The sequence below is a fragment of the Scyliorhinus torazame genome, chromosome 1, assembly GCF_047496885.1.
Source record: "Scyliorhinus torazame isolate Kashiwa2021f chromosome 1, sScyTor2.1, whole genome shotgun sequence".
Classification (NCBI taxonomy): Eukaryota; Metazoa; Chordata; class Chondrichthyes; order Carcharhiniformes; family Scyliorhinidae; genus Scyliorhinus; species Scyliorhinus torazame.
This window is the reverse complement of record NC_092707.1, coordinates 396,076,581-396,147,461: the sequence shown is the minus strand read 5'-3', so window position 1 is coordinate 396,147,461 and position 70,881 is coordinate 396,076,581. Positions and strand designations below refer to the sequence as shown.

The 70,881-nt window shown below is 52.3% G+C and overlaps 3 protein-coding genes and 1 long non-coding RNA gene across 4 annotated transcripts in view; 3 read left to right on the top strand and 1 right to left on the bottom strand.

The window, feature by feature from the left end:
* Nucleotides 1-17,718, top strand: part of LOC140427809 (DNA-binding protein RFX6-like) — an 80,944-nt gene extending 63,226 nt beyond the window's left edge. The window contains exon 18 of the mRNA XM_072513489.1: nucleotides 16,627-17,718. Coding sequence (XP_072369590.1) covers nucleotides 16,627-16,784 — 158 coding nt within the window. The 3' untranslated portion in view covers nucleotides 16,785-17,718. The remainder of the gene's footprint in view (nucleotides 1-16,626) is intronic.
* Nucleotides 17,719-23,993: 6,275 nt separating this feature from the next.
* Nucleotides 23,994-35,958, bottom strand: LOC140427804 (uncharacterized). Its single transcript, XR_011948637.1, has 2 exons — nucleotides 35,828-35,958; nucleotides 23,994-24,154 (listed from the first exon to the last, which is right to left on the bottom strand). It is a non-coding gene; the product is annotated as an uncharacterized lncRNA (long non-coding RNA).
* Nucleotides 35,854-60,959, top strand: perp (p53 apoptosis effector related to pmp22). The gene is made up of 3 exons (XM_072513455.1): nucleotides 35,854-36,173; nucleotides 55,852-55,989; nucleotides 60,019-60,959. The coding sequence occupies exons 1-3, from the start codon at nucleotides 35,978-35,980 to the stop codon at nucleotides 60,225-60,227; spliced, it is 543 nt and encodes a 180-aa protein (XP_072369556.1). The 5' UTR covers nucleotides 35,854-35,977; the 3' UTR covers nucleotides 60,228-60,959.
* Nucleotides 60,960-65,849: 4,890 nt separating this feature from the next.
* On the top strand, nucleotides 65,850-67,546 carry cox6c (cytochrome c oxidase subunit 6C). The gene has a single exon (XM_072513468.1). It carries the CDS (start codon nucleotides 67,177-67,179, stop codon nucleotides 67,408-67,410), a length of 234 nt encoding a protein of 77 aa, XP_072369569.1. The 5' UTR covers nucleotides 65,850-67,176; the 3' UTR covers nucleotides 67,411-67,546.
* The last annotated feature ends 3,335 nt before the right edge of the window (nucleotides 67,547-70,881 follow it).

Sequence of the window (70,881 nt, the reverse complement as noted above, 5' to 3'; positions counted from 1 at the left end):
CGTCACGCTGAGAACCCGCGTCGCCGGAGCGTCACGCTGAGAACCCGCGTCGCCGGAGCGTCACGCTGAGAACCCGCGTCGCCGGAGCGTCACGCTGAGAACCCGCGTCGCCGGAGCGTCACGCTGAGAACCCGCGTCGCCGGAGCGTCACGCTGGGAACCCGCGTCGCCGGAGCGTCACGCTGAGAACCCGCGTCGCCGGAGCGTCACGCTGAGAACCCGCGTCGCCGGAGCGTCACGCTGGGAACCCGCGTCGCCGGAGCGTCACGCTGAGAACCCGCGTCGCCGGAGCATCACGCTGAGAACCCGCGTCGCCGGAGCGTCACGCTGAGAACCCGCGTCGCCGGAGCGTCACGCTGAGAACCCGCGTCGCCGGAGCGTCACGCTGAGAACCCGCGTCGCCGGAGCGTCACGCTGAGAACCCGCGTCGCCGGAGCGTCACGCTGAGTCTCAGGATTATTGCCCCAGTGGCAGTACCACCACACCACCATCGCCCCAAAAGAGGGATAAAGAGTTAAAGGGAGAAAAACAATCTTAATTTTTCCTTTATAGTGCTCTGTTTCTCCCGTACCAGCCTTCCCGATCTGGCACCGGGAATGTGGCGACGAGGGGGCTTTTCACAGTAACTTCATTGAAGCCTACTTGTGACAATAAGCGATTTTCATTTCAATTTTTCATTCATTCATTTCATTTTCATTTCTTGTTTGCTACCGACAGCTTAAAGAGGAAGAAATAAGAACAAAGGAACTCGGAGCAGGGGTCGGCAATTCAGCCCCACGAGTCCACTCCGCCATTCAATAATAATAATAACCTTTATCGTCGCAAGCCGGCTTACATCAACACTGCAATGAGGTTACTGAGAAAAGCCCCTAGTCGCCACATTCGGGTAGATTTGATTTGATTTGATTTATCGTCACATGTACCGAAGTACAGTGAAAAGTATTTTTCTGCAGCCGAGGGAACGTACACAGTACGTACATAGTAGACAAAAGAATAATCAACAGAGAACATTGACAAATGGTACATCGACAAACAGTGATTGGTTACAGTGCGGAACAAGGGCCAAACAAAGCAAACACATGAGCAGAGGGATGGAGAATTCAGAATGTACAAGTCACCTAACATGATCATGGCTGATCTCCTCTCGGCCTTAACTCCACTTTCCCGCCCATTACCAATTAAAAATCTGTTCACCTCCTCCTCAAATTTACCCACTGTCCCAGCATCCACCGCACTCCGGGGTAGCAAATTCCCCAGATTCACAACCCTTTGGGAGAAGGAATTTCTCATCTCTGTTTTAAGTTTGCTCCCACTTTTCCGAAAACTATGACCTCTCGTTCTGGATTACCCCACAAGAGGACTATCGGCTCCACATCTACTTTGTCAATACCTTTTATCAGCCTCGTGGGCAGCGCGGTGGCAGAGTGGTTAGCACAGTTGCTTCACAGCGCCAGGGTCTCAGGTTCGATTCTCGGCTTGGGTCACTGGCTGTGCGGAGTCTGCACGTTCTCCCCGTGTCTGCGTGGGTTTCCTCCGGGTGCTCCGGTTTCCTCCCACAAGTCCCGAAAGTCGTGCTTGTTGGGTGAATTGGACATTCTGAATTCTCCCTCAGTGTACCCGAACAGGCGCCAGAGTGCGGCGACTAGGGGATTTTCACAGTAACTTCATTGCAGTGTTAATGTAAGCCTGCTTGTGACACTAATAAAGATTATTATTATCTAATGTACCTCAATTAGATCTCTTATTCTTCGAAGTTGAGAGGGCAGAGCCTTAAACTGCTCAATCTCTCTTCATGAGACAAACCCATGGGGCAGGATTCTCCGATGATGCGATCGGGCCGCCGGCAGCACCGATTCCGGGGGCGTCAGGGCCGCGAGAAACACGGTGGGAGTGGCGCCAGAGCGGTGCCGTCAGCGCGCGACGCCCGGATGACACGGCGCCGCGTCACTTTACGTGCGCGATCCGCACACAGGCCCTGACACAGAGAGATGGCCGTGCCCCGCCGTGCCGCCCCCAGGTTCCGGGACCATGACCTGGAGACACTGTTGGACGCAATGGAAGAGGGGAGGGCGATCCTGTGCCCAAGACGTGGCCACCGGCACCCGGCCAGCACAGTCAAGCACAGCTGGCGTGATGTGGGCATCGCCGTTAGCGCTGTGGGGGCACTACCCACGCTCGGGAGACCAGTGCCGCAAGAAGCTCCACAACCTGACGAGGGCAGCCAGGGTAAGGACCCCGAGAGTTCCCCCGGGCCACCCCCTCCCCTCCCTCCCCCCCCCCCCCCACCACGTGTCGCCCCCACCCCCCCCCCAACTATGCCGACGCAGGAGGGGGGAGGCACCACGTACCACACGACCCACATGGGCACCACACCGCCTTTGCGAGCTGCCGTGGCGTGGTGCCCAGTGCCCACTCCCTAACCCCCCTCACACTGCCCCCTCCACCCCCTAACCTCCCTCGGACTGCCCCCTCCACCCCCTAACCCCTCTCACACTGCCCCCTCCACACCCTAACCCCCCTCACACTGCCCCCTCCACCCCCTCACACTGCCCCCTCCACCCCCTAACCCCCCTCACACTGCCCCCTCCACCCCCTCACACTGCCCCCTCCACCCCCTAACCCCCTCGGACTGCCCCCTCCACCCCCTAACCCCCCTCGGACTGCCCCCTCCACCCCCTAACCCCCCCTCACACTGCCCCCTCCACCCCCTCCCCCTCACACTGCCCCTCCACCCCCTAACACAGCCCCCTCCACCCCCTCTCCCCCCTCACACTGCCCCCTCCACCCCCTAACCCCCCTCACACTGCCCCCTCCACACCTTCCCCCTCACACTGCCCCCTTCACCCCCTCCCCCCTCATACTGCCCCCTCCACCCCCTAACCCCCCTCACACTGCCCCCTCCACCCCCTCACACTGCCCCCTCCACCCCCTAACCCCCCTCACACTGCCCCCTCCACCCCCTAACCCCCTCACACTGCCCCCTCCACCCCCTCCCCCTCACACTGCCCCCTCCACCCAACCCCCCCCTCACACTGCCCCCTCCACCCCCTAACTCCCCTCACACTGCCCCCTCCACCCCCTAACATCCTCACACTGCCCCCTCCACCCCCTAACCCCCTCACACTGCCCCCTCCACCCCCTCCCCCCTCACACTGCCCCCTCCACCCCCTAACCCCCCTCACACTGCCCCCTCCACCCCCTAACCCCCCCTCACACTACCCCTCACACTGCCCCCTCCACCCCCTAACCCCCCCTCACACTCCACCCCCTCACACTGCCCCCTCCTCCCCCTCATACCCGACTCCCTGTGTCTAACGATACATGCTTTATTGTGTATTCCAGGGCCAACCGCCGATCGTCCCGGAATGTCTCAGACAAGCCACCGCCGTCCAGGTCCATGTCCATCCGCCCACGGGGACGCATGCCAGGAGGGGAAGGAAGACGGACAGGAGGGCCCTCTTCCGAGGTCGGCGCACAGGAAGCGGACGCACAGAGGACATACACAAACGACACTGACGAACACAGGATGGACGGTCAGAACACTGACGGCCATGAGGCGGACGAAGAGAGGACGGAGAGTCAGGACAGTGACGCACAGAGGACAGGGACTCAGGACAGTGACGCACAGAGGACGGAGAGTCAGGACAGTGACGCACAGAGGACGGGGACTCTGGGCAGTGACGCACAGAGGACGGGGACTCAGGACAGTGACGCACAGAGGACGGGGACTCAGAACAGTGACGCACAGAGGACGGGGACTCTGGGCAGTGACGCACAGAGGACGGGGACTCTGGGCAGTGACGTACAGACGACGGGGACTCTGGACAGTGACGTACAGAGGACGGGGACTCTGGACAGTGACGCACAGAGGACGGGGACTCAGGACAGTGACACACAGAGGACGTGGACTCTGGACAGTGACGCACAGAGGACGGGGACTCAGGACAGTGACGCACAGAGGACGGGGGCTCTGGGCAGTGACGCACAGAGGACGGGGACTCAGGACAGTGACGTACAGACGACGGGGACTCAGGACAGTGACGCACAGAGGACGGGGACTCAGGACAGTGACGCACAGAGGACGGGGACTCTGGACAGTGACGCACAGAGGACGGGGACTCTGGACAGTGACGCACAGAGGACGGGGACTCAGGACAGTGACGCACAGAGGACGGGGACTCTGGACAGTGACGCACAGAGGACGGGGACTCTGGACAGTGACGTACAGAGGACGGGGACTCAGGACAGTGACGCACTGAGGACGGGGACTCTGGATAGTGACGCACAGAGGACGGGGACTCTGGACAGTGACACACAGAGGACGGGGACTCTGGACAGAGACGCACAGAGGACGGGGACTCAGGACAGTGACACACAGAGGACGGGGACTCTGGACAGTGACGCACAGAGGACGGAGAGTCAGGACAGTGACACACAGAGGACGGGGGCTCAGGACAGTGACGCACAGAGGACGGGGACTCAGGACAGTGACGCACAGAGGACGGAGAGTCAGGACAGTGACACACAGGGGACGGGGGCTCTGGGCAGTGACGCACAGAGGACGAGGACTCAGGACCGTGACGCACAGAGGACGGGGGCTCAGGACAGTGACGTACAGAGGACGGGGACTCAGGACAGTGACGGACAGAGGACGGGGACTCGGGACAGTGACGCACAGAGGACGGGGACTCTGGGCAGTGACGCACAGAGGACGGGGCCTCGGGACAGTGACGCACAGAGGACAGGGACTCAGGACAGTGACGCACAGAGGACGGAGACTCAGGACAGTGACGCACAGAGGACGGGAGCTCAGGATAGAGACGCACAGAGGACGGGGACTCAGGACAGTGGCGCACAGAGGACGGGGACACTGGACAGTGACGCACAGAGGACAGGGACTCCGGACAGTGACGCACAGAGGACGGGGACTCGGGACAGTGACGCACAGAGGACAGGGACTCTGGGCAGTGACGCACAGAGGACAGGGACTCTGGGCAGTGACGCACAGAGGACAGGGACTCAGGACAGTGACGCACAGAGGACGGGGACTCAGGACAGTGACGCACAGAGGACGGAGACTCAGGACAGTGACGCACAGAGGACGGGGACTCAGGACAGTGACGCACAGAGGACGGGGACTCAGGACAGTGGCGCACAGAGGACAGGGACTCAGGACAGTGACGCACAGAGGACGGGGACTCAGGACAGTGACGCACAGAGGACGGGGACTCAGGACAGTGACGCACAGAGGACGGAGACTCAGGACAGTGACGCACAGAGGACGGAGACTCAGGGCAGTGACGCACAGAGGACAGGGACTCTGGGCAGTGACGCACAGAGGACGGGGACTCTGGGCAGTGACGCACAGAGGACGGGGACTCAGGGCAGTGACGCACAGAGGACGGGGACTCGGGACAGTGACGCACAGAGGACGGGGACTCAGGACAGTGACACACAGAGGACGGGGACTCTGGGCAGTGACGCACAGAGGACGGGGACTCAGGATAGAGACGCACAGAGGACGGGGACTCTGGGCAGTGACGCACAGAGGACGGGGACTCTGGGCAGTGACGCACAGAGGACAGGGACTCTGGGCAGTGACGCACAGAGGACAGGGACTCTGGGCAGTGACGCACAGAGGACGGGGACTCTGGGCAGTGACGCACAGAGGACGGGGACTCAGGGCAGTGACGCACAGAGGACGGGGACTCAGGACAGTGACACACAGAGGACAGGGACTCTGGGCAGTGACACACAGAGGACAGGGACTCTGGGCAGTGACACACAGAGGACGGAGAGTCAGGACAGTGACGCACAGAGGACGGGGACTCAGGACAGTGACACACAGAGGACGGGGACTCTGGGCAGTGACGCACAGAGGACGGGGACTCGGGTCAGTGACGCACAGAGGACGGAGAGTCAGGACAGTGACACACAGAGGACGGGGACTCTGGACAGTGACGCACAGAGGACGGGGACTCGGGTCAGTGACGCACAGAGGACGGAGAGTCAGGACAGTGACACACAGAGGACGGGGGCTCAGGACAGTGACGCACAGAGGACGGAGAGTCAGGACAGTGACATACAGAGGACGGGGACTCTGGACAGTGACGTACAGAGGACGGGAGCTCAGGATAGAGACGCACAGAGGACGGGGACTCAGGACAGTGACGCACAGAGGACGGGGACTCTGGGCAGTGACGCACAGAGGACGGGGACTCTGGACAGTGACGCACAGAGGATGGGGACTCTGGACAGTGACATACAGAGGACGGGGACTCAGGACAGTGACGGACAGAGGATGGGGACTCTGGGAAGTGACGCACAGAGGACGGGGACTCTGGGCAGTGACGCACAGACGACGGGGACTCTGGGCAGTGATGCCCAGAGGACAGGGACTCTGGGCAGTGACGCACAGAGGTCGGAGGGTCAGGACAGTGGCGCACAGAGGACGGGGGCTCGGGGCAGTGACGCACAGAGGACGGGGGCTCGGGGCAGTGACGCACAGAGGACGGGGACTCAGGGCAGTGACGCACAGAGGACGGAGTCAGGACAGTGACGCACAGAGGACGGGGGCTCTGGGCAGTGACGCACAGAGGACGGGGACTCAGGACAGTGACGCACAGAGGACGGGGACTCTGGGCAGTGACGCACAGAGGACGGGGACTCAGGACAGTGACGCACAGAGGACGGGGCTCTGGGCAGTGACGCACAGAGGACGGGGACTCAGGACAGTGACGCACAGAGGACGGAGAGTCAGGACAGTGACGCACAGAGGACGGGGACTCTGGGCAGTGAAGCACAGAGGACGGGGACTCTGGGCAGTGACGCACAGAGGACGGAGAGTCAGGACAGTGACGCAAAGAGGACGGGGACACTGGGCAGTGATGCACAGAGGACAGGGGCTCTGGGCAGTGACGCACAGAGGACGGGGACTCAGGGCAGTGACGCACAGAGGACGGAGAGTCAGGACAGTGACGCACAGAGGACGGGGGCTCTGGGCAGTGACGCACAGAGGACGGGGACTCAGGACAGTGACGCACAGAGGACGGGGACTCTGGGCAGTGACGCACAGAGGACGGGGACTCTGGGCAGTGACGCACAGAGGACGGGGACTCAGGACAGTGACGCACAGAGGACGGGGTCTCTGGGCAGTGACGCACAGAGGACGGGGACTCTGGACAGTGACGTACAGAGGACGGGGCCTCTGGGCAGTGACGCACAGAGGACGGGGACTCAGGACAGTGACGGACAGATGATGGGGACTCTGGACAGTGACACACAGAGGACGGGGACTCAGGACAGTGATGCACAGAGGACGGGGACTCTGGGCAGTGACGCACAGAGGATGGGGGCTCTGGACAGTGACGCACAGAGGACGGGGATTCAGGACAGTGACGCACAGAGGACGGGGACTCAGGACAGTGACGCACAGAGGACGGGGACTCAGGACAGTGACGCACAGAGGACGGGGACTCAGGACAGTGACGCACAGAGGACGGCCAAACAGTTGATGGTCAGACTGGACACAGCCCTTCACAAGGGCCGGAGACAAAGTCCATGAGTCCAAGGCTCGACCTAAGAGATCCCAGACCTGGGGTCCGATGAGGACATGGACCTTGCGTTACTACTGTCACCCACACCCTCCACCATCGCAGATACCCTCACCTCGGTTGGGCACATTAGTGAAATGAAATGAAAATCGCTTATTGTCACAAGTAGGCTTCAAAAGCCCCTAGTCGCCACATTCCGGCGTCTGTTCAGGGAGGCTGTTACGGGAATTGAACCATGCTGCTGGCCTGCCTTGGCCTGCTTTCAAAGCCAGCGATTTAACCCTGTGCGAAACAATGAGGCTTCTGGGACACTGACTGGTGCGCACCACACAGCCGAACCGGTGCAGCAGGTGGAGGTCGGAGCAGCCGAGGGGCTGGACGTTCGGAGGGCAGCAGAGGCCCAGCACCCGGCTGCCGCCCAGACGGTTCCCGGGTTCCTGGACTTACCAGACCCACCCACAGACTCGATGCGTTTGGAAACCCAGGGAGTGGACAACGGGATGATGGCCGCCTTCCAGCAGCTGCAGACACAGTTTGAGAAATCCATTCGCATCCAGGAGCAGGGAGTGGTGCCACCCAGGCTGACACCGCATGGGTGGCGGCCGCGGTGGAGGCAATGGGGGCAACAGTTTCAGCCATGGGTCAGGTTCTGCAAGGCGTGGGGCTTCGTGCGTCATCCATGGCCCAGGACAGGGCTGCCCTCTCACACGCAGCCATGTCCCAGAGCCAGCTGGACATCTCAGCCGCACTCCGGGGTCTGGCCCAGTCTCAGCAGGCCATGGCCCAGTCTCAGCAGGCCATGGCCCAGTCTCAGCAGGCCATGGCCCAGTCTCAGCAGGCCATGGCCCAGTCTCAGCAGGCCATGGCCCAGTCTCAGCAGGCCATGGCCCAGTCTCAGCAGGCCATTGCCCAGTGTCAGCAGGCCATTGCCCAGTGTCAGCAGGCCATGGCCCAGTCTCAGCAGGCCAATGCCCAGTCTCAGCAGGCCATGGTCCAGTCTCAGCAGGCCATGGCCCAGTCTCAGCAGGCCATGGCCCAGTCTCAGCAGGCCATGGCCCAGTCTCAGCAGGCCATGGCCCAGTCTGAGCAGCCATGGCCCAGTCTCAGCAAGCCATGGCCCAGTCTCAGCAGGCCATGGCCCAGTCTCAGCAGGCCATGGCCCAGTCTCAGCAGGCCATGGCCCAGTCTCAGCAGGCCATGGCCCAGTCTCAGCAGGCCATGGCCCAGTCTCAGCAGGCCATGGCCCAGTCTCAGCAGGCCATGGCCCAGTCTCAGCAGGCCATGGCCCAGTCTCAGCAGGCCATGGCCCAGTCTCAGCAGGCCATGGCCCAGTCTCAGCAGGCCATGGCCCAGTCTCAGCAGCCATGGCCCAGTCTCAGCAGGCCATGGCCCAGTCTCAGCAGGCCATGGCCCAGTCTCAGCAGGCCATGGCCCAGTCTCAGCAGGCCATGGCCCAGTCTCAGCAGGCCATGGCCCAGTCTCAGCAGGCCATGGCCGAGTCTCAGCAGGCCATGGCCCAGTCTCAGCAGGCCATTGCCCAGTGTCAGCAGGCCATGGCCCAGTCTCAGCAGGCCATGGCCCAGTCTCAGCAGGCCATGCCCAGTCTCAGCAGGCCATGGCCCAGTCTCAGCAGGCCATGGCCCAGTCTCAGCAGGCCATGGCCCAGTCTCAGCAGGCCATGGCCCAGTCTCAGCAGGCCATGGCCCAGTCTCAGCAGGCCATGGCCCAGTATCAACAGGCCATGGCCCAGTCTCAGCAGGCCATGGCCCAGTCTCAGCAGGCCATGGCCCAGTCTCAGCAGGCCATGGCCCAGTCTCAGCAGCCATGGCCCAGTCTCAGCAGGCCATGGCCCAGTCTCAGCAGGCCATGGCCCAGTCTCAGCAGGCCATGGCCCAGTCTCAGCAGGCCATGGCCCAGTCTCAGCAGGTCATGGCCCTGTCCCAGCAGGCCATGGCCCAGTCTCAGCAGGCCATGCCCAGTCTCAGCAGGCCATGGCCCAGTCTCAGCAGGCCATGGCCCAGTCTCAGCAGGCCATGGCCCAGTCTCAGCAGGCCATGCCCAGTCTCAGCAGGCCATGGGCCAGTCTCAGCAGGCCATGGCCCAGTCTCAGCAGGCCATGGCCCAGTCTCAGCAGGCCATGGCCCAGTCTCAGCAGGCCATGGCCCAGTCTCAGCAGGTCATGGCCCAGTCTCAGCATTCCATGGCCCAGTCTCAGCAGCCATGGCCCAGTCTCAGCAGGCCATGGCCCAGTCTCAGCAGGTCATGGCCCAGTCTCAGCAGGCCATGGCCCAGTCTCAGCAGGCCATGGCCCAGTCTGAGCAGGTCATGGCCCAGTCTCAGCAGGCCATGGCCCAGTCTCAGCAGGCCATGGCCCAGTCTCAGCAGGTCATGGCCCAGTCTCAGCAGCCATGGCCCAGTCTCAGCAGGCCATGGCCCAGTCTCAGCAGGCCAGGGCCCAGTCTCAGCAGGCCATCACTGAGAGCATCGACGGCCTCGCCCAGATGCTGGATTGCGATGCACAATCCCAGAGGGAGGTTGCACAGTCCCGGACTGGGATGGCTCACTCCCTGAGCTCCATTGCTGCGAACCTTCAGACCCTGGTCGATGCCACTGCGGGCCTCCAGGACTGGCAGCGCCAGGTGGTGGTGGTGCCACGGTGCTTGTCTCCGCTCGCACCACTGTCCCATAGAGAGGCCCGGTGGCCACCGGGCTCCCCGAGGGAGGAGGTGGTTCTGGGGCCCGTCCCGGTGACTCCTGCAAGGGAAGTCCTGGAACACTCGGCCTCCCCCCGTTTCATCCCTGGTGCATCTGGTGGGCAGCGGGCAGGACAGGGTGGCACCACGCCATCCAGCACGCCCGCCGAGCAGCCTCATTCCTGCGCCTGTTCGGGGAGGCTGGTACGGGAATTGAACCGTGCTGTTGGACTGCCTTGGTCTGCTTTCAAAGCCAGCGATTTAGCCCTGTGCTAATCAGCCCCGATCTTTCCCTTCTTGCTGGGGCTTCTCTACTTTCTCAACTGATCCTCCCTCCCCACCTCGATTCACAATGACTGTCAGCTACGATTGAGGGGTGCGATCTAATGAAAAAGTTTCTAAGTGTCATTTGTAGTGGTTTTTCCAGGAGTTTGTGTTCCCCACCGCCAGCTAATAACACTTGGTCACTTTTATGGGCCCTGGGGAGAGTTTCTCACAGGTTTAGCCCACACTTAGAGTTTTCTTCATCACTGGGAGCCTGATTCAGGCGCCATTTTCAAAGGGTGCCCCGATCTCGAAGTGATCAACAACCCGCACCCATGGGCAATGTCACCCACCAAACGTGGGCACGACCCCAGAACCCCCCCAAGAAAGGACACCCCATGAAAGGGTCTGTGAAGTCCCCTCCACTTCAGACCCTCCTACACTCCCTTACAGGCCTCCCCCTTCCAGAACCCCTACCCTTGACCATCCCAGAGGCCCCCACTTACCTACCCTGTACCCCCTCACCCTTCATACTGCTCTCCACCCTCCTTTCATCAGCATGACCCCCCCCTCATGCCCTGACCCTGGCACTACCACCCTGATATGTTGGAATGCTCTTGCTGGATTTGTGATCCAACCGGGCACCTTGACAGTGCCAGGGTGGCAGTGTCAAGGTGCCAGCTGGGCAGTGCCAAGGTGCCTGCATTCCAGGGGATTGCCAAGGGGCCATCCTGCACTATCACTGGCCATGGAGACCCCCTGGGTGGCCGTTCCGTCTGGTCCACATTTGTGTGGGCCAGTACTGAACGGCACCTGGCTGTGGTCTCCCTGGGGAGGCCAGTTGATCCCTGGAGGCCGGTAGGTCAACCGACTGAAGCACACGCAGCCTGGTGATGCCCATTGTGGCACCGCATGGTGGGACTTGGGTAGATCCATAGTGGCTGCCGGGAAGCCTACAAGAGGCCTCACCCGGCATCTACCTGTGTGACCTGGCCGACAGATCTCACTCGGAACATTTTTTTTTGATGAGAGGGAAAGGCAGTTAGATAACAGGAACAGGGGCGAGATTCTCCGACCCCCCGCCGGGTCGGAGAATCGCCGGGGGCTGGCGTGAATCCCGCCCCCGCCGGCTGCCGAAGTCTCCGGCACCAGAGATTCGGCGGGGGCGGGAATCGCGCCGCGCCGGTTGGCGGGCCCCCCGCTCGATTCTCCGGCCCGGATGGGCCGAAGTCCCGCCGCTAAAATGCCTGTTCCGCCGGCATAAATTAAACCACCTACCTTACCGGCGGGACAAGGCGGCGCGGGCGGGCTCCGGGGTCCTGGGGGGGGGGGGCGCGGGGCGATCTGGCCCCGGGGGTGCCCATACGGTGGCCTGGCCCGCGATCGGGGCCCACCGATCCGCAGGGGGGGGGGGCCTGTGCCGTGGGGGCACTCTTTCCCTTCCGCCTCCGCCACGGTCTCCACCATGGCGGAGGCGGAAGAGACTCCCTCCAATGCGCATGCGTGGGAAGCTGTCAGCGGCCGCTGACGCTCCCGCGCATGCGCCGCCCCGGAGATGTAATTTCCGCGCCAGCTGGCGGGGCACCAAAGGCCTTTTCCGTCAACTGGCGGGGTGGAAATTCGTCCGGCGCGGGCCTAGCCCCTCAAGGTTGGGGCTCGGCCCCCAAAGATGCGGAGCATTCCGCACCTTTGTGGCGGCGCGATGCCCGTCTGATTTGCGCCGTTTTGGGCGCCAGTCGGCGGACATCGCGCCGTTTCCAGAGAATTTCCCCCCAGATCACTATACAGCAGGTCTTCAGCTCCCTGGTCCACAGCAGGGCCCCGCACAAACTCTCCATTGCTCAGGGGTTTTAGCGCTCCTGTGCGATTGGCCCCAAGCTGGTCACGTGATCCATGGAGCTCACACCCTTAAAGGGGCCACACCGCAACAATCTCCATGATACCGTGCCCCCTCTTTATCCTTCAGATAGACTCTGGGGCGAAATTCTCCAGAAACGGCGCGATGTCCGCCGACTGGCGCCCAAAACGGCGCAAATCAGACGGGCATCGCGCTGCCCCAAAGGTGCGGAATGTTCCGCATCTTTGGGGGCCGAGCCCCAACCTTGAGGGGCTAGGTCGGCGCCGGACGAATTTCCGTCCCGCCAGCTGGCGGAAAAGGCCTTTGGTGCCCCGCCAGCTGGCGCGGAAATGACATCTCCGTGCTGCGCATGCGCGGGAGCGTTAGCGGCCGCTGACAGCTTCCCATGCATGCGCAGTGGAGGGAGTCTCTTCTGCCTCCGCCATGGTGGAGACCATGGCGGAGGCGGAAGGGAAAGAGTGCCCCCACGGCACAGGCCCTCCCGCGGATCGGTGGGCCCCGATCGCGGGCCTGGCCACCGTGGGGGCACCCCCGGGGCCAGATTGTCCCGCGCCCCCCCCAGGACCCCGGAGCCCACCCGTGCCGCCTTGTCCCGCCGGTAAGAGAGGTGGTTTAATTTACGCCAGCGGGACAGGCATTTTAGCGGCGGGACTTCGGCCCATCCGGGCCGGAGAATCGAGCGGGGGGGCCCACCAACCGGCGCGGCGCGATTCCCGCCCCCGCCGAAACTCAGGTGCCGGAGACTTCGACAACCGGCGGGGGCGGGATTCACGCCAGCCCCCGGCGATTCTCCGACCCGGCGGGGGGTCGGAGAATCGCGCCCCTTAAAAGGATGATCTGGTTATTAATTTCATTGCTGTTTCTGGGAGCTTGTTGTGTACAGGTTGACCGCGTCCTCTACATTACAACAGTGACTTTGTTGTGAAGCACTCTGGGACATTACGAGGTTGTGAATGACGCTTATAAAAAGACGCTATACTTTTTACCTTCCTTCCCAAGCATCTTAATTCCTTTGATACACATCTATTGATTCTCCATTAGGGGCTGGTTTAGCACACTGGGCTAAATCGCTGGCTTTCAAGGCAGGCTAGCAGCACGGTTCAATTCCCGTACCAGCCTCCCCGAACAGGCGCCGGAATGTGGCGACTAGGGGCTTTTCACAGTAACTTCATTTGAAGCCTACTTGTGACAATAAGCGATTTTCAATTTCAAGTTGCCCTAAACTAAAGATGATACTTTTCCCTTCTCCCTGGGGCTAACTGAGGGGGTTAGCCCCAGGGAGAAGGGATGTGGGTCTGGATGTGGGTCCGCCCACCAGCACCCCAATTTGCCAACTCAGCCCAAATCTGCATTAATGCACTGAGTCACTAGAGGGAGCTTGACTCATTTTCCAGCCCCTCCCATCATGGGGTCTTGGCCTCTCCTTTGTCTTTCCGTTTACATGTGAATTTAACTGACTGAAATACTGCGCTCCACCCAAACCGCTCCCTGTGCATACATTGCTTTGCATTGCCCCGCTTTTAAAAATTAACCTCTTAATCGCTCAATGGATTAGAATGAAAGTTAAAGACGAGGACAGGTTCACTTAAACCTAAGGTTGCCAATTGTGATTAAACCTATCCCTGGAGGTTTCATCCCATGAGGTTTCTCCACTGGGGTTGGGGGGCGGGTAGAAGGATTAGGCAGGAATGTGGGGTTCAGGTTACAATCAGATGAGACATGACCCTATTGAGTGGTGGAGCAGGCTCGAGGGACCTCCTCCCACTCCTGGTTCATATGTCCGTAGGGGGACTCAATCCCCGTTCTGGCTGGGGTGGATTTGGGATCTGTCTCCTTGCTCTACCTATAGTGGAGTTTATGGCGTTAAGGGTCAGAGAACCTGAGGAGAAAAGGAATGGAATGCTGTATCTCGGGGACTCGGATACAAAGGGTTAAAAGTCATATCACAACTATGTACAACCCTGGTTCTATGATAATAATAAAGACTATTATTATTATTTGGAGTGCTGTGTAGATTTATCAGGACTCCAAGATTTCATTAAATTTGAGGGAGACAGTGGTGAAGTGGTAAATGTCATAACATCATAGAATTTACAGTGTAGAAGGAGGCCATTTGGCCCATCGAGTCTGCACCGGCCCTTGGAAAGAGCACCCTACCCAAACCCACACCTCCACCCCTATCCTCATAACCCAGTAACCCCACCTAACCTCTTTGGACACTAAGGGCAATTTAGCATGGCCAGTCCACCTAACCTGCACATCTTTGGACTGTCACAGAACTAATGATCCAAAGGCCCGAACTACTACTCTGAGGACAGGGGTTCAAATACCATCACGGTAGCTGATGAAATTTAAATTCAAATCCGGAATTGAAAACTAGTCTCAGTAATGGTGACCATGAAACTATTGTCGATTGTTGTAAAAACCCCATCGGGTTCACTAATGTCCTTCAGGGAAGGAAATCTGCTGTTGTTTGTGGCCTGGCCTACATGTGACTCCAGACCCACAGCAGTGTGGTTGACTCTTAAATGCCCTCTGAAATGGCCCAGCGAGCCACACAGTTCAAGGGTGATTTGGGGCAAGCAACACCAGCTGCCCCAGCCAGCGACGCCCACATCCCATGAATGAATTGGGAAGAAATATAAGGAGGATAATTATTGATTGCATAAACCAATTCTGATGAAATGTTAACTCTGTCTCTCTCTCCACAGATGCTAAAAGAGTATTTCTAACCTTTGTCTGTTTTCAGTACATAAGCTGAGGTTGTGTTCCTGAAATTAAGAAAGTCAGAGGGTGATTTGGTCAGAGATTTATGGAACACTGGGGAATTTGGTTCGAAAGAAGTCTTTCCACTGACTGATGTGTTTAGGATTGGGGGCGAACCTAAATTAGAGTCAGGCTTTCAGGGGTGAAGTTAGGAAGTATTTTTGCACTTAAAGGGCGGTAGAACTTTGGAACTCTCTTCTACAATGGCAGCGATGCTGTATCAATTGTTAATTTTGGGGCGGCACGGTGGCGCAGTGGTTAGCACCGCTGCCTCATGGCTCCGAGGACCCGGGTTCGATCCCGGCCCTGGGTCACTGTCCGTGTGGAGTTTGCACATTTTCCCCGTGTCTGCGTGGCTTCCCCACAACCCAAAAAGATGTGCAGGGTAGAGGGACTGGCCACTCTAACTTGCCCCTTAACTTTAAAAAAAGCAAAATAAAAGATTGTAGGAACAGAGAAACAGGAGTAGGCCATTCAGCCCGTCGAGCCTGCTGTACCATTGAATACGATCATGGCTGATTGGACATTTCAATGTCTCTTACCCATACTATCCCTGTAAACCTCTATGTTATTGTTAATAACATAACATAGGGGCTGGTTTAGCACATTGGGCTAAACAGCTGGCTTGTAATGCAGAACAAGGCAGCAGCGCGGGTTCAATTCCTGTACCGGCCTCCCGAACAGGCACTGGAAGTGGCGATTAGGGGCTTTTCGCAGTAACTTCGTTGAAGACTACTTGTGACAATAAGCGATTATTATTATTATTATTATTATTAATAATCAAAAATCTATTAATATCTACTTTAAACATATTCAATGGCTGAGTTTCCACAGCCCTCTGGGATACAGAATTCCAAAGATTCACAACACTCTGTATGAAGAAATTTCACCTCATCTCGTTCCTAGACATCAGTTCCATTATTAATAATGGCTCACGGATTTCGATCTGATCAGATTGCCTCATATTTCCTGGGCTATTTTCGAGATTAACTCAGATCCTTGCGTGTCAACCTGTAACTCCTTCCGAACACACCAATGGCTGGCGGTAAGAGTGGGACAGACTCCTGGTGAGGCATACAAGCTATAAGCCCCCGGCGACAGAGGAGCAACCTGCTCCAGGGATTACTAGCTATGGAATCAGACGGAAGTCTGCCTTAGTGCATCACTAACTGTGGGAAGTGAATTGGAATGGAACAAAGGCTGGCATAGCCAGCAATCAAATGAAAATCACTTATTGTCACAAGTAGGCTTCAAATGAAGTTACTGTGAAAAGCCCCTAGTCGCCACATTCTGGCGCCTGTTCGGGGAGGTTGGTACGGGAATTGAACCGTGCTGCTGGCCTGCCTTGGTCTGCTTTAAAAGCCAGCGATTTAGCCCAGTGCTAAACCAGCCCCTATGCTCACATCGCATGGACGAAAATATTTTAAAATATATTCATGAGGGGAGGAAGAAACTTAATAAATTGGGTAACACAATTGTATTTTCAAACTCAGGTTCTTGGGGATCAGCGATATCGAATGTTCTTCACAGGACAGACTACACAAGGCCCTGCCCCGCCTGGAGCAACAGTCAGCGTCTTACTAGTTGCCAGAGGGAGCCGTACCCTGAAAATGCCTCAGGAGCAGTCTTGGACTTCAACCAATATCTGTGAAACCTCCCACTCCGCAGAGCCAAGTCAGTCCGCACAAGCAAGCTTCAACATGCAGCCTTCCCGAGCAAATGGATTCCTGTTTGCTTTGAAGTTTAGCTCTTGGCTCATTGTTGATGGTTTTCATTGGGAGGGTAATTGTCATTCAGCGGTCTTTCTTTCTCTGTCTCTGTCATTGAGCTGGTCATTGACTTCAGGAAGCAACGTACTGTACACACCCATCTGCATCAACGGGGCCGAGGTGGCGGTGACTGACAGCTTCAAATTCCGAGGTGCGCATCACCAAAAATCTATCCTGGTCCATCCATGTCGACGCTACGACCAAGAAAGCACAACAACGCCTATACTTCCTCAGGAAATTTGGCACGTCCATACTGACTCTCACCAACGTTTACAGGTGCACCATAGAGAACATCCTATGTGGCTGCAACACAGCCTGGTATGGCAACTGCTCGGCCCAAGAGTGCAATAAACTACAGAGCGTCATGCACACTGCCCAGTCCGTCACACAAACCCACCTCCCATCCATTGACTCCATCTACACCTCCCGCTGCCTGGGGAAAGCGGGCAGTATAATCAAAGACCCCTCCCACCCGGCTTACTCACTCTTCCAACTTCTTCCATCAGGCAGGAAATACAAAAGTCTGAGAACACGCACGAACAGACTCAAAAACAGCTTCTTCCCCGCTGTCACCAGACTCCTAAACAGCCCTCTCATGGACTGATGGACTGATTTGATCTCTTCACACATCCTCTCAACTGAGTAGTACTACACTCCTGGAAGCTTCACCCGATGCCTGTGTCTATGTATTTACATTGTGTATTTTATGTTTGCCCTATTATGTATTTTCATTTCCTGTACGGAATGATCTGTTTGAGCTGCACGCTGAACAATACTTTTCTCTGTACCTTGGTACGCGTGACAATAAACAATCCATAATAATAATAATAATCGCTTATTGTCACAAGTAGGCTTCAATGAAGTTACTGTGAAAAGCCCCTAGTCGCCACATTCCGGCACCTGTTCGGGGAGGCTGGTACAGGAATTGAACCTGCGCTGCTGGCATTGTTCTGCATTACAAACCAGCTGTTCCACCCACTGTGCTAAACCAATCCAATCTCGGTCTCTCTCTCCTTCTCTATTTCATTCTCTGTTGAAAAAGAATTCCCATTTTCATTACTCCTCCTTCCGACCTGGAACGATGGAGGTTGAGGGGCGACCTGATAGAGGTCTACAAAATTATGAGGGGCATAGACAAAGTGGATAGTCAGAGGCTTTTCCCCGGGGCAGAGGGGTCAATTACTAAGGGGCATAGGTTTAAGGTGAGAGGGGCAAGGTTTAGAGGAGATGTACGGGGCAAGTTTTTACACAGAGGGTAGTGGGTGCCTGGAACTCGCTGCCGGAGGAGGTGGTGGAAGCAGGGACGATAGTGACATTTAAGGGGCATCTTGACAAATACATGAATAGGATGGGAATAGAGGGATACGGACCCAGGAAGTGTAGAAGATTGTAGTTTAGTCGGGCAGCATGGTCGGCACGGGCTTGGAGGGCCTGTTCCTGTGCTGTACTTTTCTTTGTTCTTTGTTTGAACAGGAGAGAAGGAGAGCCCTCTGCGTCTTCTTCCTCACACTCAGCAGAATTTGATGCTCAGTTTTCAATTCTAGGTGCGGGCTCTCACCTCCCTTCCTGTTTCCTGGTCCCTGAGACTGTCAAGATTTTAAAATGCAAGGGAATCCACGGAGTCACGGTCTCGGGATAAGGGGGTCGATCATCTAGGACTGAGTTGAGGAGAAATTGCTTCACTCGAAGGGTTGTGAATCTTTGGAATTCTCAACCCCAGAGGGTTGTGGGTGCTCCATCGTTGAAGACATTTAAGGCTGTGGGATAGATGCGATTGTTGGTCTCTCGGACAATTAAGGAATCTGGGGAGTGAGCAGGAACGTGGAGTTGAAGCCCAAGGCATGATCATATTGAATGGCGGAGCAGACTCGATGGGACATGTGGTCTACACCTGCATCTGTTTCTTGTCTTCTTGCATCCTTGAACTGCCATTAACTTCATCACTTCACCTTGGAAAAACTTTGCTGAGGAAGTCCCTGGGTCCCGTTGCAAATTTGGGAGCTGTGGCATGCCACCGTTCCCCATTGTGTAACCCCTGGATCCCAGGAACACGATCCAGAAGCCCTCTGCCCCTGCCCCGGAATGCCACCCGACAGATAGCCCGGCTATTTTCCTACCGAGAAGCCACCAGATCTTCATCCATTCTCCTGCTGAATTTTACATTTGCCAGTCTCTTTGTATGTTAAGTCTAGCCCATGGCCCAGTTGGTAGCACCCTTGTGATTGGGTCAGAAGGTGCTGGGTTCAATCGCTGCTGCAGAGACTTGAGCACATAATCCAGGCGGACACTCCAGTGTAGTGTTGAGGGAGTGCTGCAGTGTCAGAGGTGCCATCTTTCAGATGAGCCAGGAAATTAAATTTCTCTGAGCCCTCTCCGGCAGACACAGAGGATCAGATAGCTCCATTTCGAAGAATCGGGGGAGAGTTTCCCCCCAGGACACTGGACAATAAATATTTATCCCTCGCCCATCATCACCGTGATGATTGTCCCTTTAAGGGTGACGCAGCAGATTAAGGGTCACCTGGCCTGGGGAACCAATGGAGACTCCGAGAACGGAATCACCCCAGGGGGAGAATCCATAGAATCCCTACAGTGCAGAAGGAGACCATTCGGCCCATCATGTCTGCACCAACCCTCCAAAAGAGCACTCTACCTGGGCTTAATTTCCTCACCTTCCTTGTAATTCCGTAACCCCACCTAACCAGCACATCTTTGGATACTAGGGGGCAATATAGCATGGCCAATCCACCTAACCTGCACATCTTTGGACACTAAGGGGCAATATAGCATGGCCAATCCACCTAACCTGCACATCTTTGGACACTAAGGGGCAATATAGCATGGCCAATCCACCTAACCTGCACATCTTTGGACTGGGTGGCTGGGGTCTGGAATGCACGGCCTGGAAGCGTGGTGGAGGCAGATTAAATCGGCCATTCAAGAGGGCATTGGGTGATTATTGGAATAGAAATGACGTGCAGGGGTATGGGGAAAAGACAGGGGAACGGCACTAAATCAAGATGCTCGTTTGAGAGCCGGTACAGACACGATGGGCCGAACGGCCACCTTCTGCACTGTAACACTTCTGTGATTCTGTGACAAGACAAAACAATACAAGAGAAGAGCAGGCAAGGTGAAGGAGGGATTGAACAAAGGTGTTCAAAATCAGGAAGGGCCGGTTGACTCCCAATGGGTCAGAATGGAGGAGAGTTTGGGTAGGGGGTTGGGGTTGAAGGCGCTAGCGACAGCGCCGCTGCCAACGACCCTGGGAGACAGTCAGGGAGTCCGGTAGTAGTAGCTTTGTTGAGAATTTGGAGGCAGTTTCGACGGCACTTCGGGTTGGGGGCAGGGTCAATGGAAATGCCGATTCGGGGGAACCATGGATTTGAGCCAGGGAAGTGGGATGGAAATTTTCGGAGATGGAAGAAGAAAGGAATTAGGACACAAAAAGATTTGTTTCTTGGGAGTCGTTTTGCGGGATTGAAGGAGCTGGGAGCGAAGTATGAGCTGGAGCAGGGGGAAATATTTAGATACATGCAGGTTCGAGACTTTGCCAGAAAGGAGATACAGAGCTTCCCAGTAGAGCCGGCTCCCACATTGCTGGAGGAGGTGCTGACAACAGGGGGACTGGAGAAGGGGGTAGCATCGGCGGTTTACGGGGCTATTTTGGAGGAGGAGCAGGAGCCGCTAGAAGAGATCAAGGCAAAGTGGGAGGAAGAGTTGGGAGAGGGTATGGAGGAGGGGTTCTGGTGTGAGGTGCTCCGGAAGGTGAACGCCTCCACCTCGTGTGCGAGGTTGGGGCTGATACCGCTGAAGGTGGTGTATAGAGCGCACCTTACAAGGGCAAGGAAGAGCCGGCTCTTTGAGGGGGTAGAAGATGTGTGTGAACCTTGCGGGGCGGCCCCCGCAAACCACGTTCATATGTTTTGGTCCTGTCCAAAGCTGGAGGATTACTGGAAGGAGGTGTTTAGGGTAATCTCTAAAGTGGTGCATTTGAAACTGGACCCAGGCCCCCCGGGAGGCCACATTCGGGGGGTCGGACCAGCCGGGGTTGGAAACGAGCGCAGAGGCAGATGTTGTAGCCTTCGCCTCGTTGATCGCCCGAAGGCGGATCCTGTTAGGGTGGAGATCAACCTCTCCACCCTGTTCCCTGGCATGGCGGGGGACCTGCTGGAATGCTTGACTCTTGAAAAGGTCAAATTTGAACTGAGGGGAAGGATGGAGGGGTTCTACAATTCATGGGCGTAATTCATTATGCACTTTTGAGAATTGGATCACATCGAACATTAGGAGGGTTTGGGGGTTCGGAGGGTTGGGGGGAGGTGTGTGTTAATGGTGACTATGGGTGATTCCTGATTCCCTTTTATCATTTGTTTATGTTTTTAAAAAATATATATTTATTAAAGTTTTTTAACACAATTTTTCTCCCTTACAAACAATAACCGCCCCCCCCCCCCGTAACAAAATAACGAGAAATCGCGCAGAGCAAGATATATACATGGCAAAATGATATATTTACATGCCTTTGTACACTGGCTCTCTCCCATACGTGCCAGTTTCCCCAACCCTTCATGTTATCACTTGCTCATCCACCCTCCCAGGCAGCACCCCCTCCCACACCCCCAGGACGTGTCCCCCCCCCCCCCCCCCCCAGGTTGCTGCTGCTGCTGACCGATCTTCCTCTAACGCTCCGCGAGATAGTCTAGGAACGGTTGCCACCGCCTGTAGAACCCCTGCGCAGACCCTCTCAAGGCGAACTTAATCCTCTCCAGCTTTATGAACCCAGCCATGTCGTTTATCCAGGCCTCCAGGCTGGGGGGCTTCGCCTCCTTCCACATTAGCAAGATCCTTCGCCGGGCTACTAGGGACGCAAAGGCCAGAATGCTGGCCTCTTTCGCCTCCTGCACTCCCGGTTCGTCCACTACTCCAAATATTGCTAGCCCCCAGCTTGGCTTGACCCGGACTTTCACCACCTGAGATATTGCTCCCGCCACTCCTCTCCAGAACCCCTCCAGTGCCGTCATTTGTTTATGTTAACATGCGGGCTAATTTCTGGGGTTTGGTGGGAGGATGGAATCATTGTTATTGATATGGGGATTGACATTACATTCGTTACTGATTATTGTTTATTGTTGGGTGTAAATTTGGGAGAAAATGTGAAAAAGGAGAATAAAAAATATTGTTTTTAAAAATCAGGAAGGGCCCAGACAGGAAGGAACTGGAAGCATTGGCAGAAGTGTTAAGGGGCCGAGGACGCCGATTTAAGGCAATGGGGAAAAGACCCAAAGAGGCGAAATGAGGAAAAGCTTTTTTACGCAGCGAATGATTGGGATCAGGTATGCATTGCCTGAGAGTGTCCTGGAGGTAGATGCAGTCCTGGCTTTCAAAAGGGAATTGGATAATTAGCTGAACAGAAAATACTTGCAGGGCTCCGGGGGAAAGGCAGGGGAGTGGGTCTAACAGGGAGAGCAGGAATGGATATGATGGGCCAAATGATCTCCTTCTGAATCCCTCATGTGATTCTCTCAAGGGCGGATAATGTGCCTGATACAAAAACCCATGGAGCTCAAAGTATTTACAGGGATAGAAAGCGAACCAATCCCAGTTTAACGCATCAAGACATTTACAATGCTGACTCAGGCCTCTAATGTTTTGAAACCAGTGTCTCCTTCACAGTTGCCTTGGCAACGTAATGTATTCTAAAGACTACGTTTATTTGCAGTTTAACACGGATTGTTGGCATGTGAAGTGATGATGGAGGGCAGGTTGATTTGAGGAGCGGTAGCTATTAACAGTTTTGATTAATTATTCATGCTCGTCAGTATGAGAGTATCAGTGGTCAGCATTTTTGCTACATTTGGCTCACGGTCTTACTGTCAGCTATTAAGGAGACTTTTTAAGGAAACTACAGATTTAAAGCATATATTTCTGACTGTGATATATGTAGACTACACATAAGGGTGAAATTCCAGTGTGTAATATTAACTTTTAAACAATTTACAATATAGTCATCTGATAGTACAGAACTTTGAGAGTTCCTGAAAATAGAGACATGTTGAAGCTTTTCGTTTGGCACTTATCAGGACACTTCGCAAGAATACCAATATAAGGGGAAAACAACAATTTGTATTGTGTGGGAAGAGAGTGCTGAATGGTAGGCAGGTGTGTGACTTGCCAACCAACCAGCACTGTCTTCTCATACAATACAAATTTTTGTTTCCCCCTTATATTGGCATTCTTGCAAAGCGGCCTGATAGGTGCAAAATGAAAAGCTTCGACGTGCCTCTTTTTTTTCCAGCAATACTCAAGTGTTTAGCATACGTTTGAAATTTCCCTCTCCACTATTTTAAGGGAATTTAAAATAACTGGGTTAGCATCTCTATTAACACTGGACAAAGGAACCTCACATTAACATGTTTATGCTCCATTTTCTACAACATTTCGCAAATTGATGATTAGCCTTTCATTAATTAAATCATTTAAATCAATTAAATACCCATCACGGATAGGGCACTCTTGAAGTCCAGAAATGTAAGGGGTCATTTTCTGATTATGAATTTAAATTACTCGAAGCAATGGCAGCGGGGTGCGTCATCTACAAGATGCGCTGCAGGAACTTCTCCAATCGGCCGTTCCAGACCCATGACCACTACCATCTGGAGGACAAAGGCAGCAAATGTATGGGAACACCGCCACTTGCAAGTTCCTCTCCAAGCCACGAACCATCCTAACTGGAAACATTTCCGCCGTTCCTTCACTGTCTCTGGGTCAGAGTCCTGGACCTCCCTCCCTAACAGCACTGAGGGTGTACCTACACCACATGGACTGCAGCGATTCAAGAAGACAGCTCCCCGTCACCTACTCAATTAAGGGCAATTAGGGATGGGTAATAAATGCTGGACTGGCCACCAGCGGCCACATCCCATGACCGAATTTTGTAAAAGCCCTTCGACTCCCAGTTTGGTGAAATTTCTCAGTAGAAACAGAAATTCAGGAACGTCTCCCTCTAAAATCAAGCACGTTCGATGTTTGGCTAGCACTAAGAAGCCATAAATCTCCCTGCTTGTTCATTCAGGCTGAACGAGGTAGAGTACAAGACTCGCTGTTTTATTCAATCCAGAACTCGACTTGAGTTCCTGGCGCATCACCAAGCCTGGTCCCTGCTACACAGATGAGTTTGCATCCTATTGAATTTCACGTCAGAACCGGCACCATCAAACAAGAGAAGTCGCTTTGTGTGAAATAGGTCCAGCTGAAAGAAATAAAGGAAAAAAATTAGGTGGAAGTCACAAATAGCGCCAACAAACTACCAAAAACACCAGCAAGGCTAACGAAGGAAAGAAATGATTTTCACAACCCCAGGGCACTCAAACACTTGCTTTATAGTCAATGACTTTGAAGTAAAGTTACTTCCGTAAATTCCACTCTTCTTCAAAATAGCACCACACGACATTTCAGTCCACTTGACGGGAAGCAGCTGAAGCCTCAGTGTAACATCCAGGCTTGGGCTGACAAGTGGCAAGTTACATTTACGCCACACAAGTGCCAGGCAATGACCATCTCCTACAAGAGAGCATCTAACTGTCACCCTTTGACATTCAATGGCATCACCATCGCTGACTCTCCCACATCAGCATCCTGGGGGTTACCATTGGTCAGAAACTGAACTAGACTGGCACATGAATACTGTGGCTACCAGGGCAGGTCAAAGGCTAAAGGCTAGGATTCCTATGGCGAGTAACTCACCTCCCACCCCCCCACACCCCCCCCCCCCCCCCGCCCCCGCCGTTCCCCCCCCAAAGCCTGTCCACCATCTACAAGGCACAAGTCAGGAGTGTGATGGAATACTCTCCACTTGCCTGGATGAGTGCAGCTCCAACGACACTCAAGAAGCTAAACACCATCCAGGACAAAGCAGCCGCTTGATCGCTCCCCCCTTCCACAAACATTCAAACCCTCCACCACTGACGAACAGTGACAGCTGTGTGTACCAGCTACAAGATGTACTGCAGGAACTGTCATGATATCCACATTAACATATCATGGTGCAATCACACACACACTGATGGACAGGTCGACGGACCAATCAACACACACGCAACATCACAGCCAATCACCAGTGAGAGGACACGCACTATAAAACAGGGAACACCACAGTTCCCGCTCATTCCAGCAGGAGATAGCTCAGAGCACAGAGCTCACAGCGTGCCACTCAGACATACACCATGTGCTGAGTGCCTCACTAAGATAGTGCTAGGTAGGGTCCACAGGTTAACTGGTGAAGTACGAACCACAGCCAGAAGTTAACAGTTGTTATTATACAGAATAATAAAACAGAGTTGTACCATCTACAGCCGTGTTGGTTCGTTTGTGTATCGGAACACCCAACACGACAGGAACTTGCCAAGGTTCCTCAGAAAACACCTTCCAAACCCACGACCACTACCATCTAGAAGGACAAGAGCAGCAGATACCTGGGATCCCCGCCACCTGGAGATTCCCGTCCAAGTCACTCACCACCCTGGCTTGACATATAGCACCGTTCCTTTACTGTCGCTGGGGCAACATCCTGGAACTCCCTCCCTAACAGCATGGTGGGTGCATCTACACCTCAAGGACTGCAGCGGTTCAAGAAGACAGCTCACCACCACCTTCTGAAGGGCAACTAGGGATGGGCAATAAATGCTGGTCTGACCAGCGATGCCCACATCCCGTAAATGAATCTAAAAAGAAATTCTCATCAGAGATTGCACATCTGACAGTGCAGCCATTTCTCAGTGCTGGGGTGACAGTCCTATATTTTGTGCTCAAGTATCCAGGAACCCATCGCCATCTGATTCAGGCGCAGGTCCCACCAACTAAAGCATGGCTGATGCAAGTATTCTATAATGTACAGCAACCCAATATTGGCAGCACGGTAGAATAGTGGTTAGCACTGTGGCTTCACAGTGCCAGGGTCCCAGGTTCGATTCCCTGCTGGGTCACTGTCTGTGCGGCGTCTGCACGTTCTCCCCGTGTCTGCGTGGGTTTCCTCCGGGTGCTCCGGTTTCCTCCCACAGTCCAAAGACGTGCAGGTTAGGTGGATTGCCCATGATAAATTGCCCTTCGTGTCCAAAAAGGTTAGGAGGGGTTATTGGGTTACGGGGATAGGGTGGAAGTGAGAGCTTAAGTGGAGGTGGAGGAAGCACTGACACGACACAGTGGCCAACTCGACTCGGTAGGAGCAGAGTTGCTGAAGGTGGAGGACAGAAATAAGGGCCTGGGGGCCAAGGTCGAGGACCTTGAGAAATGGTCGCCATGGCAGAATCTCAGGACTGTGGGGCTGCCAGAGGCTGTGGAGGGCCCAAGGCCAGCGGGGTATGTTTCAAAGATGTTCGCAAAACTGTTGGGGGGAAAGGGAATGCTCCCCCCTCAACCCCCCCCCCACCGAGCTTGATAGGGCTCCCCCCCCCCCCCCCCGAGCTGGATAGGGCTACACCCCTCCTGAGCTGGATAGGGCCCCCCACCTGAGCTGGATAGGGCCCCCCACCGAGCTGTATAGGGCCCCCCCCCCCCGAGCTGGATAGGGCCCCCCCCCACTGAGCTGGATAGGGCCCCCCCAAGCTGGATAGGGCCCCCCCCACTGAGCTGGATAGGGCCCCCCTGAGCTGGATAGGGCCCCCCAACCGAGCTGGATAGGGGCCCCCCCGAGCTGGAATAGGCCCCCCAACCGAGCTGGATAGGGCCCCCCCAACAAGCTGAATAGGGCCCCCACCCCCGAGCTGGTTAGGGCCCCCCCCCCCCGAATTGGATAGGGCCCCGCCCCCGAGCTGGATAGGGCCCCCACCGAGCTGGATAGGGCTCCCACCCTTCCTCCCCCAAGCTGGATAGGGCCCCCCCCCCACCGAGCTGGATAGGGCCACCCCCCGAGCTGGATAGGGCCACCCCCCCGAGCTGGATAGGGGGCCCCCACCAAGCTGGATAGGGCCCCCCCCCCACCCCCCACCGCGTTGGATAGGGCCCCCCCCCCCCGAGCTGGATAGCCCCCCCCCCCCGCCGAGCTGGATAGGGGGCCCCCATCGAGCTGGATAGGGCTCCCCCACACCGAGCTGGATAGGGCCCCCCCCCCCGAGCTGGATAGGGCCCCCCCCCGAGCTGGATAGGGCCCCCCTGAGCTGGATAGGGCCCCCCCCCCCCCGAGCTGGATAGGGCCCCCCCCCCCCGAACTGGATAGGGCCCCCCTGAGCTGGATAGGGCCCCCCCCCCCCCGAGCTGGATAGGGCCCCCCCCCCCGAACTGGATAGGGCCCCCCTGAGCTGGATAGGGCCCCCCCCCCCCCCCCCCCCCCCCGGGCTGGATAGGGCCTACTGGTCTCTCCGGCTGAGACCACGTGTGAATGAGCCACCAAGTGCTGTGATGGTTTTGCTGTCACGGCTTTCAGTTGATGGAGCAGTTCTTGAGATGGGCCAAGCAGAATCGGGAGGTGAGGCGGGAAGGCAGTGGTATTGTTACGTACCAGGATGTCACGGTGGAGCGGGCGAGAAGGCGCGCGCCCTTTAACAGGGCGAAGGCAGCACTTTTCAAGGGTGGAGTGCATTTGGGGGCGGTCCAGTCGGCGAGGCTGTGGGTCACGCACAACTCCATGGGACCGTTGCTTTGAGCACAGTAAGAAGTCTTACAACACCAGGTTAAAGTCCAACAGGTTTGTTTCGAATCACTAGCTTTCGGAGCGCTGCTCCTTCCTCAGGTGAATGAAGAAGGAGCCTGAGGAAGGAGCAGCGCTCCGAAAGCTAGTGATTTGAAACAAACCTGTTGGACTTTAAACCTGGTGTTGTAAGACTTCTTCCTGTGCCCACCCCAGTCCAACGCCGGCATCGCCACACCATTGCTTTGAGACAGCGGGAGGAGGTGGAGGCGTTCATGAAGGTGGGAGGATTGGGTCGGAACTGAGGTGGACACTGGGACTTTGGTGTTGAGGTTGGGATGAGGGGAGAGGTTTTGTTGGTGGTTCCCTTTAATTTCTTTGTACGTAAGTTACCGTTAAAGTTTAGTTTTGCTTGGGTTGTGTTTTGTAGTGCGGGTCATCTTTCCCTCCTCCAGGGGATTGTCTTGGGTTGGAGAGGGTACACAGGTTGGGGGGGGGGGGGGGGAGGAGAGTGGCAGTTTTGGGATGAGCTGGGAATGGGGGAGCTTCGACACTTGAGGACGATGGTTTGGGTGTGGGCCGTTTGCTTTTCGCTTTTCCTGGGGATGAGCTGGGGAGGGGGTGGGGGTGGGGGCTCTGGTCGGGGCCACCTCCCCAGCAAACTGGAGTTGGCTGGTGAGCGGGAGCGAGGTGTGGGGGGAGGGGCTGCAGTGGGCCGCACCTCGGCAGTCCGGTTTCGGCTTGCCGAGATGGTGTGAATAGTGGGGGACTGAAGGAGGAGCTGTTTCGAGAGTACGGGCTTGAGGGGGGGGGGGGTTCTGGAATGGTGGGGGAGGGGCAGTTGGCTGACGGTGACAGGGAGAAGTTCTTGGTCCCATTCGTGAGGTGATGTTGAGGGCCATCTTGGATGGGCTCTGGTTTTGGGAAGCTGGTGGGGGGATAGTATTATCCCTCGCGGTGGACATGGCTGATATGCAGGGGAGGCGGGGGGGGGGGGGGGGGGTGACCCCCAGTTCGGATAGTAACGTGGAATGTGCGGGGATTGGGAGGGCCGATAAAGTGGGCGAGAGTTTTCACTCACTTGAAGGGCTTGAGGGCCGATGTGGTGCTGCTGCAGGAGACCCATTTACAGGTGACAGACCAGCTCAGGCTTGGTAAGGGCTGGGATAGTCAGGTGTTTCACCCGGGCTTCGATAGCAGGCCCCGGGGGTAGCAATGCTGATTAACTAGAGAGCGCGGTTTCAGATGGAGAAGGTGGTGGTGGATCAGGGGGGCAGATACGTGATAGTTACGGGTACTTTGGAGGGAAGGTCGGTGGTGTTGGTTAGTGTATATGCCCCCATTTGGGATGATGCAGGGTTCATGAAGAAGATGTTAGCGACCATCTCCAATATGGACACACATCAGTTGATTCTGGGGGGCGGGGGCGCTTGAATACGGTCTTGAACCCGAGAGGAGATCGGTCGAAGGCAAGGCCTTTTTGTATTAAGGGGTGGTCCTTGTTGGTGGTAGTGAGGCGGGCGGAGTATTTGGCGACCGTCATTTCTGACCATGCCCCATACCTGTGAGGGTGGAGCATAGGGTTTCCCTATATGATGATGACCTTCTTCTGTATATCTCAGACCTGGTCCCCACGGTGGGGGATATAATGGGGTTGTTGACTCGATTTGGGGCTTTCTCAGGATACAAACTGAATTTGGGGAAGAGCGAGTGCTTTTCGGGATAGGGTGTGGATTTTGGGGGTTGCCGTTGTGTGTGCCGACCTCCCACTTGAGGTAGCGGCCCGGCTCCGGAAGTTGAAGCCTGGTGGGTCGGGTCAAGGCGGATCTACAGAGGTGGGATTGCCTCCCTCGTTCATTGGCCAGCTGGGTTCAATCGGTAAAGATTATTTTACCACGGTTTCTATTTTTATTCCAATGCCTGCCGGTGTTTTTGCCGATGGCATTTTTTCAGGGGGTTGATCACGTCATTTATCTGGGTGGGCAAGATAACCAGAATTTGGAAAACGGTGTTTCAGAGGTGTCCGGTGTTTTTGGCTCTGCTGAATTTCATTTATTGCTACTGGGCGGCAAATGCCATGAAGGTGCTGGGCCGTTATGGGGATCAGGAGGAGATTTGGTTTACGATGGAGCTGGGTTCCTGTAAGGGGTCAGGGCTGCGGGCTCTGGTGACGGCACCACTCCCATTCTCCCCGGGGAAATACTCTGGCAATCGGTGGTGAGAGCGACTTTGAACATTTGGAGGCAGTTTCGGCAGTATTTTAAGTTGGGGACGGTGTCGAAGATGGTGCCGATCTGTTCAAATCACTTTCATAGATATTCATAGAATTTACAGTGCAGAAGGAGGCCATTCGGCCCATCGAGTCTGCACCGGCTCTTGGAAAGAGCACCCTACCCAAGGTCCACACCTCCACCCTATCCCCATAACCCAGTAACCCCACCCAACACTAAGGGCAATTTTGGACACTAAGGGCAATTTAGCATGGCCAACCCACCTAACCTGCACATCTTTGGACTGTGGGAGGAAACCGGAGCACCCGGAGGAAACCCACGCACGCACGGGGAGAACGTGCAGACTCCGCACAGACAGTGAACCAAGCCGGGAATCGAACCTGGGACCCTGGAGCTGTGAAGCAATTGTGCTAACCACCGTGCTACCGTGCTGCCCTTGTTTGAATCGGCTAGATTAGATGCTCGGTTCCGGGGTTGGGAGGATAAGGGGGTGGTAGGAATGAGGGATTTGTCTCTGGAGGGGCGGTTTGGAAGAGTTGACGGAGAAGTTTTGGGACCTTACAGCCAGAAACTTTCCCGTACGTGCAGGTGCAGGATTTTGCAAGGGAGGACGTTTCCAGCGATGCTGCCCTTCTCACCGTTATAGTGCTGTTGGTGGCAGGCATGGAGGAGGGGGTACGTCGGGGAGCTATGGGAGGTTTCGGAGGAGGATATGGTACCGCTGGAGGGGGTAAAGGCTAAATGGGAGGAGGAGTTGGGGATGGCGCTGGTGGAGGGGATGTGGTGTGAAGTGTTGCGCAGGGTGAATGCCACAACTTTGTGTGCGAGATTAGGGTTGATTCAATTTAAGGTGGTGCATAGGGCACGTTTAACAAGGTCGAAGGTGAGCCAGATGTTTGCGGCAGCGGAAGACAAGAGTTAGCGGTGTGGGAGGGCCCGGCCAATATGTTCTTGTCTTGCCCCGAGCTGGGGAGGTTTTGGGCCTTATTCTTCAGCACCATGTCGACAATCTTGCAAATGGATTTGGAGCCCAGTCCCCTGGGGGCCATATTTGGGGTGTTGGATCTGCCGGAGTTACAGACGGGGGTGGGGGGGGGCAGATGTTTTAGCCTTCGCCTCGCCGATTCCTTGCAGGAAGATGGTGCCGATCTGTTCAAATCACTTTCATAGATATTCATAGAATTTACAGTGCAGAAGGAGGCCATTCGGCCCATCGAGTCTGCACCGGCTCTTGGAAAGAGCACCCTACCCAAGGTCCACACCTCCACCCTATCCCCATAACCCACCCCTGTTGGGGTGTGGTCAGCTTCTCCACCCTGTGCCTCATTGTGGCTGGGGTCTTGATGGAATTCCTTTATCTTGAAAAAAGTTAAGTTAACCTTGAGAGGCGCGATTGAGGGGTTCTACAACAGGTAGCGCCAGTTCATTTTGTACTTCAAGGAGTTGGCCACTATCACCTGTGAGGGAGAGGGGGTAGGGTCCGGGGGAGGGGTGGACGGAGGCTGCGGGGTCGTTTTTTCTTTGTATTAGTTTGGTTTGGGGTGGGGGGTTTTATCTTTCTGATGTATAAAATGCTACAAACTTAATTAAAATATTTTTTTAAAAAGTTCTTCAAACACCACAAAGAGAAAAAGTATGGAGGGTTTCTTCAAAACACGACGCAAGGTTTATTCAGGAGATGTTACTGATACAATACTCAGATGGATAACTAAAGCCCGTGCAAACAATTTGCTGACGTCACCACAGATCACGTGACGTTCCACCAGCAGGGATGTACGACTTAAATACATAACAGAACCCACTAGACCACGGGCTGGTTTCTCCGGTATCCCAGCCGTGTATATCCGGTCTCCCTGCCGGTTCACTGACAGTGGGATTCTTTCTTCCCACTGTTTGCCAATGGAACTTCCCATTGAAGCCAATCCAAGCCGCCGGGAAACCCGCGGGGGGCGGGGGGGGGGGGGGGGGCGGGGTGCGCGCTGCTGGAGGGAAAAGTGAATCGCAATGGCGGGAGAATCCCGGCCCATGTCACATCTTCACCTGTTTTGTTAGCCGGAACCCGAGGAAAACCGTAACAACTTTGGTCTCCATATGAAACAAAGTACGTGCAAAATCGACATTGATATTGAACACAATGGATTTTGTTTACTAATCAGTGAGGAATCTGGGGCGCAATTCTCCGGAAACGGCGCGATGTCCGCCGACTGGCGCCCAAAACGGCGCAAATCAGACGGGCATCGCGCCGCCCCAAAGGTGAGGAATGCTCCGCATCTTTGGGTGCCGAGCCCCAACATTGAGGGGCTAGGCCGGCGCCGGAGGAATTTCCGCCCCGCCAGCTGGCGGAAAAGGCCTTTGGTGCCCCGCCAGCTGGCGTGGAAACGTCATCTCCGGGCGGCGCATGCGCGGGAGCGTCAGCGGCCGCTGACAGTTTCCCACGCATGCGCAGTGGAGGGAGTCTCTTCTGCCTCCGCCATGGTGGAGACTGTGGCGGAGGCGGAAGGGAAAGAGTGCCCCCACGGCACAGGCCCGCCCACGGATCGGTGGGCCCCGATCGCGGGCCAGGCCACCGTGGGGGCACCCCCTCCGGGGCCAGATCGCCCCGCGCCCCCCCCCCAGGACCCCGGAGCCCGCCCGCGCCGCCTTGTCCCGCCGGTAAGGTAGGTGGTTCAATTTACGCCGGCGGGACAGGCATTTTAGCGGCGGGACTTCGACCCATCCGGGCCGGAGAATCGAGCGGGGGGGCTCGCCAAACGGCGCGGCACGATTCCCGCCCCCCGCCGAATCTCCGGTGCCGGAGACTTCGGCAACCGGCGGGGGCGGGATTTACTCCAGCCCCCGGCGATTCTCCGACCCGGCGGGGGGTCGGAGAATTTCGCCCCTGATGTAGAATTGTGCACTTGACAGAAATCCTGGGCGGGATTCTCCCTTCTGAAGGCAGAGTGTTGACACTGTCGTAAAAAGCGGAGAGTTTAACGACGGCGTCATCGGACGGCTAAGTGTAGTGATCCTCTGCCCTACAAGGGCCGGCACGGCACTGGAGCAACTTACGCCGCTCCAGCTGCCGATACCAGTGTCAAAAGTGCGCCGCGGGTCAGCGCATGCGCGCTACGACCGGCGCGAACTCACGCATGCGCGCTAACTTCCTTCTCCGTGCCATCCCTGACGCAACATGGCGTAGCGCTACAGGGGCCGGCGCGGGGTAAAAGAGGCGCCCACCAGGAGAGGCTGGCCGGCCGATCGGTAGGCCCCGATCATGGGCCAGGCCATGGTGGCGGCCCCCCCGGGCTGGATGCCCCCTCCCCCCCACCAGGCCACCCCCCCCACCCCCGCAGGATGGATGCCGAGGTCTCGCCGGGTAAGACCACATGTGAACGGCGCCAGCGAGACTCGGACTTTCTTGGCGGCCACTCGGTCCATCCCGGGCGGAGAATCGCCGGGGAGGACGCGTAGAGCGGCCCTGACCGGCGCCGCACCGACCGCGCAAGCGCCAATGGCGCTGATTCTCCAGTCTGCCTGCCTTTTACGAAGCCTGTTTTGTCCTCTCCATCCATCCTTCCAGCCAATAGCTTAGCCAGCACTTTCACAACTGTACTTTACAGGAATATGGGCATATAAAACCCACATTCCACCGGGGCCTTCCCCTTTTCGGGATTAACAGGATCGCTGCCTGCGTCATCATCTCCGGCAGCTCACCCTTCTCCAACGCCTCGCTAAACGCCCCCCAAGAGATGCGGTGCCAGGTCCGTCGCAAACCACTTATAGAATTCCGCCGGATATCCATCCGGCACCGGAGACTTCCCCGACTTCATACCCCTTATACTATCCAGTGTCTCCCTCAACCCCAGGGGCTCCTCCAACGCCTGCCTCTTTTCTTCCTCCAGCTGAGGAAATTCCAGTTCATCCAAAAACCGTCTCATGTCCCCCACCCCCACCCCCCACCCCCGGGTCTGCCCTGTATAATTCCTTGTAATACTCCCGAAATGCCTCATTTGCCTTCCCCGGCTCCGCCACCACATCTGCAGCTCAAGTCCGTATCCTCAATATTTCCCTGGTGGGCTAGCACTCAACTCACCTTCTCCCGTACTCATACTGCACCCCTCTTGCCCTACGCAGTTGCCTTACCACCCTCCCCATTGTCAGCCTATCGAATTGCCCCTATAACATTTTCCTCCTCGCCAATCCCTTTGTGGTGGACACCCTTCTTTCCCTATCCGTATGAACCTTGAACGAGATAATCTCCCCCCTGACCACCGCTTTTAACGCTTCCCAAATGGTGTCTGCCGACACCTCCCCTTGCTGATTCAATTCCACATAATCCTCAATCGCCGCCCGCACCTTATCATAAAAGTCTCCATCCACCAACAACCCCGAATCAAACCTCCACCCCGGCCTCTGCTCTCGTGGCACATGATCCAAAATCACTATCCTTGCGTACTCTGCCCCCTCCACCCCAACCGAAATCTCCCGGCTCACCACAAAATAGTCAATTCTGGAATATACTCTCGAGACATGTGAAAAAAAGGAATACTCCCTTCCCCTGGGTTCTGAAAGCGCCTTGGATCCACCATACCCATCCTTTCAATTGATCCACCCAGCTCCTTTGCCATTCGTACCCTACCCATTGCCCCGGGGCTCGACCCATCCACCCTCGGCTCTTGGACACAGTTAGAATCTCATCTCATGATCAACTGGTACATGGGCAAATCCTGGATCGCTGCCAGCAACCCCCCATAAAACCTACACCATCCCAATTCGGTGCATACACGTTCACCAACACCACTGGCATCCCTTCCAATACCCAACTCACAACCATGTATCTCCCACCCGGGTCCCACACTTCCTTCACGCTCACAAACCCCGTTTTCTTGTTCATTAAAACTGCCACTCCCCGCGACTTTGAATCAAACCCCGAGTGGAAAACCTGCCCGACCCACCCCTTCCTTAGCCTAACCTGGGGCGGGATTCTCCGCAATCGGCACGATGTCCACCGACCGGCACCAAAAACGGCGCGAATCAGTCCAGCATCGCGCCGCCCCAAAGGTGCGGAATTCTCCGCATCTTGAGGGACCGAGCCCTCACCTTGAGGGGCTAGGCCCAAGCCGGACTGATTTCTGCCCCGCCAGCTGGCGCGGAAATGACTTCGCCGGGCGACACATGCGCGGGAGCGTCAGCGGCCGCTCACAGCATCCCCGCGCATGCACAGTGGAGGGGGTCTCTTCCGCCTCCGCCATAGTGAAGACCATGGCGAAGGCGGAAGGAAAAGAGTGCCCCCACGGCACAGAATCCTCCGCACCTTCAGGGGCTAGGCCTGCCCCGGAGTGGTTTGCACCCCGCCCGCCGGCGGGAAAGGGGCTTGGCGCCACGCCAACCGGCGCCGAAGGGCCTCCGCTGCCCGCCGCGAGTTGGTGCATGCACGGTCATCCGTGCGCATGCGCAGAGGGCTTTATTTCCACACCAGGAATGCCGGACCGGTACAGCCTCCGGTGCGGAAGGATAGAGTTACCCCACGGAACAGCCCCGAACTCAGGAAAGAAGGCTCAGCAGATGTTTTTCTTTTAATGACAATCGGCCATTGTCGTGATCGCCACCGCTGATACTATCTTTCAATCCGGATTTTATTAATCCGTGTAATTTATGAATTGAACCCATGTCCCCAGGGGACTGGCGCTCAAGATCACCAGTCCAAGGGTGGGCAGATGAGGCCGCGTGGCCATGCTAAACTGCCCCCTAGTGCCCAACGATGGGGTTACGGAGGGAGTGGGCATGGGTAGGGCGATCTTTCGGGGGTCGGTGCAGACTCGATGGGCCGAATGGTCTTCCGCTGCACTGTAGGGATTCTATGATTTCTCGGTGGGGTGACATTACCCTCCAGCCACCGCCTCCCCCTAAAAACATTGGTCAGGGGGCTGGACTGTGCAGGACGGGCCGAATGGCCTCCTTCTGCGCTGTAACTTTCCTACGATTCTCTTGACTCCTGAAAGTTTGAGCGCAGAAAGGGTTAAGAGCGAGGCTTGCCAGCCGCTGTAACCCGATGCTGGCTGAGTAAGTGGGTGTTGCAATGCCTCCCTACCTTGGGGCTGCCCCTCCCTGCGCTGTGGGCTGAGGCAGGCTCGGCTCCCGCACTCTGTCCCTGGGAGAGGAGCTGTGCACAGGCTCTGAGCTTCGGCAGCCCAGCTTCTCACCCCGCGCTCTCTCTGTGCCGCCCTCTGCCTGCCTGGCCATGTTTAAGTGCGGGCTGGCCTTCCCCCGCTGCCGCTGGATCCTGCCCCTGCTCCTGCTGCTCGCCATCATCTTCGACATCATCGCGCTGGCCGCCAGCTCCGGCTGGGTGGACTCCAAGTATCACTATGCCTCCCTGTGGGACCAGTACCGGGGCAGGGAGCCCAACTGGGATCAGACATCCCTCATGGAATTCGGTAAGGAGAGGAGGGGAGGGGGAAATGGGGGGGGGGGGGGGGAGGGGGGAGGGGGAAATGGGGGGGGGGGGAGGGGGGGAGGGGGAAATGGGGGGGGAGGGGGAAATGGGGGGGGGGGGGAGAAATGAGGGAACTGGGGGGGTGAGGGAAATGGGGGGGGGAGAAATGAGGGAAATGGGGGGGGGAGAAAAGAGGGAAGGGGGGGAGAAAAGAGGGAAGGGGGGGGAGAAAAGAGGGAAGGGGGGGGAGAAAAGAGGGAAGGGGGGGAGAAAAGAGGGAAGGGGGAGAAAAGAGGGAAGGGGGGAGAAAAGGGGGAAGGGGGGGAGAAAAGGGGGAAGGGGGGGAGAAAAGAGGGAAGGGGGGGAGAAAAGAGGGAAGGGGGGGGAGAAAAGAGGGAAGGGGGGAGAAAAGAGGGAAGGGGGGGGAGAAAAGAGGGAAGGGGGGAGAAAAGAGGGAGGGGGGGAGAAAAGAGGGAAGGGGGGGAGAAAAGAGGGAAGGGGGGGGAGAAAAGAGGGAAGGGGGGGGAGAAAAGAGGGAAGGGGGGGGAGAAAAGAGGGAAGGGGGGGGGAGAAAAGAGGGAAGGGGGGGGAGAAAAGAGGGAAGGGGGGGGAGAAAAGAGGGAAGGGGGGGAGAAAAGAGGGAAGGGGGGGGAGAAAAGAGGGAAGGGGGGGAGAAAAGAGGGAAGGGGGGGGAGAAAAGAGGGAAGGGGGGGGAGAAAAGAGGGAAGGGGGGGAGAAAAGAGGGAAATGCAGGGGGGGAGAAAAGAGGGAAATGCGGGGGGGGAGAAAAGAGGGAAATGGGGGGGGGAGAAAAGAGGGAAATGCGGGGGGGGGGAGAAAAGAGGGAAATGGGGGGGGGAGAAAAGAGGGAAATGGGGGGGGGAGAAAAGAGGGAAATGGGGGGGGAGAAAACAGGGAAATGGGGGGGGAGAAAGCAGGGAAATGGGGGGGGAGAAAACAGGGAAATGGGGGGGGAGGAAAGGGAGAAAAGGGGGAAATGGGGGGAATGGGGGAGAAAAGGGAATGGGGGAGAAAAGAGGGAATGGGGGAAAGGGGAGGAGAGAGACCAGGGGAATGAAGAAAGGGGGAGGAGGGAGAAAAGGGAAATGAGGAAAAGAGGGAGGAGAAAGAAAGGGGGAATGTGGAAAAGGGAGATCAAGGAAAGAGGAAATGGGGAAAGGGGAGGAGGGAGAGAAAAGGGGATTGTGGAAAAGAGGGACAGTGAGAAAAGAGGGAATGGGGAAGAGGGAGAGAAAGGGGGAACGTGGAAAAGAGGGAGAGTGAGGGAAGAGGGAATGGGGAAAGCGCAGGAGAGGAAAGAGTGAATGCGGGAAAGAGGAGGAGGGGGAGAAAGGGGGAATGGGGAAAAGAGGGAAAAGAGAGAAAACAATGAGGAAAGGAGGGATATGAGAGAGAAAACGGAATGGGGAAAAGAGAGAGGAGAGAGGAAAAGAGGGCGAAGAGAGAGAGAAAAGGGGGAATGGGGAAGAGAGAGAAAACGGAGCGAGGATCAGGGGAGAAGAGAGAAAAGAGTGAGCGAGAAGAACAGGGAGAAATGGTAGAAAGCAGAGTGAGTAAGAGAGAATGGAGCGAAGTAAATGGAATGCAAAGGAAATGAAATGAAAATCGCTTATTGTCACAAGTAGGCTTCAAATGAAGTTACTGTGAAAAGCCCCTAGTCGCCACATTCCGGCGCCTGGTCGGGGAGGCTGTGACGGGAATTGAACTGTGCTGCTGGCCTGCCTGGGTCTGCTTTCAAAGCCAGCGATTTAGCCCTGTGCTAAACAGCCCCTAAACAGGGGAAATGGGGGGAGGGGAGAAAAGGGGGAAGGGGGGGAAAGGGGGAATGGGGGGAGAAAAGGGGAAATGGGGGGGAAGAAAAAGGAATGGGGAGAATAGGGGGAATGGGGCTAAACAGGAGAGAAAGATGGAAAAAGGAATGGCAGGAGAGAACATGGAAAACAGAAAGAAAATACGAAAATAGACAGATCAAAACATAAGAAGCAGAAAGAAAATAGGCAGCAAAGTGAAAAAGCAAACAGGAACAAAGAACATATGGGTGGGAGAAGAGAGTGAAGGAGTGAGAAAGAAGAGAGAGAGAGAGAAGCAATGATTAGAAACTGAAGGAGTGAATGAGAACAATTGAAAGAGAAAGGGCCAGTGGTGAAAAAGTGGAGAAAAACTGAGTGAGGGGGAAGACAGCTGAGTGAGGAGAGGGTGAGTGGAAAATCAAGTGAATGAGGTGAGGGCAGTGTCAGAGGTGGAATGAGAGAGAGAGAGAGAGAGAGAGAGTGAAATATAAACGCTAACAGGAGATTCTGAGAAAGAAGACACACTCGGGGAAACGGTGCGTGACTGAAAGAGATTCTGAGAATAGTGAGAGACTGAGAATAACAAAGATCTGTAGACACAACAGAAACACCGTGTGAGATGAAGTAAGGGGGGGGAGGAAACAAATGAGAGGAAGGAACAGCAGGCCAGACCAGACATGGTGCGAAAAAGAAAGGAGAGAGGGAGAGAAAAAAGAAACCCGCGGAGAAATAAATAGAACAGGGTGGGAACAAACTTCGTTCGTGGAGCTCAGAAGGAACATGTGAAGTTTTATTGTGTGTTCTGTGTTGCGCTCTATTCAACTTTTTTCAGTTGAGTGTTTAATGTTGCGATTTAGCTGCTGTGTCAGCACACACATGAATAAGTAAAGTCGCCATAGTCTCGGATGACCATAGGCTGCTGCCCCCTTTTGAGGGGGAGAGCTGACCGGTGGTGATTTAACCCGAGGATCACCACGCCTCAGGTGAGGGGCAAGGTCGGGAAATATCCTCAGCCGGTACGGGAATTGAACCCGCGCTGTTAGCCTCGCTCCGCAACATGAACCAGCTGTCCAGCCAACTGAGCTAAACCATGTGGTGAGAAACTAGACCATTCCTGGGAAAGGGTGGGATAAAAACATTGGGCCGATTCGAAGATCGAGGTTGTGAAATCTGTTCTCTAAGAAACCGGGAACCTGTGGCATCTGTCTGCAACTTGCATCGCACCTCTCATGTGATTAAACAGCCCCAGGCACTTGACCGGAGTATACCGAACAGCATTTAATAGCAAGACACACGGAGACATTAGACCAGATGACCTAAAGCTTAGTCACAGAAGCAGGTATTATGAAGTATAAAGGAGGTGAGAGAGTTATAGGGAGGGGATCGCAGAGCTTAGCGCCAAGGCACGCCCGTAAATGATGGAGCGATTATAGATTGCAGGGATAAGGGAGGGGCAAGGCCCTGGAGGGAGCAGGGACCAGGGTGAAAATGCAGATAGCGACGGAGGAAAGTAAAAATTAAATTAGGGAGATAAAGAGAAGGGGGGAAAAAACATGATGGCGAAAAGTGAAAAAGTAAAGATGTCTCTGATAAGTAGGACCAAATGCAATGCAGTACAAGTTAATCCAAATTCACTTTGGTCAATTTAGGGCAGCACAGTAGCATATTGGTTAGCATTGTGGCTTCACAGTGCTAGGGTCCCAGGTTCGATTCATTGCTGGGTCACTGTCTGTGCGGAGTCTGCACGTTTCCCCGTGTCTGCGTGGGTTTCCTCCGGGTGCTCTGGTTTCCTCCCATAGTCCTAAAACGTGCAGGTTAGGTGGATTGGCCATGATAAATTGCCCTTAATGTCCAAAAAAAGGTTAGATGGGGTTATTGGGTTATGGAGATAGGGTTGAAGTGAGGTCTTAAGTGGGTCGGTGCAGACTCGATGGGCTGAATGGCCTCCTTCCGCACTCTATGTTCTATGTGGAACACTGGACAATTGTAGGAACTCTCACTTATAAAAATGATGAAAGGATGGAGAAGGAGATTCTAGCTGTGAGAGATAGGCACAGAGTAGATATGGGGAGAGAGGGAATGTGCAATGGAAGACAAAAGTGGAAGAAAACATTAAAAAGGGAGAAAATATAATGGCGATCAGATGTGGTGCTTTTGGGAAGTGGGTTTCTAGATTATTGTCATAGATGGAAAAACAATTTTTCCTTTTCCTACAAAGTTGCTTTCTGGAGCTATGTGTTCAAAGCTCTTTCAGTTGTGACATTTACAAAATTCAACAGTGACCCAGCTTGGATTGGATTGGATTTGTTTATTGTCACGTGTACCGAGGTACAGTGAAAAGTATTTTTCTGCGGGCAGCTCAACAGATCATTAAATACATGGGAAGAAAGGGAATAAAAGAAAATACATAATAGGGCAACACAACATATACAATGTAACTACATAAGCACTGGCATCAGATGAAGCAAACAGGGTGTAGTGTTAATGAGGTCAGTCCATATGAGGGTCATTTAAGAGTCTGGTGACAGTGGGGAAGAAGCTGTTTTTGAGTCTGTTCGTGCGTGTTCTCAGACTTCTGTATCTCCTGCCCGATGGAAGAAGTTGGAAGAGTGAGTAAGCCGGGTGGGAGGGATCTTTGATTATGCTGCCCGCTTTCCCCAGGCAGCGGGAGGTGTAGATGGAGTCAATGGATGGGAGGCAGGTTCGTGTGATGGACTGGGCGGTGTTCACGACTGTCTGAAGTTTCTTGCGGTCCTGGGCCGAGCAGTTGCCATACCAGGCTGTGATGCAGCCTGATAGGATGCTTTCCATGGTGCATCTGTAAAAGTTGGTCAGGGTTAATGTGGACGTGCCGGTCAGCACTGCAGGTCCTGACTAGTTACGAATGCAAGTTCTTTCTCTCATTTCATCTCTGTTCCTGATCAGATGCATTTGTTGCCCTCGGCCCCCGAGATGGTGATGACCATATGCAACTGTATCCATTCCTCAAAGATTGGGCAATGCGTGGAACTGAATTCCGCGTGCAACCAAATGAAAATGAGGAATTTAACTTGGAAGTTGTAAGAAAAGTTAATTTTTCTTTTGACAAAATTTGCAATTCTAGCCAAGTAATTGACAAAGTGGAGCAGCGACATCATACGGAACCACAGAACGATGTGGGAGAGTACGTGGCCCATCGTACAAAGAACAAAGAACAAAGAAATGTACAGCACAGGAACAGGCCCTTCGGCCCTCCAAGCCCGTGCCGACCATACTGCCCGACTAAACTACAATCTTCTACACTTCCTGGGTCCGTATCCTTCTATTCCCATCCTATTCATATATTTGTCAAGATGCCCCTTAAATGTCCCTATCGTCCCTGCCTCCACTACCTCCTCCGGTAGTGAGTTCCAGGCACCCACTACCCTCTGCGTAAAAAACTTGCCTCGTACATCTACTCTAAACTTTGCCCCTCTCACCTTAAACCTATGCCCCCTAGTAATTGACCCCTCTACCCTGGGGAAAAGCCTCTGACTATCCACTCTGTCTATGCCCCTCATAATTTTGTATACCTCTATCAGGTCGCCCCTCAACCTCCTTCGTTCCAGTGAGAACAAACCGAGTTTATTCAATCGCTCCTCATAGCTTATGCCCTCCATACCAGGCAACATTCTGGTAAATCTCTTCTGCACCCTCTCTAAAGCCTCCACATCCTTCTGGTAGTGTGGCGACCAGAATTGAACACTATACTCCAAGTGTGGCCTAACTAAGGTTCTATACAGCTGCAACATGACTTGCCAATTCTTATACTCAATGCCCCGGCCAATGAAGGCAAGCATGCCGTATGCCTTCTTGACTACCTTCTCCACCTGTGTAGCCCCTTTCAGTGATCTGTGGACCTGTACTCCTAGATCTCTTTGACTTTCAATACTCTTGAGGGTTCTACCATTCACTGTATATTCCCTACCTGCATTAGCCCTTCCAAAATGCATTACCTCACATTTGTCCAGGTTAAACTCCATCTGCCATCTCTCCGCCCAAGTCTCCAGACAATCTAAATCCTGCTGTATCCTCAGACAGTCCTCATCGCTATCCGCAATTCCACCAACCTTTGTGTCGTCTGCAAACTTACTAATCAGACCAGTTACATTTTCCTCCAAATCATTTATATATACTACAAAGAGCAAAGGTCCCAGCACTGATCCCTGTGGAACACCACTGGTCACAGCCCTCCAATTAGAAAAGCATCCCTCCATTGCTACCCTCTGCCTTCTATGGCCTAGCCAGTTCTGTATCCACCTTGCCAGTTCACCCCTGATCCCGTGTGACTTTACCTTTTGTACTAGTCTACCATGAGGGACCTTGTCAAAGGCCTTACTGAAGTCCATATAGACAACATCTACTGCCCTACCTGCATCAATCATCTTAGTGACCTCCTCGAAAAACTCTATTAAGTTAGTGAGACACGACCTCCCCTTCACAAAACCGTGCTGCCTCTCACTAATACGTCCATTTGCTTCCAAATGGGAGTAGATCCTGTCTCGAAGAATTCTCTCCAGTAATTTCCCTACCACTGAAGTAAGGCTCACCGGCCTGTAGTTCCCGGGATTATCCCTGCCACCCTTCTTAAACAGAGGAACAACATTGGCTATTCTCCAGTCCTCCGGGACATCCCCTGAAGACAGCGAGGATCCAAAGATTTCTGTCAAGGCCTCAGCAATTTCCTCTCCAGCCTCCTTCAGTATTCTGGGGTAGATCCCATCCGGCCCTGGGGACTTATCTACCTTAATATTTTTTAAGACACCCAACACCTCGTCTTTTTGGATCACAGTGTGACCCAGGCTATCTACACCCCCTTCTCCAGACTCAACATCTACCAATTCCTTCTCTTTGGTGAATACTGATGCAAAGTATTCATTTAGTACCTCGCCCATTTCCTCTGGCTCCACACATAGATTCCCTTGCCTATCCTTCAGTGGGCCAACCCTTTCCCTGGCTACCCTCTTGCTTTTTATGTAAGTGTAAAAAGCCTTGGGATTTTCCTTAACCCTATTTGCCAATGACTTTTCATGACCCCTTCTAGCCCTCCTGACTCCTTGCTTAAGTTCCTTCCTACTTTCCTTATATGCCACACAGGCTTCGTCTGTTCCCAGCCTTTTAGCCCTGACAAATGCCTCCTTTTTCTTTTTGACGAGGCCTACAATATCACTCGTCATCCAAGGTTCCCGAAAATTGCCGTATTTATCTTTCTTCCTCACAGGAACATGCCTGTCCTGTATTCCTTTCAACTGACACTTGAAAGCCTCCCACATGTCAGATGTTGATTTGCCCTCAAACATCCGCCCCCAATCTATGTTCTTCAGTTCCCGCCTAATATTGTTATAATTAGCCTTCCCCCAGTTTAGCACATTCATCCTCGGACCACTCTTATCCTTGTCCACCAGTACTTTAAAACTTACTGAATTGTGGTCACTGTTACCGAAATGCTCCCCTACTGAAACATCTACCACCTGGCCGGGCTCATTCCCCAATACCAGGTCCAGTACCGCCCCTTCCCTAGTTGGACTGTTTACATATTGTTTTAAGAAGCCCTCCTGGATGCTCCTTACAAACTCTGCCCCGTCTAAGCCCCTGGCACTAAGTGAGTCCCAGTCAATATTGGGGAAGTTGAAGTCTCCCATCACCACAACCCTGTTGTTTTTACTCTTTTCCAAAATCTGTCTACCTATCTGCTCCTCTATCTCCCGCTGGCTGTTGGGAGGCCTGTAGTATACCCCCAACATTGTGACTGCACCCTTCTTATTCCTGATCTCTACCCATATAGCCTCACTGCCCTCTGAGGTGTCCTCTCGCTGTATAGCTGTGATACTCTCCTGAACAAGTAGCGCAACTCCGCCTCCCCTTTTACATCCCCCTCTATCCCGCCTGAAACATCTAAATCCTGGAACGTTTAGCTGCCAATCCTGCCCTTCCCTCAACCAGGTCTCTGTAATGGCAACAACATCATAGTTCCAAGTAGTAATCCAAGCTCTAAGTTCATCTGCCTTACCCGTAATGCTCCTTGCATTAAAACATATGCACTTCAGGCCACCAGACCCGCTGTGTTCAGCAACTTCTCCCCGTCTGCGCTGCCTCAGAGCCACACTGTCCCTATTCCCTAGTTCTCCCTCAATGCTCTCACCTTCTGACCTATTGCTCCCGTGCCCACCCCCCTGCCATACTAGTTTAAACCCTCCCGTGTGACACTAGCAAACCTCGCGGCCAGGATATTTATGCCTCTCCGGTTTAGATGCAACCCGTCCATCTTATACAGGTCACACCTGCCCCGGAAGAGCTCCCAGTGGTCCAGATAACAGAAACCCTCCCTCCTACACCAGCTGTTTAGCCACGTGTTTGTCTGCTCTATCTTCCTATTTCTAGCCTCACTGGCACGTGGCACAGGGAGTAATCCCGAGATTACAACCCTCGAGGTCCTGTCTTTTAACTTTCTGCCTAGCTCCCTGAACTCCTGCTGCAGGACCTCATGCCCCTTCCTGCCTATGTCGTTAGTACCAATATGTACAACGACCTCTGCCTGTTTGCCCTCCCCCTTCAGGATTCCCTCTACCCGTTCGGAGACATCCTGGACCCTGGCACCAGGGAGGCAACATACCATCCTGGAGTCTCTTTCACGTCCACAGAAGCGCCTATCTGTGCCCCTGACTATAGAGTCCCCTATAACTATTACTCTTCTGCGCTTTGACCCTCCCTTCTGAACATCAGAGCCAGCCGTGGTGCCACTGCTCTGGCTGCTGCTGTTTTCCCCTGATAGGCTATCCCCCCCGACAGTATCCAAAGGGGTATATCTGTTCGAGAGGGGGACAACCACAGGGGATTCCTGCACTGACTGCCTGCCCTTTCTGGTGGTCACCCATTTCTCTGCCTGCACCTTGGGTGTGACCACACTTACATAACTGCGATCTATGACGCTTTCCGCCACCTGCATGCTCCTAAGTGCATCCAATTGCTGCTCCAACCGAACCATGCGGTCTGTGAGGAGCTGCAGTTGGGTGCACTTTCTGCAGATGAAGCCATCCGGTACTTGTGCTATATTTTTCATTGCACTATTCATTAATTCCTCCCTGTCTCCATTAATGGTTATCATTGCCTGATAAATGCAGCTGAGTTCCAAATAGACTGACAAAGCCCAGGGTTTATTCTCCATGATTGTTTTTGACCGGGGTTCATTTGTAGAATGAGCTCATCTGAGGTGATAAATATTTGCATCTGTCTAATGCGGCAGAAATGTTTCAACGCTGTGTTGAATTCACTGTGAAGGCATGCAGGGCGGAGTGAAGGGCCCTTCCCGCCCTCAAAAGATGGCCACCCATTGATAACTAGCCCAAGTGCTAAACCTCCTATTTAGCAGAGGATGGTTAGAATGTGGAACTCACTACCAGAGGAAATGGTGGAGGCAAATAACGCCAGTGCATTTAGGGAGAAACTGTGAGGGAGAAAAGAATAGACATTATACTGATAGGGTTAGATAACGCAAGATGGTAGAAGTCTCGCGTAGATCATCGCAACCGAAATTACATCACGGAATTTAGGCCCTGAAGGCCTAAATCTAATGTTTCATCAGAAAGACAGCACCTCTGACTGTTCAGCACTCCCTCAGCACCAATATGGATGTCAGTCTTTTGTGCTCAAGTCTCTGGAAAGAAATCTGAAAGCACAATTTCCTGAGGGGAGAGTGCTACCCACTGAGCCACATCTGGCACCATATTCGCTAAGGTGCAGGTTCAGACACTTGGAATGCAAGTTAAGGACTCAAAGAACAAAGGTAATAAGAGAGGTGGCACAAAACACCAGGAAGAATTAAATTCATAAGTTGGTTTGAAGCATTTGGGAGACAACAAGACTTGCGGGCTTCCCAGAAAAACCAGAGCACCTGGTCTTTCAAGGAAGTTCTTTAGAACAAAAAGACCGCCTTTTTTTTTAAATTAAAAAGTGTGGTCAGAAACAAACCTGCTCGGGTGGCACGGCCGCGCAGTGGTTAGCACTGCTGCCTCGTGGTGCTGAGGACCCTGGTTCGATCCTGGCCCCGCGTCACTATCCGCCTGGAGTTTGCACATTCTCCCCATGTCTGCGTGCGTCTTACCTCCATAACCCAAAGATGTGCAGGGTAGATGGATTGGCCATGCTAAATTGCCCCTTAATTGGAAAGAAAAAAAAATTGGGCACTTTTAAGTTTATTAAAAAAAGAAACAAACATGTTCAAAAGAGGAAGCACTTCAGAGTTCATGGATGTGATGAGTTATAAAAGCAAGCAAAGTTAATCCTTCCTTTGAAATAACCTGGGCCAATCAATCAAGACGATTGTAATAGGTTTGGGCCATGAAATTAAATGTAAATAATGCAGTTCAAAACGTTTAGGCTCCTCAGCAAGCCCCGAAGCTTGAAAAAGTTAAAGAGAAATTAAATTAACTGTTAAAAATACACTTCAAAGGTTTCCAACACATCAAATGGAAGATCTTTACCGTCATCTGCTCCTTTTGATGTGCTGAGGAGCTGTCAATCATAGCAAGAGTGTTTATAAACGTAGTGGTTAGCATGAAAGCAGGGTAATTGAAATGCAATCAAGCATGAAGGGAAGGATAAATAAACAGACCCACTAAGCAGCTGTGTCTGGACTAATAAGACTATCAGTCACTGGCTTGTGCAATGTATTGCTGGGCAAAATTGAATGGAAGGTTTGCATTTCAAAGGCTGTCAAGGGATTTAAGTGTACTTGGCTTTCGAGGAAGCCTCTGACACTTGTAGGCTGCTGCTTTAAACACTTTTGTCTGACGCAGCAGATGTTAGGAAAGGTAAGTGAAAATGCAGTAATTTTTCACTCTACTGCTTGGTCTACACTTCCGCCTTCAGGTAGGGGTTATAGATGGTAGTCTCTGTTGGTGAGGTCTGTTGGGGGGGGCGGGTGGGGGACTTGGGTCCCCTCCTGCAAGCGTGCTGTGTGGGGGGGGGGGGGTGACCCGTTATTCCGATGGTGGGGTGGGGGGAGGAGGATTCCCCTACTTTACAGCAGAGAGGGTCAGAATTTGAGATGTCGGGGAGAGGGGCCTTCCGATGGACTTTGGGGGGCCCTGACCCCCTTGATCCACCTCGGGGTCGACCGTGTCAGGACCATGCTTGGGCAAACCAACCCAGTGAATTCCCTGCTATGGGCATTAGAGCACAAGCGGGGGGGGGGTGGAGACTCTGACTTCGAGCCTGTTAATGACATTAAAACTTATTTAAATTTTGATTTGCATCCTCCCATTGGCACGGGTGGGTAGGCCGCTGAGGCCAGCAGTGGGGCATCGCAACGGGTTGTGGCACTGGGCGCCAAACCTGGTTTTCCCTCGGCGCTCCATTCTCCGCCCGATCGGAGTGGCGTTGAATGGAGAATCCACCCCATAAGATTCTGAGGGGGCTTGGCAGATTAAATGCTGAGAGGCAGTTTCCTCTTGTGGGAGAATCTAGAAGTATGGGGCACAGTTTGAAAATATGGGGTCTCCCCTTTAAGATGAAGATGAGGAGGAGTTATTTATTCTCCGAGGGGTGTCAGTCTTCGGAATTCACTTCCCAGAGAGCAGTGGGGACTGGGTTATTGAGTATGTTCAAGGCTGGGTTTGACAGATTTTAGATTGACCAGGGACTGAAGGGATATGGGGGTTAGAGGGAAAGTGGAGTTGTGGTCACAATCAGAAAAGTCATGATTTATTGAATGGAGGGTGCATCAGACTCGATGGGCCAAATGGCCTACTCCTATTTTTTTTTGATCCTATAGCAACGACAAGGGGAATCCGGTCGAGTTCCCTGGGAAACATTCATTCAGCTTTACAGCGGCGCGTACATAGGGCCCGGTTACACATTACCGAGTCCTTATTCCATTCTCTCGGCTTCTACAGAGGCCGTCTATTATACAAATGCTGGTTAACAACCCAATCAGGACAAGGGAACAATCATCTCCAGCTGGGATGTCACATGCAGGTTAATGCAGATCTAAATGTGGATCAGAGCCAGAAACCAACGAACATATAGTTGTACGTTTAGAGTAATTGGTGCGATTTAGAGACGGTCCCTAACCATTCTCAAGGTCAGAGTGAGTCAGACTTCAGCCTGATTACAGGTTCTGTTTGGCTGGAGTGTTTACAGTGCTAACTGTCCTCACTGTGCTGTCTGTCTGCCAATCTTTTATAGTTTGTCCTGAACCTACATATCATGTTTTCCCCATGGTTTTTATTTCTGAACATTCCTGGGATTTTACCTCGATAAAGGAAAATGTCAGTCTTTGCAAATTCCCAAAATAACCCCCTTTATGAATAGAAAAGGTTAAATCTCGAGCTGGGGGTTGAAACTTTTCCTGGGGTTTTAAAAGTATATGTCAAAGAAAAGCAATAGTGACGTAAGGAGAATTGTTTTTACCAGCGAGTGGTTAGGATCGGGAATGTTCTGACCGAGAACGTGCTGAAGACCGACTCAATTAATTCAATTGTGGCTTTCAAGAGGTTGGGTATTAGCCTAAAGAGAGAAAGTTTATTGGGTTATGGGGAAGTGGAGGAGGGGCGGGGTGAGTGGGACTATCTGAGTTGCTCTCGCAGACGGCCAGCACAGAGACAATGGGCTGAATGGCCTCCTGTGGCCATATTGACTGGCAGAGCACGCTGGACACGCCCTGTGGGCCACCCCTGCCCCGATTTCTTGTGTCCTTGTATTCTAACACCGGCCTAGTAACAGAACATTATTAGCCCAGACACACACAACACACCACCCTTTTCCCCCTTGGGAAGGAGAGGACTGGAGAGGCACCAGAAGAGGAAGAGGTATTTGGAGAATGTGTATCTCTGACATTGAGCAAACATGCATATTGGGTCTTGGCAGATGTAAGAGAAGACACGCACGGTGTCGGAATTTGATCCTGGCTGACCCCATGATGAAGCATGCAAGCTTTGGGAATTAGCAACTAACCAAGGCCAGGCCAGACAAGATGCTGTTCTACCTCAACTTCTCATTGATTCAGTTTTCATGGCTTGTCCCTTTGTGTTTGTAGATGTTTCCTGACTGAAAGCAGATTTTCTGCATTTACTTTTGATTTAAGCAAACTTTAAGGTACTGAATGTGAAGTGGCACAGTGGTTAGCACTGCTGCCTCTCCACGCCAGAAACCCATTTCAATTCTGGCCTTGGGTGACTGTGTGGAGTTTGTACGCTCTCCCCGTGTCTGCGTGGTTTTCCTCCGGCTGCCCCGGTTTCCTCCCACAGTCCAAAGATGTGCCGGTTAGGTGGATTGGCCATGCCAAATTGCCCCTTAGTGTCCTGGGATGTGCAGGTTAGGTTAGGGGAAAGGGTGGGGTGGACAGGGGAGTGGACAAGGGTAAGATGCTCTTTCGGAGGTTGGTGGTATCTTTCTGCACTTTAGTATCTCTGAAATCACTCCTCCTCGTTGGGGTACAATTCCTTTGGAACTACCCCTCCCCTTAAGCACTGACTCTTACGGGGGGCACTAGGCCAGTCACTGTTGGCGTGTCCCTTCTCACATTAGATATGTCCTATTGGGCACTTTATTGTCTTTACCACAAAATGGGCCTTTGTTACTATGGTTTCCATTTTAGCGACATTCTTTTGATTGACTTATTTGAAGAGGACATTCGCCAGTTTTTAACAATCTGAAATTTAATTGCTCCGTTTCCCAATTCCCCCGAAGAGCCTCCAGCCAGAATCATTTGATTGTTTCGAAATTAGGTTTGTCCCGACAAAAGGGCTTCTGTCTCTACAAGAGGTCATGGCCCACGGATCTGAGACTTGCAGTGAGTGGAAATAATTTTGAATATCCTTATCTCCCACCAGAAAATAATCACTTTTCCCAATTAAATTCAGTTAGTTCCACATTCATCACAGTGCTCAAACATAATCACTGTCAATGCTGCCCGCTGTCACGCTTTACACATTCCAGACTGCGTTCTTTATCTCAATATTTGTACGCCCTGCGCCTCTATCCCCAGCTACGACACTGCTACATCTGGACACTGACTGGAAATTAACTTTTTTAATCCTTGCACACAATCTCTATCAGAATAGCCCTAACCTGACCTAAGTTGCACATAGGAAAATAGTCGGCAGGGAGAGGTCCAATAGGAGAGGTGCTGGTCTAACGGTAACAACAATGGAAGCTTAATCCTGAGGCCCAGACTAATGTTCTGGGGATTTGAGCTCAAATCCCACCATGTTGGGGTGTAATGGAATTTAAATTTGATTAATAAATCTGTGGAATGTGAGCGAATGGTCACCATCGATTGTTGTAAAAAAAACGACCTGGTTCACCAAATGTCCTTTCGGAAATCTGCCGTCCTTACCTGGTCTGGCCTACACGTGACTCCAAACCCACAGCCCTTAACTGCCCTCTGAAATGATTCTATCAAGCCACTCTGTTCCAGGGTAATTAGGGATGGGTAATAAGTACCAGTCTTGTCAGCGACGCCCACATTCCATGAGAGAATTTAAAAAAAAAATTCATAGACCATAAGACGGAGGAACAGGGGGCATAGGTTTAAGGTGCGAGGGGCAAGGTTTAGAGGAGACGTACAAGGCATGTTTTTTACACATAGGGTAGTGGGTGCCTGGAACTCGCTGCCGGAGGAGGTGGTGGAAGCAGGGACAATAGTGACGTTTAAGGGGCATCTTGATAGGGCAGCACGGTGGCGCAGTGGTTAGCATTGCTGCCTCACGGCGCCGAGTTCCCAGGTTCGATCCCGGCTCTGGGTCACTGTCCGTGTGGAATTTGCACATTCTCCCCGTGTTTGCGTGGGTTTCGCCCCCACAACCCAAAGATGTGCAGGCTAGGTGGATTGGCCGTGCTAAATTGCCCCTTAATTGGAAAAAAATAATTGGGTACTCTTTTTAAAAAAAACAAATAAGGGGCATCTTGACAAATACATGAATAGGATGGGAATAGAGGGATAAGGACCCCAGAAGTGTAGAGGATTTTAGTTTAGACGGCCGCCGCAGGCTTGGAGTGCCGAAGGGCCTGTTCCTGTACTGTATTTTTCTTTGTTCTGTTTGTTAGAAGTAGGCCATTCAGCCCATCGAGTCTGCTCCACCATTCAATGAGATCATGACTGGTTTGATATGACAATCCTCAATTCCACTTTCCTGCCTTATCCTCATAACCCTTGATTCCCTTACTGATTAAAAATCTGTCCATCTCTTCCTGGAACATACTTACCGAGCCAGCCTCTACTGCCCTATGCGGTAAAGAATTCCACCGATTCACTCCCCTCTGAGAGAAGAAATTCCTCCTCATCTCTGTTTTAAATGGGCGACTCCTTATTCTGAGATTATGCCCCCTGGTTCTAGACTCGCCCACTCTTCCCACAAGGGGAAACACCCTCTCAGCATCAACCTTGTCAAGCCCCCTGAGAATCCTATATGTCTCAATAAGATCGCCTCTCAACCTTCCAAACTCCAATCAGCACAGGCCCATGTTGGCTCCACGAGTCACCCCCATTTTATCAACCACACCTCAATCTCCCAGCATATCTTTTTATTCCATTCTCTCTTATGTACTTGTCTCATTTCCTTTTCCAGCATTTAAGCTATTTACCACAACTGCTTCCTATGATAGCAAGTTCCACATTCTCACCGCACACTTAGTGAAGACGTTTCTCACTATTTCCCTTATGGCATTGGGTTCACCCAAACAAAGAAACATCCTCTCCACATCTACCCTATCCCCACTGGGCTCAGTGGATAACACCTTTGTCTCCTAGTCATGCAGCGAGTGGTTAGGATCTGGAACGCACTTCCTGAGGCTGAGGCGGATTGAATCGAGGGCTGTTAGCGGGAATTGGATTATTATTTGAAAAGGAGGAATATGCAGGGCTGCGGGGGAGTGGCACTAAGTGAACTGCCCCTTCAGTGAACCAGCGCAGAAACAACAGGTCAAATGGCCTCCTCCTGTGCTGTAACCATTCTGTGATTGAGTCCCACTCCAGGGACTGGAGCAGGCAAGTCGAGGCTGACACTCCAGTGCGGTACTCTCAGGGCACCAACTTTTGGATGAGACATTAGACCGAGGGCCTGTCTGCCCCTTCACCTCGATGTAAAAGATCCCACAGCACTATTTCGAAGTAGTGTTCTCTGTGTCTTGACCATTATTCATCCCTCAATCAGCATTACGTTAGAACAGATTATCCAGTCCTTATCATGTCACTGTTTAGTGGGAGCTTGCTGTGTGCAAATTGACGCCCGTGTTTTCGTCCATTAACAGTGACTACATGTCAAAAATACTTCATTGACTGCAAAGCGCTTTGGGATGTCCTGTGGTTGGGAAAGGTGCTATAGAAATGCAAGTCTTTTGCTTTTTTTTTAACCCATTCTTAAAGTAGACCTGATAAAGATCTTTAAAATTAAGTCTCCTCATAGAATCCAGTGAACACACCCAAGTTGGAGGCCCAGTTCCTGGGTGAGCGAGGTGTACTGTGTACAGAATGGCTTGTGGTTTCGTAACTGGGTGACGCCCTGAGAGACAATGGGTGCAGTATTTGCAGTTTGAATGGGCGTCTCTGTGTGAGGGCGTTGCCAGGTGCTGCAGTGCGAACCAGTCCGCATTCCTTGAACCTTATGCGACACCTTGATCCTGTGAACACTGCCCTTTTAAATCCGTGTAAGCAGCACCGATCATGTGAGATCATCTTACAAGGGGCGGGCCTTCCACTAACAATGAGTCCCAGTTTCGGTCTGAAATGATTTGCATTTCTATAGTGCCTTTCTCCGCCTCAGGATTTTCCAAAGTGTTTTACAGTTGGTGAAGTACTTTCGGACGTGCATGTCACTGTTGTAATAAATGTAGCAGCCAATTTGGGCACAGCATGATCCCACAAACAGCACCGTGATGATGACGGGATAATCTGTTTTGGTGATGCTGGCTGGGTGATATGTATTCACTGCGGATAACCTGCCTGCTCTCCTACAAAGCAGTGCCATAGGATCTTTTACACCTGCTCGAGAGGGCAAGATGGGAGCTCGGCTTGACTGTGCAAGACAAAACCTCTGACGATGCAGCACCTCCTCTATGCTGCACCGACGGCATCGGCCTAAAGGTTGCCCCCCAGTCTCAGCAATGGAACGTGAGTTTGCGCCACTAGATTCAAAATTGGGAGCCCACCTGTTGAGCCACGGCTGATACCTGACCATGCAGCGCAGGTTTATTTACGATGCGGCCTAGGGTCACTGACGGTCTGCATCCTTTTGAGCCCTTCCCCTCAAAAACCGTGCTACACGGGTGTGGTATTATCAGGTATTGCAATACCTGAGAGGCTGAAGACCATTGGTTAAACCTAGGAGTTTACCATTGGCTGTTTGGTATGTAGCTCCGCCCTGACAGGCGGGGTATAAGAACCGGTGCCGTCCCAGCAGCCCTCATTCTGTACCGAAGCTGCTGGAGAACAGTTCTAGTCTATTAAAGCCTTCAGTTATGTTACTACCTCGTCTTTAATTGTAATTGATCGTGCATCAACGGGTCACAATACCCATTCATGTCCTGCCTTGCATCCCCCACAGCGTTGCCACTTTCTCACTGTTTAGTAAGAGGAGAGAGATTGGGGAAGGGTGAGGGGGCTGTCCAGTAGGGGGATGAGCCTCCACTCCACACTTCCACTCTTAAGGAAGAGCAGGGGATTGCTGATATCTTAACGACGCCTACACTTGACAAATAAGACTTCATTGTCCGCGTGGTGCCTCGGGAGTGTCCTGAGGCTATGACGGGCGCTACCTCAACGCAAATTCTCTTCATCAATCTTCTCGTGACCAGGGCGCGCCAGTGAACAACAGCTGAATGAATGATCAGGAGGCAGAATGGACAAGCCAATGAGCTAAATAAAGAACTAGCTGACAGCAGACTCGGAATGCAAAGGAAGGGAGGTTTTAGGAGGCGACAGCAGGAATTGAGGAATTCCACAATCTTTGGGAGGGCGGGAATGAATGTGACTTCCAACACGGTAGGGGAGGATTGTGAAGGGAAAGATCACTGGACTGTTGATAACTACGGAACTGATATCACAGAGAGGGGACGCAGCGGAGTGCAAATGGGGAAACCAGGAAGAACCCTTTGTCCAGCTGTCTCTGATGCTCTGTCTGTCGTCACCGTCTCGAAAGTCCCACCGTTCACTGAGCAGTTGCACAGAGGATTGACTCCCAGTCCCTGCACAGTGAATGATTGAGTTACCAGACTGCCATGTCATCCACACACTGTGCAAATGGACGTTTATTTTGACATGTGGATAGGTGCTATTTATAGATTCGGAGGCTGCGGGATATTTGATTGAGAGACGGCCTCTGACCACGTTGTGAAGCCTGCTTCCCGATGACTCACTTTCCCAATTCCTCAAAACAGCTGCTTCTTTTCCCTTGAGCGAGACATTTAACCGAGGAGCGGCCTTGCCCTATTGGGTGGATGTAAAAGAGATCCCATTTTAAAAAAAGCAAGACCATCCTCTCCAGTGTCCCACCTATCACCGATCACTTTTAAAATAAATTTAGAGTACCCAATTAATTTTTTCCAATTAAGGGGCAATTTAGCGTGGCCAATCTACCTATCCTGCACATCTTTAGGTTGTGGGGGCGAAGCCCAAGCAAACACAGGGAGAATGTGCAAACTCCACACGGACAGTGACCCAGAGCCTGGGATCGAACCTGGGACTTCGGCGCCGTGAGGCTGCAGTGCTAACCCACTGCGCCACCGTGCTGCCCCTCTGTCACCGATCATTTGACCAACATCACTTCACTAGATTATCTGGTCATTATTGCATTGCAGTTTGTGGGAGCTTGCTGTCCATCGATCGCTGTGTTTCCTACATTGCAACAAGCCAGAGAATTGTTACAGCGCAAACAAAGGCCATTCGACCCCTCATGTCCATGTGGGATCTTTGTGAGAGATACTCTGTTACACCCCCTTCCCTCCTCCCCCATTTCCCTTTGGCTCTGAAGATAGTTTCCCTTCAGGTAATTGACCAATTCCCCTTTGAAAGCCACGATCGAATCTTCCTCCACCACACTGTCAGGCATCGACTTCCAGATCCGCACCACTCGCTGGGTAAATTAGCTTCTCCTCATGTCGCCTCTGACTCTTTTGCCAGTTGCCTTAAATTGGGTGTCCTCCGTGTCTCAGCCCTCCAGCCAATGGGAACAGTTTATCGCTCTCTAACTGTCCAGACCCCTCTCGATTTTGACCACCTCTACCAAATTTCCTCGCAACCTTCTCTTCTCCAAGGAGAACAGTCCCAGCTTCTCCAATCTATATCCCACTCTCCCCAGAACCATTCTCGTAAATCTTCTCCTGCACCCTCTCTCACACCCTTCCTAACGTGCGGACTCCAGAATTCTACACACAGCTGCATTTGAAACAAAAGGTTCATTGTTACTCCCTTCCTTTAGTGCTCGATTCTCCTGTTTAGCAAGCCCAGATCCTGCATGCTTTTCGGCACCACTTTCTCAAACCACCCTGGCCTCGCTACTCTTCTCTCGTGAAGGCCCTGATGACTCCTGATTGGTCATGTCTCCAAACGTGTCACCCAAATGGTCATTGTGCGTATGCAAGCCTGGGCATGTGTTATTCAACTGTGAAGGCATCAGAAGGTCCGTTCACATCCGCCCCCGAGGCATACAGCTGAGAGACGGAGATCACAATTCGAGGCAGTGGATCTTTTGCTGGGACAGGTCAAAGTTCTGCTTCCTAATTGCTAACTTCATAAATTCTGACCCCTTGTTCTGAAGCGAAAAGAATAACTTACCTGGATGACCTTCCCCGCATCCACTATTTACTGACTTGAGCCTGACCGTGATTAATTCCCTTCTCCTTTCTATGCGGCAGGTTGGGCCAAAGCTTCTGCGGCTATGCTGATTATCGGCTGCATCCTGCTGATCATCTGTTTCATCTTGTCCTTCCTGGCTCTTTGCAAAGGCCAAGTGAGCCTGTTGAAAGTGATCGGCCTCATCCTCTTCGTTGCTGGTAAGAATTTATTTTAATGTCTGTCTGGTAAGTTTCTCCCTCCTTCCCGCCCAAGGTTCTGTCCCTCTGCCTTTCCGCTGGACCGATGCCATTTTTCCCATCCTTCTACCTCAGGGGACGCTCATTTCAGAGAATATAAGACGAGGAATGGAAGCAGGAGTCGGCCGCACAGTGCCTTCGTTGAACCTGCTACGCCTTCCAATATTTGATCTTCCACCATAACTCCACTTTGCCGAGGGCTGCACGGTGGCGCAGTGGTTAGCACTGCTGCCACACGGCGCCGAGGTCCCAGGTTCGACCCCGGCTCTGGGTCACTGTCAGTGTGGAGTTTGCACATTCGCCCCATGTTTGCGTGGGTTTCGCTCCCACAACCCAAAGATGTGCAGGGTAGGTGGATTGGCCACGCTAAATTGCCCCTTAATTGGAAAAAATGAATTGGGTACTCTAAATTTTTTTTTTTTTTTTTACAAACTCCACTTTGCCTCCCCGCCTGCAAATCCCTCCACAGCCCGGGAGGTCAAAAAGTCCAATGCTTCATATTCCTGAGTGAAGAAATTTCTCACCTTGTCCCTGAAGGAGATGGATACAGATTTCACCCCGCCTCCGCCCGCTATACATTGCCCTGAGGTCGCTGTGGCATCTGTGAAGAGTTTGTCAAGCCCCCTCCAACAGCATCTTCTAAATCAGTGACAGTTGCCCCCAAGGAGGACAAAGGCAGCAAACGCATGGGGACACATCCACCTGTAAGTTCCCATCCAAACCATTCACCTATCCTGACTTCATAGAATTTACAGTGCAGAAGGAGGCCATTCGGCCTATCGAGTCTGCACCAGTTCCTGGAAAGAGCACCCTACCCAAGGTCAACACCTCCACCCTGTCCCCATAACCCAGTAACCCCACCCAACACTAAGGGCAATTTTGGACACTAAGGGCAATTTATCATGGCCAATCCACCTAACCTGCACATCTTTGGGCTGTGGGAGGAAACCGGAGCACCCGGAGGAAACCCACGCACACACGGGGAGGATGTGTAGACTCCGCACAGACAGTGACCCAAGCCGGGAATCGAACCTGGGACCCTGGAGCTGTGAAGCAATTGTGCTATCCACAATGCTACCGTGCTGCCCACTATATCCGACTTGGAACTATATCGCCGTTCTTTCACTGATGCTGAGCCAAAATCCTGGAATTCCCTCCCTAACAGCATTGTGGGTGTACCTACACTTCATAGACTGCCATCGGTTCAAGAAGGCAGCTCACCACCCTCTTCTCCAGGGCAGTTAGGGATGGGCGATAAATGCCGGCCTAGCCAGAGACGCCCACATCCCGTGAGCCAAAAAGAAAAAACGTCTGCCGTAGGTCCCCAGGGGGCAGCCCAATGAGAATTGAAGAGGTTCTTTTTCTGAGCCCCGGCAGGATGGTTTGGCCGGTGTGCTGAAGCCGTATCTCTGGTCATGGCTCCTGTCGAGGCACAGAGCAGCCAGGATAACCATCCCAAATGTACCTGCCACGATGGTTGGGATTTACCCCCCCCCCCCCCCCAACTACTTCCATGGTGCGTGTTCTGTGGAGGTGGCCCACCATGGTTGGGCGGTGGGATCTTTCGGTTCTGCCACCGTCAATGGGGGTTTCCGTTGTTCACACCGTCCTGGGAACTCGCAACGGGGGGGGGGGGTCAGAAGATCCCACCATTGCGAACGGCCGGAAAATCCCGTCCATTGCACCTGTTGTCCTCCGGTTTGGTCACCGCACCTTTGGAACTCTTTGTTGGCTCAGGATAAGGGGGATATTCAAATTTTAAAAGTAGCCTTTTGGCTGTGTGTCTCTTGTTAAACAAGTTGAATAATGTTCGCCTGATAAAGCAAAATTTTATCTCCAAAGCACCCCTCAGGTCAGTGTGCGGAGCCTGCACGTTCTCCCCGTGTCTGCGTGGGCTTCCTCCGGGTGCTCCGGTTTCCACCCACAAGTCCCGAATGACGTGCTTGCTAGGTGAATTGGACATCTGAATTCTCCCTCTGTGTACCTGAACAGGCGCCGGAATGTGGCGACTAGGGGCTTTTCACAGTAACTTCATTGCAGTGTTAATGTAAGCCTACGTGTGACAACAATAAAGATTATTATTATTATTATACATACCATGAATTGACTGTACATAGGAGCCAGCCAGGAAATCCTTGTTAAAAAGACCATAGGAGTTACTTGGCAGAAAAAGACCACGCTTCGTCTGATTGCCCCTCTCCCTTCCTGATAGACGTTTAATACAACATATCGCCAAGCTGCTGACTAATCATAGGAAACAATCTCTTATTGATTGGTTCACAACAGACCCAGACATACTGCAAGGACCATTCCAATGATGAAGAGCTCTGGCTCCCCCCCAAAGCACTTTAGACTCACGATACCTCAAATTATTTTATCCCAAAATATTATTTTCTGAAAGAAATCCAACTGATTTACTTTGGAATTAATTCAGCTTTTGCCTGATGGCCAGAACCATGGGTACTGGTGGGTTGCTTGTTTTGCCTTCCACCCCCTCAAGAAGTCGCGTTAATAAGTCAAAGTCTTGCCAGTGAGAAAATTTGTGTGAATAAAGAATCTACTCTGTTAATCAATAAAATCCTACCAGGGCCCAGAAAAACATCACTTCAATCAATAAAATGATGCCTGATCTTCTCCCTTTTTCCTGCCTTATCCTCATACCCCTTGATTCCCAAATATCTATCGATCTCAGTTTTGAATATACTTAATGTCCGAAGATCCACAGTCAATTAGAGAACTGTCACTGAAAGGGGCAACACAGGTGGAGAAGGTAGTCAAGAAGGCATACGGCATGCTTGCCTTCATTGGCCGGGGCATTGAGAATAAGAATTGGCAAGTCATGTTGCAGCTGTGTAGAACCTTAGTTAGGCCACACTTGGAGTATAGTGTTCAATTCTGGTCGCCACACTACCAGAAGGATGTGGAGGCTTTAGAGAGGGTGCAGAAGAGATTTACCAGGATGTTGCCTGGTATGGAGGGCATTAGCTATGAGGAGCAGTTGAATAAACTCAGTTTGTTCTCACTGGAACGACGGAGGTTGAGGAGCGACCTGATCGAGGTCTACAAAATTATGAGGGGCATAGACAGAGTGGATAGTCAGAGGCTTTTCCCCCAGGGTAGAGGGGTCAATTACTAGGGGGCATAGGTTTAAGGTGCGAGGGGCAAGGTTTAGAGGAGATGTACGAGGCAAGTTTTTTACGCAGAGGGTAGTGGGTGCCTGGAACTCGCTGCCGGAGGAGGTGGTGGAAGTAGGGACGATAGTGACATTTAAGGGGCATCTTGACAAATACATGAATAGGATGGGAATAGAGGGATACGGACCCAGGAAGTGCAGAAGATTTTAGTTTAGACGGGCAGCATGGTCGGAATGAGACCCTTTCCTGAGGTTAATCGACTTAGCCAATTGTTTAGCACTTCGAATTTCTTGTCAGCGACTTGCGTGTCTGTGGGACATGAGTTTAAATCAGAATGAAATTTAAATTTCCCACCCGTGAGAATACAGTCCCAGTCAAGGACAGAATGGAGAGTTGAATCTGCTGATATATCTGGTTCTAGGTGTACATAGGTGGGCCCTCATCAGCAGGTTAGGTTCAAGCAACAATGAAGCAATGATATTGAGCCTGATTTTAAAGCTCACCCACTGTAGAGGGCTAAGATTGGGCCCATTTTAATATCGGCTGGCTGCATTGGGGGCTCATATTCTCTCTCTTTCCCCCCCCCCCAAATCCTATTTCCCCCCAATGTTTCAGACATGTTAATGCTTTTACCTCTGCACTTTGACACTTGGCCCTGCGAATGGCATAATGTAGACGTCAGTGACATCGGCCATTTTAGATATTTGTTTTTAATTGCACGTTGGAGGAGGTTTCACAGGGCCAAAGCTTCCTGCAATTAAATCCATCCGCGTTCTTCCGAGCGAATGTTTTCTCCTCCCCCCCCCCCCCCCCCCTCCCAAAATGACGGGACCGTTCTTCTTTCTCCTCTCTGCAGTCCTGTTTCAGATCATCGCGCTCATCATTTACCCGGTCAAATTCACCGAGACCCAAATCAAAAATGGCGACTACGAATATAGCTGGAGCTATGGTTTCGGGTGGGGAGCGACGATCCTGATGATCGGCTGCGGCGTTTTCTTCTGTTGTCTTCCCAAGTACGAGGAAGAACTCTACGGTCAGGCCAAGCCCATCTACTTTTATGGCTAAGCCCCGGGGCCGCCGGCTGCGAAGGTGGATTTGACTCCAATTAACTCTGCTGGACTCTGGTGCCTTGCACACATGTACATTTGTTGTTTCAATATGCAAAAAGAAGGATGTGTTGCTATTTTTAAGTACATGCACATTTTTATTAAGTGCCGGATCTGACTAAGCTCTTGTTTTTTTAAAATGTTAAAGTAGTTTTTAAACGGTTTGCCTTGGGTCTTGGCGGGTGTTGTGGGAACAAGAGGTAAGATTGGCGGGCGGAGGGAGATGGGGTGCGGCCACCTCTTAGACACGTCAAATACAAGTGTCTGAGTCTGAAGGTGGGCGTTTCAACACTTTCTCTTCCCCCTCCCTGGCATCTACTCCTTTTAATGATTTAAATTATGGTCTGGATCAGGAGAAAACGAGTTCTGGCAATTGCAGGTAGCAGGTGAGGTTGGACTAATGTTAGTTGTTTGGGTTACTACGATGTTCTGAGGACGGAACGTGATAAGGCGGGAATTGTTTCAGTTGGGAAAGGGCGGTGATATTTTTATGCAAGGACCATAATATAAATAGGAGGGTGATGCTGCTATCCAGTTATATACCTTTTATAGTTTTATCTTTGACCAAAAACATCTATTTCTCATTCAAGTTTGGAAGAAAACATTTCTGTTGTTAAAGTGAGATTGTACAAAAAAAAAAATCAATATTGGGAACTTTAACTTTGACCACTGTATTAAAGAGTGCACAGTCTACCGGTCGTCTCTGAATTATTTCCACTCAAACTGTGATGCTGGGGTTATTCTCCTCAGGAACAGAAGAAATAAGAGCAGGAGGCCATTCGGCCCCTCCACCCTGCTCCACCGTCCCTGGCTGACCAGCTACCTCATTGCTATTTGGCTGCCCTATCCCAGTATCCCTTGACATCTTTTTCTTTTTTTTTTCTCTTTTTTTTCCTTGACATCTTTAATATCTGGAAACCTATCCATCTCTGTCTTGAACATGACTGAGCCTCTCTGGGGAAGTGAATTCCAAAGATTCACCACCCTCCTGAATGCAGGAATTCCTCCTGATCTCAGTCCGAAATAGCCTGCCCTTTATTTCGTGACTGTGTTCCCTGGTTCAAGAACCCCCCCCCCCCCCCCACCACTCCCAACGAGGAGAACCATCCTTTCCGCATCTACCCCGTTGAGCCCTGTAAGAACCTTGTGTGTTTCAATGCAACGGGGCACAGCGGGTAAGGAGGAAACGTAACAGATTATTCAAAATCCTGAGGGGCTTTGATAGAGTTGGGTAGCGAGAAACCGGCCAAAATCGTCTGCCTTTGTTTGCGGTTGGGATTTTCCCCTCCGGCTGCTGACCGTTCGACCGTTCTCATTCGCAACGTGCCCCAACATGGGCGTGACCGAGAATAATGCCCACTGACCCCATTGGTGGGTGGGTCAGCAAGCGTTGTGATTTAAGTTTCATTTGTGATTTGTTCGTTGTTCCAGACCGTATCCCTTTAAGGAGCTGCCCCTTATTTTTTTTTTTGAAATTTAGAGCACCCAATTCATTTTTTCCTGGCAAGGGGCAATTTAGCGTGGCCAATCCACCTAGCCTGCACATCTTTGGGTTTTGGGGGCGAAACTCACACAAACACGGGGAGAATGTGCAAACTCCACACGGACAGTGACCCAGAGCCGGGATCGAACCCGGGTCCTCAGTGCCGTGAGGCAGCAGTGCTAACCACTGTGCCACCGAGCTGCTCCTTTAACTTAGATTATTTCATTTGGTGGTTTAAATAGTTATCTGATTTACAAAATTGGAACAGATTAACGAAATGAACCAGAGAGGGGATTATTTTTATACCGTGAGTTACTACAATCTAATATATAATGGAAGGGGAATCGAGTATAAGAGTAGAGACGCTTTGCAACAGTTGTACATTTAAGTGTTAACTTGGTTCTGGCAGTATAACCCAGGGTCCCGGGTTCAATTCCAGCCTTGGGTCACTGTCTGCGCGGAGTTTGCACTTTCTTCCCGTGTGTGCGTGGGTTTTCTCCGGGTGCTCCGGTTTCCTCCCACAGTCCAAAGATGTGCAGGTTAGATGGATTGACCATGCTAAATTGCCCCTTAGTGTCCAAAAGGTTATGTGGGGTTACTGGGTTACAAGGGTAGGGTGGGGGCGTGGGCATAGGCCGGGTGCTCTTTCAGAGGGTCGGTGCAGTCTCGATGGGCCGAATGGCCTCCTTCTGCACTGTAGAGATTCTATGAATCTACCCCTCATCAACAAGTCAGAAGGTTGTGCAAACACTGATTCCATTGAAGAAGCTCCCCAAATCTGTGGCTTAAGGCATTGGGATCTTTCATACCCACGTGAGGCCTCTGTTTAATGTCTCCTCTGAAAGTTGGCACTTCGGACAGTACAGCACTCTCTCAGCACTGCCCTGAGGTTGTCAACCTAGCTCCCGTGCTAGCTCCTGTGCTCAAGTCCCTACACGGCGTCTTGACAACATGAATGGGATGGGAATAGAGGGATACGGACCCAGGAAGCGTAGAAGATTGTAGTTTAGTCGGGCAGCATGGTAGGCACGGGCTTGGAGGGCCGAAGGGCCTGTTCCTGTGCTGTACATTTCTTTGTTCTTTGTTCTTTGTCTGTGACTCCAAGGCTGACAAAAGTGGCCATTAGAACTGCGATAGCTGCCGCAACAAGTGACTGGAGTTTGAGCTTTGCTTCCTCGGCAGTTTTCTGGCGAATAAATATTTCTGCCTTTCTTTCAAAGGAGAAGACCGAGTTAGGCTCCCACGCGGAACAAGCAGCATAGAACATAGAACATTACAGCGCAGTACAGGCCCTTTGGCCCTCGATGTTGCGCCGACCTGTGAAACCATTCTAAAGCCCATCTACACTATTCCCTTATCGTCCATATGTCTATCCAATGACCATTTGAATGCCCTTAGTGTTGGGGAGTCCACTACTGTTGCAGGCAGGGCATTCCACGCCCTTGCTACTCGCTGAGTAAAGAACCTACCTCTGACATCTGTCCTATATCTATCTCCCCTCAATTTAAAGCTATGTCCCCTCGTGCTAGACATCACCATCCGAGGAAAAAGGCTCTCACTGTCCACCCTATCCAATCCTCTGATCATCTTGTATGCCTCAATTAAGTCACCTCTTAACCGTCTTCTCTCTAACGAAAACAGCCTCAAGTCCCTCAGCCTTTTCTCATAAGATCTTCCCTCCATACCAGGCAACATTCTGATAAATCTCCTCTGCACCCTTTCCAATGCTTCCACATCCTTCCTATAAAGCGGCAACCAGAATTGCACGCGATACTCCAAATGCGGCCGTACTAGAGTTTTGTACAGCTGCAATATGACCTCATGGCTCCGAAACTCAATCCCTCTACCAATAAAAGCTAACACACTGTACGCCTTTTAACAACCCTCTCAACCTGGGTGGCAACTTTCAGGGATCTATGTACATGGACACCGAGATCTCTCTGCTCATCCACACTGCCAAGAATCTTACCATTAGCCCAGTACTCTGTCTTCCTGTTATTCCTTCCAAAATGAATCACCTCATACTTTTCTGCATTAAACTCCATTTGCCACCTCTCAGCCCAGCTCTGCAGCTTATCTATGTCCCTCTGTAACTTGTAACATCCTTCCGCACTGTCCACAACTCCACCGACTGTAGTGTCATCTGCAAATTTACTCACCCATCCTTCTACGCCCTCCTCTAGGTCATTTCTAAAAATGACAAACAGCAGTGGCCCCAAAACAGATCCTTGTGGTACACCACTAGTAACTGGACTCCAGTCTGAACATTTCCCATAAACCACCCTTTGTCTTCTTCCAGCTAGCCAATTTCTGATCCAAACTGTTAAATCACCTTGAATCCCATGCCTCCGTATTTTCTGCAGTAGGGGAACCTTATCAAACGCTTTACTGAAATCCACATACACCACATCAACTGCTTTACCCTCGTCCACCTGTTTGGTCACCTTCTCAAAGAACTCAATAAGGTTTGTGAGGCACGACCTACCCTTCACAAAACCGTGTTGACTATCTCTAATCAAATTATTCCTTTCCAGATGATCATACATCCTATCTCTTATAAACCTTTCCAAGATTTTGCCCACAACAGAAGTAAGGCTCACTGGTCTCTAGTTACCGGGGTTGTCTCTACTCCCCTTCTTGAACAAGGGGACAACATTTGCTATCCTCCAGTCTTCTGGCACTATTCCTGTAGACAAAGATGACTTAAAGATCAAAGCCAAAGGCTCAGCAATCTCCTCCCTCTTCAGGCAGCAATGGCTCATTCTGGGTGTAGCCCACCCTGAACTGTGAAATGTGTCACCTCAGACTGCTTCACACTGGATAACCATATCCCTCCCACCATAACTGAACCATTAATGTCCCAGAATATCACCTCATGAATTTAAACACCAGGCACGTTCCTGAGCTCCATTTGATTATACCTCTGACAACTAAAGGTGGAACAGTAGAAATTGGATGGGCACACAAAGCGATCATCACCGCAGTGGGCTAGATAACTGGTTTGTAATGCAGAACAAGGCCACAGCGCGGGTTTAATTCCCGTACCAGCTTGCCCGAATGTGGCGACTAGGGGCTTTTGACAGTTACTTCATCCTTGTGACAGTAAAAGATTATTATATTATTGTAATAACTGCACGTTCAAGGTTCAGTCCTATTGGGTCTGCCAATATTGCCCTTTTCTGTGCTGCCTCCTGAGTCGAATTTCTGCACCCATCTCTCTTGTACGTTTACAGTTTAACCCCCTCCTCACCTGAAGGCGTTGTTGACTCTTTACTGGGGGTTCAGTTCAACAGTCGGCCACTCTGCGTGCATGAGCTCCAGACCACATGGGATTCCACAGGGCAATTCGACCATGTGGGGCATCACAAAGGTCCAATCCTCTCTTACCTGAACACTGGGGTGTCAATCAGGCTTGGGAACTAATACTCCGCTCCATGTTGGACCACAGCTACCCTGAATTAAGATCGGATTTGTCAGCACATAGCTGTGTTACCATTTATTAACAGGGGGATTGAGTTTAAGAGCCGTGAGGTTATGCTGCAACTGTACAAGACCTTGGTTAGACCACATTTGGAGTCTTGTGTGCAGTTCTTCATTATAGGAAGGATGTGGAAGCATTGGGAAAGGTGGAGAAGGTAGTCAAGAAGGCATACGGCATGCTTGCTGGGGCATTGAGTATAAGAAGTGGCAAGTCATGTTGCAGCTGTATAGAACCTTAGTTAGGCCACACTTGGAGTATAGTGTTCAATTCCGGTTGCCGCACTACCAGAAGGATGTGGAGGCTTTAGAGAGGGTGCAGAAGAGATTTACCAGGATGTTGCCTGGTATGGAGGACATTAGCTATGAGGAGCGGTTGAATAAACTCGGTTTCTTCTCACTGGAACGACGGAGGTTGAGGGGCGACCTGATAGAGGTCTACAAAATTATGAGCGGCACAGACTGAGTGGATAGTCAAAGGCTTTTTCCCAGGGTAGAGGGGTCAATTACTAGGGGGCATAGGTTTATGGTGCGAGGGGCAAGGTTTAGAGGAGATGTACGAGGCACGTTTTTTTACACAGAGGGTAGTGGGTGCCTGGAACTCGCTGCCGGAGGAGGTGGTGGAAGCAGGGATGATAGTGACATTTAAGGGGCATCTTGACAAATACATGAATAGGGTGGGAATAAAGGGATACGGACCCAGGAAGTGTAGAAGATTTTACTTTAGACGGGCAGCATGGTCGGCACAGGCTTGGAGGGCCGAAGGGCCTGTACCTGTGCTGTACTTTTCTTTGTTCTTTGTTCTTTATTCACTATGACTTCACAGCACCAGGGTCCCAGGTTTGATTCCCGGCTGGGTCACCGTCAGTGCGGAGTCTGCACATTCTCCCCGTGTCTGCGTGGGTTTCCTCCAGGTGCTCCGGTTTCCTTCCACAGTCCAAAGACGTGCAGGTTAGGTGGATTGGCCATGATAAATTGCCCTTAGTGACCAAAAAGGTTAGGAAGGGTTATTGGGTTACGGGGATAGGGTGGAAGTGAGGGCTTAAGTGGGTCGATGCAGACTTGATGGGCCGAATGACCTCCTTCTGCACTGTATGTTCTATGTTCTCATGGGATCTCACTGTGTGCCGATTGCCCTCCGCCTTTCCTCCTGCTGTATCCCAGAAGTGCTCTAATGACTGTAAAGCGCACTGGGACAGGGTCATGAAAGGCACTATATAAATGCAAGTCAGTTGTTCCTTTTATGAAGATCAAGGTAAAAAAACAGGCTGTAGATGTATTTGAAACCAAATTTGGGGACAGACTAAGAGCTTTAGAGCCAGCCCCAGTTTCTCATTGGATCAAGAATGTGGTTTCCATGGCTGCCTGGACTTTGGAGTGTGTATAATCGGCTAAGGATCCTAGTGTAAACCTGTAGGAGGCTAGTCTTTGTTTAATTGCTCTCTGCGGGGGTCTGTTGTATTTTTACTTTAGTTTTCCCACTGTTCAGTCTCTTAACGCAAATTCACGTTTGCAAAGCTCATTCACCTCTTCAGCGGAAGCAGGACCTGTCTATTATTCATTAATCGAGTCCCTCCGCCTGACAGGCAGTATCACCGTGACAGTGATTACCTCTCACTGTGCAGATTCAGCCATGCATGGACAATTTGATTAGAGGACAGTTTAATCAAACACGTTACTCAGACTGTATGAAATTAAAGGATGCAGCAAAGGCAAGGTTACAGCTGGTAAAATCATCGTACTGCATACTCTTGCAGAGGCAGCGTCGTGGTAATGTTACTGGGTGAACAATCCAGAGACCATGACTAATACTCTGGAAACATGGGTTCAAATCCCACCACGGGGTCTAGGGGAAATTCCAATTCAATTAATGAACAAATTTGGGGTAAAATGCTAGTCTCGTTAATAATGATCATTGTTGGAACGCTGTGTGGACACAAAGTAAACCATGTCTTCTGTGATTGCCAAGCCTGCGATGAGAGGCCTGTTGGCCAAACGTCTACGGTTTCACTTGGCTGTGGCTTTTACTTTATCTATTGCGTGTGCTGGTGCCTTCAAGGTTGCAGTAGGTGATTCCAGGAAAAAAGCATATGCTGACTTCTATAAGAAATATGATGCCATGAAATCATTTGAAGCCATGAGGGATGCTGGTATATTTGAAAGTGTGAAACCAAGGAAGTAGATTCATGCAAAGGAAACTTGGAACAAGCACCGGGACTGCTCCTGCCGACGAAAGGATATACTATGTGCACTCTGTACCTGATGTATAAATAAAACATTTAATTTTCTGACAATTAAAAAAAAAAATTTAAAAAAATAATGATCATTGTTGCAAAACTCCCATCAGTTCAGTAATGCTCGTCGACAAAGGCAATCCTTACCCGGTCTGGCCCACCTGGCACCAGGCCGACAGCAATGTGCCAGTTCACGCCCCGTTAACACTTTGGCATCAGAGGTCTCTCTGTCTCGCTCTCTCTTAAAGTACCAAACCCTAAGGGGACATTGGTGACCCATGCACCTCCATGTTTCTTTTTCAAATTAAGGGGCAATTTAGCGTGGCCAATCCACCTAACCTGCACCTCTTTGGGTTATGGGGGTGAGACCCACGCAGACATGGGGCGAATGGGAAAGCTCCACACGGACAGTGACCCAGGGTCGGGATCGAACCCGGGTCCTCGCCGCCATGAGGCAGCAGTGCTAACTTCACATTTGCACCTCAAAAGGCCAAAAAAAATTAATTATTGGTTACAAAGAAAAGTCTCAGGTGTTCAAACTTATAAACAAAACCAGAATATGTCCAAAATATACAATGAGCTCCTCAAAGAGCGAATAATCTCTTGGTGGAACCTTTTCTTATTTGACTTCAACTTTGCTGAAAAGAGAAACATGTTGTTGAAGTTTTTCGTCTTGCACTCATCAGGACAAACACAAGAGTGCCAAATTTCAAACAAATCACTACAATTTATACCACAGGAGAAAAGAACAAAGAATAAGAACAATGAAAAATTACAGCACAGCAACAGGCCCTTCGGCCCTCCAAGCCTGCGCCGATCCAGATCCTCTATCTAAAACTGTCGCCTATTTTCTAAGGATCTGTATCCCTCTGCTCCCTGCCCATTCATGTATCTGTCTAGATACATCTTAAATGACGCTATCGTGCCCACCTCTACCACCTCCGCCGGCAATGCGTTCCAGGCACCCACAACCTTCCACACATATCTCCCTTAAACATTTCCCCTCTCACCTTGAACTCGTGACCCCTAGTAATTGAGTTCACCACTCTGGGAAAAATCTTCTTGCTATCCACCCTGTCTATACCTCTCATGATTTTGTAGACCTCAATGAGGTCCCCCCTCAACCTCCGTCTTTCTGATGAAAATAATCCTAATCTACTCAACCTCTCTTCATAGCTAGCGCCCTCCATACCAGGCAACATCCTGGTGAACCTCCTCTGCACCTTCTCCAAAGCATCCACATCCTTTTGGTAATGTGGCGACTAGAACTGTACGCAGTATTCCAAATGTGGCTGAACCAAAGTCTTATACAAATGTAACATGACCTGCCAACTCTTGTACTCAATACCCCTTCCGATGAAGGAAAGCATGCCGTATGCCTTCTTGACCACTCTTATTGACCTGCGCAGCCACCTTCAGTGTACAATGGACCTGAACACCCAGATCTCTCTGTACATCAATTTTCCCCAGGGCTTTTTCATTTACCGTATAGTTCGCTCTTGAATTAGATCTTCCAAAATGCATCACCTCGCATTTGCCCGGATTGAACTCCATCTGCCACTTCTCCGCCCAACTCTCCAATCTATATATTCTGCTGTATTCTCTGACAGTCCCCTTCACTATCTGCTACTCCACCAATCTTAGTGTCATCTGCAAACTTGCTAATAGGGTGCTGATTGGTTGGGAAGTTGACTGATTGGCCAAGGCATTGCCATGGAGAAGGCAATGGGGAACTATAGGCTCCCCAAGCTCCCGCGTAATTCAAAAAATGCTCAAGGGTTCAACATATTCCTTTTGTTTGCAGAGAATGGGTCCCTGTGTGACAATGCATATCACCTTTAGCAATTGCAAATGAGGTACATTATGAACTCAATTGATTATCATAAAATTATTGTTCGTGCGGCTGTTAAATACACCTCTTCCCAGCTCTCTTGAGAATCTCAATGGGATTTTGATCAGTTGAGCCAAGAGTGGGTATAAATCATTGGCGAACGTGTTTCTTTCCTTTCCAACTTTGGGTTTCAGCCACTGCAGATAATGCTCCCTATTGGTGAAGCCGTTGCTCACTGGAATCGCACAGCTGCCGCCATGGCGCCAGTTACCCTCCCCGCCCCCTCTCTGTCGGAACTCGTATTTATGTGACACCTTTCAAGACATCAGGACATGCCAAAGTGCTCTACAACCAACAGAGTCGCTGTTTGGAATGTAGGGAACAGGGCCGCCGATTTGGGCACAGCGGGATCCCAAAGACAGCGACCCCATTGGGGACTGAAAAAAGTGAGTATCCACAGACGCAATAACGCGGCGTTCACTCCTGTCCAGTTCAGCCCGCGGGATCGCGCTGTGCACAACAATGGCCACCGCATTTGTCCACGCAGAGCTTAATTATGCTCGAAAACCGAAGTGAACAAAAAACCGAACGAAGCACATTCACAAACGCTCACAATATTAATTGCGTTTCAAAGCCCCTCCTGTCATTCCAAGCTTGCCTTCCACTCAAGTCTGGTCACGTCTGGAAATGTTGGGCCTTTATGCACACACGCAGTGACAAATAGGCCCGAACATGTGTGTGTGAGAGAGAGAGAGGGAGACGTCCTTCTGTTTTGCTCAAGTAACTTGGCAACCAGTGCAAGCAATAGCCTGAATCATTTGAGTCAATGTCTGAAGGGAGCGGTTAGGCTTGAGCGGGTGTGGCTTTCAGAGCCTGCTTTCAGCTCAATAACACGCTCTGCCTTGGAGCTGAGTGAACACATCTAAGGTTTGTCTGGCAAATTCCTGTAGGTGTACAGACACGTTCAACCTGTTTTCAAAACCGCATTCAGCGCTTTTAGGATTGGATTGGATTTTGTTTATTGTCACGTGTACCGAGGTGCAGTGAAAAGTATTTTTCTGCGAGCGGCTCAACAGATCATTAAGTTCATGAAAAGAAAAGGAAATAAAAGAAAATACATAATAGGGCAACACAAGGTATACAATGTAACTACATAAGCATCGGCATCGGATGAAGCATACAGGGTGTAGTGTTAATGAGGTCAGTCCATAAGAGGGTCATTTAGGAGTCTGGTGACAGTGGGGAAGAAGCTGTTTTTGAGTCTGTTCGTGCGTGTTCTCAGACTTCTGTATGTCCTGCCCGATGGAAGAAGTTGGAAGAGTGAGTAAGCCGGGTGGGAGGGGTCTTTGATTATGCTGCCCGCTTTCCCCAGTCAGCGGGAGGTGTAGATGGAGTCAATGGATGGGAGGCAGGTTCGTGTGATGGACTGGGCGGTGTTCACAACTCTAGGAAGTTTCTTGCAGTCTTGGGCCGAGCAGTTGCCATACCAGGCTGTGATGCAGCCAGATAGTTGGTTTCTATAGTGCATCTGTAGATCTAGGGCAAGACTTTCTCCATCATCAAGCTCAATAAATGGGAGTTAGAAGCC

What these genes read in the sequence shown, in the direction of transcription:
- perp (XM_072513455.1), top strand. Translation starts at nt 35,978, where the DNA reads ATGTTTAAGTGCGGGCTGGCCTTCCCCCGCTGCCGCTGGATCCTGCCC. An exon ending in GACATCCCTCATGGAATTCG is followed by an intron (nt 36,174 to 55,851) that starts GTAAGGAGAGGA and finishes TCTATGCGGCAG; the next exon opens with GTTGGGCCAAAGCTTCTGCG. An exon ending in CCTCATCCTCTTCGTTGCTG is followed by an intron (nt 55,990 to 60,018) that starts GTAAGAATTTAT and finishes TCCTCTCTGCAG; the next exon opens with TCCTGTTTCAGATCATCGCG.
- cox6c (XM_072513468.1), top strand. Translation starts at nt 67,177, where the DNA reads ATGTCTTCTGTGATTGCCAAGCCTGCGATGAGAGGCCTGTTGGCCAAA.